General features: G+C 36.8%; 1 protein-coding gene across 2 annotated transcripts; it reads right to left on the bottom strand.

Annotated features, from left to right (window-relative positions):
- Positions 1-23,774: 23,774 nt before the first annotated feature.
- On the bottom strand, positions 23,775-59,345 carry LYPLAL1 (lysophospholipase like 1). 2 transcript variants are annotated; one of them, XM_082703011.1, is made up of 5 exons: positions 59,177-59,326; positions 54,082-54,181; positions 36,385-36,554; positions 25,269-25,384; positions 23,775-23,957 (listed from the first exon to the last, which is right to left on the bottom strand). In XM_082703011.1, the coding sequence occupies exons 1-5, from the start codon at positions 59,268-59,270 to the stop codon at positions 23,790-23,792; spliced, it is 648 nt and encodes a 215-aa protein (XP_082559137.1). In that variant the 5' UTR covers positions 59,271-59,326; the 3' UTR covers positions 23,775-23,789. The 2 variants fall into 2 exon arrangements, with proteins under 2 accessions (XP_082559137.1, XP_082559136.1); XM_082703010.1 differs by lacking the exon at positions 23,775-23,957 and adding an exon at positions 24,134-24,474 and having other exon boundaries at positions 59,177-59,345.
- Between the last annotated feature and the right edge of the window lie 12,744 nt (positions 59,346-72,089).

The following is a 72,089-nucleotide window of genomic DNA, read 5'->3' as shown; positions in this document are numbered from 1 at the left end:
GCCTGGGTCTTTTCCCTGATTATGGGACTTCCCAATGTCAACCTATTCTCTTGGCTTCCTGCATAAATGTGCAGAAGGTAGGCAGGAACTTTATTAAATGCTGGCAATTCGTATATAAAACAAGCATGGTGTACTTAATCTCCATGTTGGCTTTGAGAAGTCTTCCTGATGCCAAGACTCTACTTGAATTCAGAGGCCCCCACACATAAATGAATATGTCTTAGAAAACTATGTAGGAAGTAGGTAATTTTATTTGTGAATGTGCTATGTGTACACATAGAGAGTAGTGAGGGCAAACTTGATTTCTGTACTACTCAGCAAAAATATTTTTGGTCAAGTCACACACTCCAAGGCTGAACGTAAAATAGATTGTCTGAAATATTATAAGTGTATTGATAGCAAGTGAAACCCTGGCCTGTTTTCCACCCTAACCCTCAGGTAATTAGATCACGCTCTGTAAACAAAGGCTGGGCTTAACAACTTCACTTTCTCCTTCAGTGTGGTCTGGTAGTAATCAAAGATGCCTCAGTATTAACTTTAGAAAGTGTATATTCTCAGTGAAAGAAGTTTTGTGTTTCAAGAATGTCACCTTTATGTTTTCAGATGTTTACATTTTTGCTTACAAATGTAGCCATGAGCAAATACATCCACGTGTGATTTAATGGTGTGGTTAATTCAACCTCTGCAAAGTGTCTTGTCAGCCATCTAAAGCCATATGTTTAGCAGCCGTGCCCTGATAGCATTTCAATTAAATTAATCTTTTCCTCAGGACGTCTTAGTCAAAGCGAATTATGATGTATACAAATGAGAGACCTTGTGTTACGTTATGTAAGAACTACAGAGAAAGCCAGTGTGCAAAAGTAATACTTTTAAAAAATCCTTTTGAGTGACTTTGATCTCTATCATATTCTTATTTTTATCAAGTACAAGTATAAAGAAATGAGTAATCTTAAACATGTCCAGAAAAGATGCAACTCTCTTTTCCCCCTCCCAACTAGAGGCTGGATATTATAGTAACCGGTGAGATCTATCTGCAAATACACCTTGTCTTAGAGACTCCACAATATGCACTCAACCAATGTCTCTACATGATATAAATACAGGTTCAGTAATCAAATGTTATGTTTTACAAAGGAACCTAACAAAAAAAATTCAATAATAAGAATTCTATAAGAGGAGGATAACGGGTGTCTCTGGCTCTTCCATGCTGTGGGCAGGAAAGAAAGACCATGGAGTTGAGTTATGAACAATTGCTCACAGAGGAGAAATCACTTTTTTCTAGTTTAATGTGCAGATTTTCATTACCATCATTTTATAACTTTCAATATTCCCTGATTTAAACTTATAACATCTCTGATTATCTTCAGTTTATCTATTGTATGTAAGTAAATGTAGGAATCTTCTGTGACTATTGTTTATTTGATTAGGGAAAGAAACTATTATTTAAGGAAGTTATCTAATAGAGATGGATTTATATATTTTTAAATGCATTGCTAATTTACTGATTCAATAACATAGGCATAAAATTCTATCTACTAAATACAAGTTCTGGTATATTATTATTCTCTTTTCCAAAGTTCAGAACAATTTTTTAAAAGATTTATGTATTTTTCTCATAGAGAGAGTGCATGCATGCCAGTGAAGTAAGGGCAGAGGGAGAGGAAGAGGGAGAGAAGCAGACTCCCCGCTGAGCAGGGACTCTGACATAGGGCTCCATCTCATGACCCTGAGATCATGACCTGAGCTGAAATCAAGAGTCGAATGCTTAACTGAGCCACCCAGACACTCCAAATTTCAAAACAATTTTGATTTGAATCAAAAACATTTTGATTTGAAGGAAGTAATAATTATAGTAATGGCAATGCTATATTAGTATTTTTTTTTCTAGGCTGTGTATTGGGAACTCAGTAAACTCACACCAATTCATCTTCAAAACAATCATAAAGGGTTTACATTTTTACCTCTCCTTAACATAGAGGACCAGAAACCAGAAGGTTCAGTAATCTTGGTTCAACATGGTAATGCTTAGTATGGTCAAAGCCTAGTTTAACTGACCCTGGAAGTGACAGGTTTTTGGCCACTGTGTTCTTTTTTGCTTTCCCTTCAAACATGTCATGTCTCTTCTTTGGAATGCTTATCACAGCCTCTGTCCCCCTATAGACAGCAGTAATTATAGGCAGAGATTATCACTCCCTTGGAAAACATTTTTTCATTGTATTTGATTGCACTTTGTTGCTGGTTTAAAAATGCAGATAATGTAACATTTACCATCTTAACCATTTTTAGGGTTTAATAGTGTTAAGTATATTCACATTGTTGTGAAACAGTCTCCAGAACTTTTTCACCTTGCAAAATTGAACCTATCCATCCATTAAACAATTCCCCATTACCCTCTCTCCCACCCTCAAAGAAAACTACCATTCTATTTTGTTTTGTGAGTGCAATTATCCCAGATGCCTCACTGAAGAGGAGTCATACAGTACATGATATATATATATATATATATATATATATATATATATATATAGTTGTTTTATGACTGACTTATTTTACTTATTTTACATCTAACTTATATGTTAGAATTTTCTTCCTTTTAATATGCCATTTCACATATACACCACATTTTGTTTCTCTATCCATCCACCAACAGATGTTTGAGTTGCCTCATCTTTTGGCTACTGTTAACGATGTTACTATGAATGAAGGCATATAAATATCTGATACCCTGTTCTCCAGTTCTTCTGGGTGTATGTGCTCATAGGAAAACTGCTGGATCATAAAGTACTTCTAGTTTTAATTTTCTGAAGAACTGTCATACTGTTTTCCACAGCAGCTGCACCATTTTACATTTACACTAGCAATGCACAAGGGGTCCAGTTTCTTCACATCCTTGACAACACTTGCTTTCCTTTTCGATAGTAGTCATCTAAATGGGTATAAGGTTATTGCTCACTTTCGATCTGCATTTCCCAAATGGCTAGTGATATTAAGTATCTTTACAGTGTTTATTGACCCTTTGTATATCTTCTCTGAGAAAAGTCTACTTTAAGTCCTTTGTCCAATTTTTATTCTTTGTTGTTGTTGAGTTGTAACTCTTTATATATTGATATTAACTGCTTCTGAGATATGTACTTTGCACATATTTTCTCCTATTCCACAGGTTGCCTTTTCACTTTGTTGATTGTGTTCTTTGATGTACAGAAGTTTTTAATTTTTATGTAGTCCTATTTATCTATATATGGATTTATTGCCTATGTTTTTCATGTTATGTGAAAGAATCCATTGTCAAATGAAATGTAATGAAATTTCCCTTACATTTTCTTCTAGGATCTTATAGTTCAGCTCTTATGTTTAGGTCTTTGATCTATTTTCAGTTAATTTTGTCTATGATGTTACATAAGGCTCCAACTTCATGCTACACTATTTTTTTTTTTTAAGTGCTTAAATGAACTGTAGTGAGGCTATTTGACCTAGGGCATCACTATTGAGTTACAGAATCGCTAAGTCATCTGACATAAAGGATACCACCTCATTCCAAATCTATGTAGTAAATATCTCCCTAAAACCTCACAGACCTAAGATGATCTAGGTAATACTTGTTTAAAAGGAAAGGTGCTTTTTTTCTGAAACAAATACATGATGCCAGCTAAGAAATTAAAATTAAAATTTTCAAGATAGAACTTATCTCTTGAAAACTTACGTCCAGTTTTATAGTAAGAAACACACATAATTTCAATGATATATATTTTTTTCAGCTAATTTTGTCTATGATGTAACATAAGGGTCCAACTTCATGCTACACTATTTTTTTTTAAGTGCTTAAATGAACTGTAGTGAGTGTACACACACACACACACACACACACACACACCTGTATGTATGTACATATAATGTGATGAAACAGTATCATGAGAATTCTGTACTATTTTCTATGTGTGTATCATGGGGAACATAAGAAAAACCTCTATTTCTGAAAGAACTTTATATTTAGGGAAAATAAGGCGGCTGGTATATGCCACATAGAAAAAATTACACATACAAATTTGTAGATGTTTGACATAGCCTTTACTGTTGTGTGAACATATATGTAGTTGCCCCTAGATATTGATGCTGAACATGTAAGGGAAGCAAGCCAAGCTTGTCAAGGAATGCCAGATATTCTGTAAAAAAATTGATGCAGACAAAACATCAGTCTGGTTGGATCTCCCCAGAGAGTGTTTTTCCCATCTGTTTAAAAAATGATGATCCTTTTTATTTTTATATTTTGTAGCTTTGGTGGTGACATTAAAAAAATTAGGGAAGTTTACTAATGAACATTTTCTATCATTTACTAGTGATATTTGTCTTCTAAAAAGCCTGTCTACATATAAATACACATAAACATATATATATACACATATATACAATGTATGTAATATACATTATTATTTTAATAATATAAATGTGTAACATATACTATATATGTAATATATACATTACTTATATATGTATGTTTTTATGAATATACTTATATATTCAAACAAGTCTCCTCTTGACAGAAAATACTAATATTTTCAGTCCAGAGAACCTAAATGAAGATACCATGGGTTTTTTAATGTCTTTATAACTTTGCATTGTTTGAGAGTTTAGGACAGTTATTTCCATTGCTTACAATGAGAGTGTTTGATGTTTCAGGGCTCTCCTCTAACACGTTTCAAACAACCCTTTCCACATTCTCACCATCTGGATCTCATCCTCATGCATGCAAGATATTTACCCACGTGGCTTTCCATCTGTACAAAATTGTTAAGGGATCCTAAGGATGATTTACTTAAAATTCCAAGCATTGCAATACACTGGCAAGAGGGACTAATTTAAAAGTAGAATTATATTTCTTTAGAAATGCCCTATACAAGTTAGCTGTCATTGTTTGTGGTTTTATTAGCTATTTTCAAGGATTTATATAACTAAATTTTGACAAGCAATTTCTTAAAAGGGCCTCTAAAATGAGTTCTGGATCAAAACGGTGTCCACTTGGGTGGGTAGCCAAGTGGAACTGTGTGGGTATGGCATAAATATTGGATTGAAATTTGTGCTGGCACGATTCTCCAGCAGAATTCATCTCTTCATCTAGAACTGCCCTTAGTGACAACAACTTCCCACCGGCACCCTACAAAGTTTCTTTTCACCAATCCAGGGGAACTGAAATTGAACAAGGTGGATCCCTGCTGAGCTCTTAGATAACATTTCAGGCATCAAAAGCCCACTGAGGTAACGGAATGAAGTTAAAGGAGACACAGAGGCAGATTATTACAGTTGAGGACGGGAGCTCTTCTGCTCCACCGTAGTTGTAATCATATGTAGCCTTTTTAATGACATGAAATTCACTTTGTACCTATTTTACTTAAGTTTTTCTTTTAGACACTAGTGAAAATACATGGTTAAGACAAAACCATTCTGACTAACCTAATTTTCTTTTGACCAATGTGTTGACGTTGCTAAATCAAAAGGCAGCAAGAACTTCCTTGGCAGTTATTAAGCAGCTGAATGGTGAAAGTAATTCAGGTCTTCTGTTCTTGCTTTCGAAATGTCCCCCATACACGGTGGTTTGTGGGTAGTTCATAAGAACAAAGTTAGAAAAGTTAGCCGTAACACAGATTCAGATATTAGCCGAAAGGAAAAACAACAGACTATTTTCTTGGACAGTGAAGCATGAATTCTCCATAACATTCTGATGACTTAAAATCCTGATGTGACTCAAATATCTTAGCAGCTAGAGAATACGGTCACATACTGTTTGCTTGAAGCTCATTTTTATTTTTATTAACATTTCACGTTTAGTTTACAAGGCTTGTTACACAAATAGTGGCTCCTGCTTGGCTCTTTTGCTTATTTTGGTACTTACCGACACATCTCTAAATAGCATGTTTTTAACTATTTTTTAAAAATTTTCATTTGTAGATTTTATCATCTTCTCAATAGGGAAGAGTGGATTTATTCTTTTCTTTTACCTGTGATTTCTCCCGTAACTGTCCCCACCACACACAATACACTTCCCCTCTGTCCATCTGCCTATTATCCATCTACTACCGATTTATCTATCTCCTTTCTTTCCTCCTCTGATCTGTTTGTTTGTTGTTGTTGTTCTCTTTATCATTCCGTGTCTCCCCTCGCTGTGTCTCACTCTCTTTCTCTATGTATGTGTGTATTTTTATGTATGTGTGTATTTTTGAGTACTTGTATTTTCTCAATGATTACTGCTTATATTATTATAATTATGTAAACTCTATTCAGAGCCCAGATATATAATATTCCATGATTACTTTCCTTTCCTTACATAACTTGTACTCCTGGAATGAATAATTACCTTATTTATTTGTTTCTCTTGAGATCTACTCACCACTCATTCAAACTCCTGTCTCTCCTGTCTGAAAAAGAAACTAAACCCTTTTTGTCGAATGTGTGATTTCTCAGGCTTGGAACTTCTGGCGAAATACCTAGATAGTAGGAAAGTCTCATCTAACATATTGTTAACATTTAGTTCATCTTCTGTCTCTCACACTAGGCTGTAAGTTCCACGAGGGCAAGAACCGTATCTTGGCTGTTCAGCTCTGTATGTCTAGCATGTGGCCTGGCCCAGAGGACTCTCTCAGCAGAGATTTATGCATAGAGTATAATAGTTACATAATACTCCTTGAATCTTAAAAAAGCCTCTATTTCAGGGAAAAATCTTTCACATTTTATTTACACAGCTAAAAAGCCATTGGGGTGGCAGTCTTCATAATAACATCAATTTGTCCTAAAAATAAATTTCAATTTCACCTTTTGAAAAACTTCCAACGGGTCCACTTGGGTGGCTCAGTCATTAAGTGTCTGCCTTCAGCTTGGGTCTAGAACCCAGGTCGTGGAATTGAGCCTAGCTTTGGGCTCCCTGCTCAGCAGGGGAAACCTGTCTCTCCCTCTCCCATTCCCACTGCTTGTGTTCCCTCTCTCTCTCTGTCAAATAAATAAATAAAATCTTAAAAATCTATATATTTCCAACCTTCAAAGGGGGATTTTGCACTCTTCAAAAATTTCAGTTTGTGTAGATAGAAGGCTTTGATCATATTGGTTTCAGGGCAAAGGATCCGACCAGTATCCAGATACCTCTGCTTTCCATTATTCCAAATAGTTAAAAATGCATTTACTAGCCGGGTGGTCTGGGACAAATTACTTATTCATTTTGTGCCTTAGTTCACACACATATAAAATGGGGATAATAATGTTACTTATCTAAAAAGACTGTTGGGAAGTTTAAAAGAGCATAAGTGACTCTTAATCTCACAAAACAAACTGAGGGTTGCTGGGGAGGAGGGGGGTTGGGAGAAGGGGGGTGGGGCTATGGACATTGGGGAGGGTATGTGCTTTGGTGAGTGCTGTGTGGTGAATTGTGTAAACCTGGCAATTCACAGACCTGTGCCCCTGGGGATAAAAATATATGTTTATAAAAAACAAAAAATTATTAAAAAACAAAAAGGCAAAAAAAAAAAAAAAAGAGCTAAAAGTGCTTAGAAGTGTACTTGAAAAAAAAATACTGCCAGATAACTACTTAACACAGAGATACATTGTGGTATGTGTCCTATTCTTGAAGCTTGGGGAACATTCATATAACTATGGTAAACAAAATAGCAAATTAAATGACATCATGTGAAGAAAGCAATCCTAGGTATCTTAGATGATGATATGTAGCCATACTCCTTAAGAAGAAAGTTTTCTAATATTGTGGGCATGCCAGGACTTTTTGTTGCCTACTGGGCATCCATTTTCTTTCCAACTTCCTCCTTCTTGGCAGAACCCAGTTTCATTCAGGTCTCTCCTCTCCATAGAGCCACGTGCATCACGAGAAGGTGATCCTGTCCCCAAGGAGTGGACCTTGATTTGACAAAGCCAATCATGACATCCCCACTTCTTTTCTCTTGCCAGCAACTGGTTTAGAAATGGGCATGTGAACAAAGTCTGGCCAATAACACATGAGAGGGAGGTCTTCTGGGAACCTTTAGGGAAGGTGTCTCACTCATAAGAAAGAGCCAGAAAAACAGATAGTTTTTCCTTTTCCTCTTGATGATGTATCTGATGATGTATTCAGATGTATCTGAATGTGATGCTTAGAACTGCCGAGGCCATCAGAGCCCATGAGGACTGACATATAGCCAGCTCTTAGAATGGCGGTGCCAACGAATGGAAGAAACTTGGGTCCACAGCAGCCTGGTTGCACAGTGGAGAACACTTTGCTTAGAACCTACTCAATCTGTACACTTTTTATGTGAGAGAATACATTTTTTTCTTAACTCAGTTTGGGTCTGCTATAGGCTACATGTTTGTGTCCCCCCACCCCATCAAACGCCTATGTGAAAATTCTAATGAATAATGTGATAATATCAGGAGATGGGATCAATAGGAGGTGAATAGATCATGAGGGAGGAACCTTCATGAACAGGATTTGTATTCTTCCAAAAGAAGCTCTAGAGAGATCCCTCGCCCCTCCCACTATGTGAGGACACAAGAAGTCATCAGTTTGCAACCTGGAAGAGGATCTTCGCCAGAACCTGAGCTTGTGGCATATTGATCTTGAACTTCAGTCTCCAGAGCTGTGAGAAATAAATTCATGTTGTTTATAAGCCACCCAGTCTGTGGTATTTTGTTATTACAGTCCTAATGGACTAAGACAGAGTCTGTGTTTTCTATTACATGCTCTTCCAATGCAACATCTAAACTGATAAAATGTGCTTTTAAAATAGACATTAAGGAGCAAGTTATCATTTAGTTAAACATATACTGCTCTCCTTTAAGAAAACCATATCATGGAGAAGGAGTGACACAATAACATTTTCCCTTTTCTTCTATGAGGTGTCAAAATTCAAAGATTATTTTTTAATGTCTTTCTTAAACCAATTATTTTCATTGCCAAGTCCTATACAATCTAAAAACATTCTTGTGGCACTTTTCCAAAGTCATGTTGTGCAGCAAAAGTTTCCATTTAGAGTATAAGTTTCTTCTCAAATAGGACACACTAAATTTAAGGAAGAGTGGCTGTTCAAAGTGCAAGACTACAAAATCTCAACACTATAATCGACCAAAATGAACCAAAAAATGCAAAAATAGCATTGCAAATGTTAGTACTTAAAAGTAGGAAAAAGCCCAAGTTAATTTCACAAGCTAAGAAATATTAGCCAGGAAAAATATAATTTAGGTCAGAACCAAACACACCAGAATCAACACCCAGCTCCTGTTTTTGAAAGAGTAAAGCATAGTGGCAGGAAGTAAGTTAAGGTAATTCTGGAAGGTCTTCTGAACTCCTCTGATTCAGATTTAGATTTCCTCTAATGGACAACAGATGTGCCACTAGAATGTAAGTTCCTTCAGGGCAGGAATTTCTGTCTGTGTGGTCAACCATCCTATCCTAACACTTAAAATAATATTCAATGAACACTCATTGAATTAATAAATACATGTTTTGTAATCTTGGTAGAGTTGGGCCTCCGTGAAAGACTATGTTGCTCGAAAAAAGATGGACAAATGAGGATACTTTCTTGTGCTGTGGTTTCTCTGTGGTGTGAGGATGCACGTGTTCAGGCAGCCATTTTGTGACCACAGAATGAAAATGTCAGGAAAAAGGGCAATACTCTGGGCAATACTCTGGGCATGACAAAAAAGGCTGGGTCTTTAATGATAGCATTGGACAGCTATACCAAACCTGAGACTACTTCTCCTCCAACTCTCCTCTGTGAGGTTAGCAACTGTTCTTACCCTTTAAGTCATAGTTGCTCAGGTTTCCTGCAAACGTATCACTCTGTCCTGACAACTTCTACTTTGAATATGTTTCCAACAAGTGAAAAGCTATTTCATTATCATACCTATTTCTCCTTCAAGGTAAGAAACTAATGAAAGATAAACATTCCATTGAGCAGACAAGCAAAAACAAAAGCTAAATGAATAATGGGATTATAAAAGAAGGGGTCATAAGAAACAGGTCAGAGATGCACTCAACAGAACCTGGGGGCTAGATTTAGGAAGATTAAGGTGAAGGGGAAATAAAAAAATGATTCTATTATTCCTTGGTTGTGGGACTGGGAGGAAAGCTGCCCTCTTAGCTGTAGGAAGATGAACATTAGGAATAAGAGCAGAGTTAGGGGAAATGATGATCAGGTTATCTGGCCTGGAGTTGGTGTTCATGGGATCATATCAACAGTATCAGTGAGAAGACATCCAGCAAGTTACTGGAAGATTTGGTCTGGTTTTCAAAAATAAGATTGGGTGTCACAGTTGTAAATATGTGAATCAGACACATAGATGGGAGAGTTTGACAATTTCCATGGTGTAAAGAGTCCCACCATGGCCATTTCAAGCTAGTGGTTTAACAACCAATTTGCAAAATTTCTGAAAAATGTTACAGTTGGGAGTCAGTAAAAGCTGGCTCTAAGACAACTCAGGAGTAGAACAATCACTATTATTAGAATTAGAGGTACAAGTATAAACTCATTATGTATATATGTATATATGTATGTATATATTCTCTATTATATATTTATATATTCCATATATATTCCAAAATTTATGTATGTATATATGGATTTAAACAATATAAATATATGGACAAAATATAGACAATATAGGGATAATATATAACTGCGTATATGTGTAACAATATGTAATAGTATACATAAATATACATATACATAAATATGCTTGTAAAGTTATGTATATGAATATTCACACATTTATCTTCATTTTTTTCCATTGATGGCCTGGGAACTACAATACCTCAAAAGAGTAAGTCTACCTAGTGCTTCGTTAATTGGGGTCAGAAGTCCTTGGAAAAATGATTGATTTAGGGATTGGGCAACAAAAGATAAGCCTGATAATTTTTTTGAGCTATAAAACAATGCAATTTTCAAAGAATGAAAAGGACATGTAAAAATGACACCAAAGCCAACTCAAAGAGGCTCTAAATAGTCAATTCTGGGATCATGTCAGTATCAAAAAAAATTTACAACATATTTCTGTGATATATTACAACCCACTGAATAAAATATGAAGCCATGAGTTGATTCTGATATAAGTAAATAAAATAAACTTTCATGAAGAATTAGAACCATAGGAGACTCTTAATCATAGGAAAAAAAAACCCTGAGGATTCCTGGAGGGGGAACTGGGGGATGGGTTAACTGGGTGATGGACATTAAGGAGGGCATATGATATAATGAGCACTGGGTGTTACATAAGACTGATGAATCACTGACCTCTACCTCTGAAACCAACAATACATTATATGTTAATTTAATATACATCACATTTAAAAATATGATGTATATTAACTTTATAAAATAATGCTGACATTTTTCTTCAAAAAATTAATTAAAAAAAGAATCAAATACTGCCATAGTCATCACAAAATACTTACTCATTAATTGCAAAAAGGAAAAGGATAACTTTATAATGAATAATCCTTTATAGTGAAGTCACCATACTGATAAAATGGTCAAAGTGAATATTTTTAGCAATGAGATAAATTGAAACCATGACTCACTTGGTAAGACACAATAAAAAGTATATATCATCACTTCTATATTTCTGCATGAGAGGAATTTAATATAATCATAAGGAAATATCAGAAAAATCCAGTTTACAAAAATAACTGGCCTTTGAGTGTTAAGGTAATACAACTCCAAGAAAGACTGAAGAATTGCTCCAGACCAAGGGCAACTAAAGAAACAACAACTTAATACAGTGTACAATCTGGCATGGACTCTTTGCTGTAAAGGATATAATCAAACATTTGGTGAAAGTTGAATGGGGATCTAATCTAATAGGATTAGATAGCAGTAATGCATTATTTTGAATTTCTTGATTATTATAGTTGTACCACAGAACTTTAGAATGTTCTTGTTTGTAGGAAATACACACCAAAGTATTATAGCATGATGAGGCATTTTGTTAGCAATTTTTTTGCAAATTGTTCAGAAAAAGTTCTTAAGACTATGCTTACAACTTTAATATATATTTGGAACTTTAAAAAGTTATATACCAGTATATCCTACCTTTATAGTCATTATAACTCACCAGTAAGTCCTAAATTAGTTTTACAAGTTAACTACTTCATTGTACTTATTACTTCAACTCAATGAAACTATTATTTCTATATGATTCTAAACTTTCTCCTAGTTAATTCACATCCCTTATTACATTTATTCTTATGCCAACCATCAAAAGTAGCTTGGAAATTACCTTCCCTAATGTTTGGGTAGAGAAAATGAGGCAAAGAGCTCGGTAATCATCATTCACTAATAGATAATTAATTGCTGAGTATTTATGTCATGGAAGACACCACATAAAGTGCCATCACATGTATCTCAGAGCTGTCAACAATAATGCTGGACCAGAATTTCAGGTCATCTGAGATCCACCCTGTCTTTTCTAATGACCTGTTATCCTAGTGGGATTCCTCATTGGCCACCAACTTCATTCAGTCGATAGTGGCTCTTGGAGTCCTGCATTGAGAAGGAAGACTAGCTGACTTCTCAGAGAAGAATGCCTTGCTTGATACATCAGCCGGAGGCTGGGTGGGAAGCAGAATGCATACTGTTGGGTTTTGTTGTTGTTTGTTTGCTACCTTTTCCCCACATTTTGCTGCAAAATGTTGTCTTCCTAAGCATTAAATGTAACCTCAAGGGAAGCTAACATAGAAGACAGGGCCACATTCCTAAGTCTTATAAAATAAATCGCAAAGAACACCAAAGAAATCTTAGTTAAGAAGTCATCAGGAAGTGATAATTATGTTGTCTAATTTATTACATGTCTATTGCATACCAATCACGGTACTAGGTATTGAAGAGGAAAACAAATATATAGCCCTTGCCTTTGAGATCAAAATTTGGTATGGGTAGAGGACCAACATGTAAAGGATCCATACAGAAACATGGGAACAGAGAAACTTCTTCTGCCGAAGATAATTCGATAAGGCATTGAGTTGCCCAAAACCTGTGTCTTAAATGTTAGGAGCTTGTCAGTTGAGGGAGGAGAGAGCTTTCCAAATGGTGGGAATAACATACTGAAGGCAAAGTCTTGACAAAGGGCATGTCAAGGGAATTTGGGTGCAGCAGAAGCATTGGGAGTTTGTGTGTGTGTGTGTGTGTGTGTGTATGAGCATGCGTGCGTGTGTGTGTGAGTGTGTCTATTTATGTGCACTGTGACATGAGAGAAAAGACGGGCAAAAGATGAAGCTGAAATAGGAGGTAGGGACCAGACTATGAAGGGGTTAACTGCATAGTTAGAAAATTATAATCATTTAATTCTGAAGACTCTGGGAAGCCAGCAGGATGTTGTGAGGTAGTGGGGCAGACCAATAACTCTGATGCCATGCTGGAGAAAAACAGAAGAAACCAGAGGCAAGGAGACCCAACCAAAGGCATGATAGGAGCAGAACTAAGACAGAGACATTGAGGATGGTTTAAGGCCAAAGTGGAAAGATGCTTCTTTGATAGAACATGAGAGCATTTGTGAATTGACACGATGGATAGTTGAGAGGTGGGGACCAGTGAAGTACAACCGAGGACATTATTACATAGAGGAAAGTCCTTTAAAAGAGATCACAACAGGAGAAGCGGTTCAGGAATGGGCAACAAAGCAATACTTCTCAACGGCTGTGTTGGGTTCTTCACATTAAATTTCATAACAATCCCATTTTACAGCTGGGAGAACAGAAATTGGAGAGATGATGTTTCTTTTTTAACCCAAATCACACATTTGATCAATGTGAACATTTTGCATAGTTTTGAATATATTCAAGATATAGTCCTATGAAGATATCAAGTAAGATAAGGACTGAACCAGGCTATAAGATTCAGAAATTAGAACTCTGATAAAAACAGTTAATAATCTGAAAAAAAAAAACCTCTTAAATCTATACAATGACTTAAAAATTAGGTTGGACTTGCTATTACATTGGGGCAGAGGGAGAAACTGTTGCATTCTTCTAGCAAAACGGGAAAACTGGAACCCAAAGCAGCAGGCATATGAAATATCTACAAAGGAAAGGAAATGGCTCTGGATCTAAGACATTTGAAATTTATGTGTATTTGTAGCTATACTTTCTGAACGCCAAGGCTATAGCGTCGTGGCGTGGTGAAAAGGGCATCAGAAAGAGGAATCACATTTGAGCCGTCTCAGTTCCTGTAAGTGTAAAATGATAATCTCTGAATCCCCTCCAGCAGTAAGGACTTTTTGATTCTATCAGAGAACTAAGACCATTTTCAGCAGCTGCCCTCAAGCACACTTCACGTTTCACAGGATAATTAAGAAACCTTAAAATGAAACAAAACAAAACAAAAACACATTTCATGTACTATTTGAAATCGCTATATTTTTCATTTGCCATTTTAAAACCCTGTTTTTAGACTTAACTAGAGATTTATTGCTATTGAAATGGAATTTTTAAAGGGAAGCATTTATTTGCTTCTGCCAGTCGCATGCTGTGAACTTTGGTTTTAACACTTCTCTGTTGTTACGTGATAGAGAAACTGGCTTCATGCTTAATGCCCAGGGGAAGGACTTCCGTCTCTCATAGATACCCCCACCCAATTTTTCAATTTCAATAATTTCATTGGCAAAAGAAAGCATATCAGAAATGGCCAAAATTACTATGTCAAGTAACTAATATGCCAAGTGTATCTCTAGCTACAATTGGACAAGCCAACAACTCACTGGAAGAAATCAGGGTGGGAAGAAAAGAGGGAAATAGGAAATGAAAATGGAGTGATTGTTAACTCAGGTAACACTACGCCCGTCAGAGTAGGTAGTGAAACACCAAACCAAACCCAACCAAAACCCCAGTTATGAATTAGTTAGAACAAAAAATGAAGTCACAAGCTACGTTGATATCACCGTTCAAATGAATTTAAAATAAAATGCGAAGGCATTGAAATTTGCTCATCACTTTAAGACAGAGAGAAGAAAGAAAGTAAGAAGGAAAGGAAGGAAGGAAAGAAGAGGGAAGGAAAAAATATTCCAGATGCTGGGAACTAAGTTATTGGCAAAAACATGTCTCTTATGGGCATTTTTCCCAAAATATTTCTTCAAAACAGGATGTGCACTATTTATCATAGAACCTAGTCAATTCTAGTCTCCATATAAAAATCTTACATGGCTTTCACAACCAATCCAAAACAAAGGTCTATATAAACTCACAAAGGTGACGCACATAACAGCGTGAGGGCGTCACAAAGAAAATAGACTCTAAAATGATATTTTACATTTTTGTAAAAGTCCACTCAATATTTCCAATGAAATTTCACTCCTTTTCTGAAATACTGGAGGGGTAGAAAGGAATGAAGGCTTTGCAAGGTGGTTAAACGGAACTTGAAGGAAGTCCATGGAAAGTGGTTGCAAACATATTGGCCAAATCCTGTGGTCAGTTGGGCAATAAATGGTCTTCCATCTCTTTTCCTCTTAAAGAGGAGAATTTAGGGAAGGGCTTATAGGCTAAAGAGAGGGGTCAACAACAACCCAAATGCTAGCCTCTTTGTTGCTAATTCTCCTCCAAGTGGGAGGACAGCCTTGGGCCTACCCCTTCAGAATAACAAGTGCTAACAAGTGTTCTGAAGGGGCGGAAGGTTCTGTCCTTTTTCAGAAACAAAGAGACGGACACTTGCATTGAGTATGAAAGCAGGGAAATTCACCATCCCTACCTGCAGAGACCAGGCCAATCTTTAGAACTATGGCCGATTCGCCTGGAACATGGAGGGCATTGGACAGGATGGTCATTAAGGAGGAACAGAACAATGGCTCAGCCTCTCCTTCAGTTTCTCATGCCAACCTAGATCCATTTGAAGATGGTGGTAAAAGGTCTCAGAGTTTTGTTTTGTTTTTTTCTGCACCGGGTTCTACCTGCTTTAAGGAAGCTTTGGGCCTCTTGGAAAATTTTCCTGAAATAATTTCCCATGGGAAACCACAGAAAGGGCATTGATTGGTATTAAAGCTCTTATTGTCCTGGATTTGGTTCACCATGATGATGAGGTTGATTCCATGAAGAGTGAGAACCTGAAAACGAAATAATTTTTTGCAAGCAACTGTCATGCCTCTCAAAATGGAGACGTGATTTGCTGTGTGGCGTCCTCTTCCTCTCTGCACCCCAGGGATCCATCCTGTCTCCTTTCACTGACCTCAGCTGGTTTAAGGAGAAAGGAGGCTAGGGAGACATCTCCTTGTTCCCAAAAGGGATGAGAGGCTACATTCTACCGAGTGTGTTGGGGAATGTTGGGAAGGAAAGGGATTCACACTAATGAGACTCTGGTGGGTACCAACCTCTGAATTACCATTTTACTGGGTCCCCTGTGGTGATGAGATGCCCAAATTCAACTGATGGGATTGGGGCAAGCTCACAGGGGGGAAGGAAGTTAGTATGAACTTGGGGGTGGAGACTCCATGTTAATGCATTGCTGTTCTGGGCTCCAGTGCTGAACGTAGAATTGGTATTGGTGTTTTACATGCTTATATGCAATACTCCTAAGTACAAAAGGGTCTTCTCCAGATTGGGAAGAGCCAGGTATAGAGAATACTAATACTTCTGGGGCCCTCCATCTTCAGCGATTGCTTTGAGCCACAAGTCTCCATGACTGACTATGTTGCCAACTGAAGCTTCTGGCAAAGGGGAGTAACCTCCCACTCAGTGATGCCCCTGGGGGTTTGGACCCATTGCCTCCTCAACCTAGCTACCAGTTTTGCCCCTTTTGAGAAGCAGGTCTTAGTTTGAGAAGGGGCTTTTGTTGAAGCCGAGTGCCTGACCCCTGAAAGAACTGTGACTATAACCTGACATTTCTATTTTGGGGTGGACTGACTCAACCTCAATGACTAACAGAGTCAAAAGGATCCAGTAATGGAAATGGTACATTCGAGAACGCAGCCGGCCTGGCCTCCGAGGCATCTTGGCTCCACATGAGCAAATGGCAGTTGGTCTGCTCCACCACCTGAAGCAAAATCACTGGCTCAGTGAGGCCCTGGGTTCCCAGCGTCTCCCTACAGTGCTGGGGCTTGCTTCACCGATAGTTTGGCTAAGCTGAAATCGGAGGGTGTCCACTGGGCAGCTCCAACCGTTCAGCCTCAGGGCCAACAGTTCAGACCTGAAAATGGCCACAGTCATTCCATTCAGTGGGCAGAACTCAAGTCTGTTCTTACAGCTCTGACAAATCCGACCCTTGGTAAACCTCATTATATTTTTACTGACTCTGAGGTTGTTGCCATGGCCTATTTGGACTATCACTTGGAAAAGTATAGACTGGAAGATTAATGACACCCTCTTTGGCACTGCTCACTGAGGAAACACATAGAGACTGCTGATTGAATGCTCTGGGTCGCTCGTGTAGATGGACCTGTTGACACCGACTGGAATCGAACTGCTGGTTGAGTCTGCCCTACCCGGACTGCCACTGTTGCTTACCCGAACCATCATCATACCAGACATGGTAACCCATCAACCATTCTACTGGCTACAGAGTGAAAGTTTCTGTTTGAAAAGCAGAGGCTACCATTACGTGCCCAATTCTGAGTCCTAACAAAATTTGATCCGGTTGCCTCTCAGGGCACGTAAACCACACAGCAGGGAGCATTGCCTGAACTTGCTCCCAACACACAATTACAACTGATCTTTGACCTGTTCTTGGGGTAAGTGGGCTCTACTGCTATCAAGCCTTTTTCAGGTTGTGTTCCTGTTGCAGTCTGATAAGCCTATACTGGCTGTACTATTGTGGCTTGTGAAAGTAATCTGAGTGATATTTTTGGTTTAGATTTCTGGACCACTTCCAACCTGACAATGGTGTGCCTTTTATCACAAAACAAGTCAACAATGGGCTGAAAGGTAAGTAGTTGATGGACTTTTCACATTCCCTGCAATTCACTGGGATCTGGTCTTCCTGAGCATTGGGACCTTCTCAAGAACTGACTCAAAAATGTCTGGCTCTACTTCTGTCACTTTCTTCCAGTCCACATACCTTAGTAAGGCAGTTTGGTCGATGAATGCAACAGTCCTCAAAAAGGGATAATCTCTTCTCTGCTGTCTTCTGAATTAGAGTAAAATGAAAGTGTTGGGAGATTGTATAGAACAGTTTTGAAAATTCAGGATTCCTCCTGATCATTCCCGAGTATGATTCATTCTTCTTCTTTTCCCTAAAGACAACCTGAGGTTGACTTGTTTGGTCCAGTCTCTGGGAGGCTGCTTAAACAAAAGGAGGCAAGGGATTCAAATGGATTTTGGCTCACAGGAATTTATTTGTTGCATTGATATGGTCTTAGATCAAAAAGATAATCACTAACTCTTTGAGTACAAGGGCTGACTAAGCCTTGCTACAGTGGTCCATGTGGGGCCAAATTGGGGGTCTCTGTAAGTTTTATAAAAACGCCCTTGTCCTTTTTGTACCCAGCTCTTCCAGATGAAAGATCTGGGTATAAGGAGAGAACAACTGGCAAGTAGTGGAATTACAGCTACTGGAATAGGACATAGTTACATGTAAATGGAGGGAAAACAGCAATTCTGGAAACTGATAATACCTGACCCCAGAAGCTTCTGGGGCAAAAAAGATTTTGAGCATTGTCCTTCAGAACGGCTGGAGCTTTCCTGAAGATGGAGAACAAACTGTTACAAGCACCTTAAAATTTAACTGACTGCTGGGCCTGCCATTTCTCAACAGAGGACTCAAAATTTGATTGCCATTCTTCTTAACATTACTAAGACGACTCTGGAAACAGTAAAGGATGGCCTGGGTTCTAAATCTTTCCCTTACAAAAAATAAGAAACATCTATCAACACACCTTTCTTATTTCCCACACCCATTCCCATAGCTGTCTATGGTGTGGACAAATGCCACCAAGCTGGTGAGGTGCACAAACAGCACAGAGTGACTGCCCCCTGGGCATGCTCTATAAAGGCAAAAACTAGACTCAGTTATTGAACAGAACTTAAAACTGTAAGGCTAGACAGCTAGACAGGAATTCACATTGGAGACACTGTCGCCTGTACCCTTGACTGATGGAGGTCCCATTTTAGGAGGGCTAACAATTGTAAAGGAGGTGTTAACTCTTCTCTCTGGAACACATAAGTGACTTTCATCCATGTAAGACATTTTCAAGTGTTTTCATGAGTAGCTCATACAGATCCCACATGACTGTAGAGATTGCTCCAAAATGAAGTTACCCCTGTTATTCGTGAAAGCTTTCTAGAGAGGATAACCAATTTTCTATTTATGTATAGCCTAAGGGATCTAATCTCTACAATGGGATCTACTCATCTAATTAAAAAATTTGGCAAGAAATTTGTTCCTGTCTTTAGCTACAATGCTCAAAGATTACTCCTCTTGTTTCGAGAAACATTCAGCGCCAATTCAAATCAAGGCTATGGGGTTGTAGAGGACACGCTGTCCTAGATGATCTCCTTGTAGACCAAGATGGAGTCCGTGTAATTTTGCTCATATATCCTGTGACGCCTGGATTAATGCTAATGACAAGTGGGAAGGGCAATATAGAAACTTAAGGAGAAGGACAGCTGGCCTCCCAAGGAAAACTCTAAATGGTCATGAGATTTGTTCAATTGGATGAGACCAGAACCTGGTGGGCACAGCTGAGGTCAGTGCTACAGGGGGGCCTCATTCAAGTTTGTAGAGTCCTGTTCATAGCAGTCTTAATTCAGTGTTGTACGGAACAAATTTGGTTACAGCCAAATGGCAGAATTTAACAAATATGACAAGAGACAGCTCATGCATGTTACCCTCAGTGTAGGAATATGCTAAGCTTACTTCAGAAGAGTTTACACACGTACACCCACAGAAACCTATTTTAAAGGAGCAAACTGGGACGGAAAATTAAAATATGTATGACAGCACATTTCTTCGCTGTAAATACAGTTCTAACTTTTCATGTGTTGAAATTACTCCAAGTCAGTCTTACGAACTGACTTTATGTACCATATAATCTGAATTTTCTTGAAATATCTGCATGCTTTTGGTATTGAAATGTTTGCATGGCTTTGGTAATTCAGTCCTCCTATCAAGAAATCCCTTTTATATGATAAAGACTTTTTGCCTAAATACATTCTGGCTAAACGATATCTGGACATTCTTTTTTACGTATCAAAGTACCACACATTATCCACAGCCAAACTGTCATTCTGCTTTATGTTTTGCTCTCAGTTCATTTTTTTATACTTCAATTGAAATACTCAACTTCCTATAAAAAATACATTTAAGCTCCTTACCCCTGATGATGATCTTTCTTATTCCAATTTCAGTTGAGAAAAAATACTACCAATAAACATTCGGCTTCACTTACAGATCATAAAAGTAATAAAGCACACTACAAAAATTCAAACAGAAGAAAGAGTAAAAAGTGCACGCTTCCCTTCACTCGTATCCTAGCTTTCTCTCTCCTTCCTTGCAAAATTCCAGTCTCCCCAACATGAAGGTCTATGATTTAGTGTGACGCTGATTTACATTTTCTTCTTCTGGCCATTTTTCTTCTCCCATCTAAGAAAGGACCACAGCTATTTCAATTCCTTTGCCTTCAAAATGTTTCTGCGGGTAACGCAACAGCAAGGTTTGGGAGGGGACAGGAAAGGAATGACTGAGTGGTTTCTTTATGAGGACACCGTAAACCCTGGTGTTTCCAGCCTTAGCGTATTTTTCTCGGGCTCAAAAACCGGGCTTTAAGAGACCTCTTGGATATGGACAACAGGGATCTCAAGATTAGTGAGTGAGAACTGGAGCCTGGAGGACCTCCCCTGAACATACTGCTCAGGATAACACAATGGGTATCTTACTGGCCCAATGGGGAGGGGGCCAGAATTGGACTGAAAGTTATAGCCACATAAAATTTTAGGTATATCCTCCATGCATGGATCTATTTGTGGAGCTGCATTTATAACCATACTAACCAGTACTAGTAATGCCTTGAATTTAATATATATTATATTTAATATATATTTAATATAATTTATATAACATATAAATTATATATATGTGTGTGTGTGTGTGTGTGTATATATATATATATATATATATATATATATATATATATGTAAAATATCATTTAGCCAGAATGTGTTTAGGCAAAAAGTCTTTATCATATAAAAGGGATTTCTTGATATGAGGACAGAATTACCAAAGCCATGTAAACATTTCAATTCCAAAAGTATGCAGGTATTTCAAGAAAAAAAATATAGCATAAAATATATTATATTTAATATAATATAATTTAATATATATGTACATAATATATATATATAATTTTATTTATTTAATTTATTATAATTTTATTTAATTTATTATAATTTTATTTATTTGACAGAAAGAGACCCAGCAAGAGAGAGTACACAAACAGTGGGAGAGGGAGGGGGGAAAAGCAGGCTTTCCAATGAGCAGGACCCTGCGATTATGACCTGAGCTGAAGGCACACACTTAACCGACTGAGCCACCCAGGCGCCTCTGTTTAACTTATATTAAAGACTTTTACATAGACTATATAGCTTGGTCTTCAGGCAATAATCTCAAAGAAGAGTATATTGTGGCAGAGGCTGAGGTTTATGCCAGAGTAGATGATTAGTAAGTAACAGTCTAAGTATTTTTAAAAAAAAGAAAATCTGGATTTCTTTCCTTGCACTCTATCTGGGATGTATACACTGGACACCTTTCTTTATGCCAGGTGTATGTGGTACTCCCAGGGTAAACGCAGCCATAAGGGGTTTATGTGTGAGTCATACTGTGTATATTCAAGCTGAGGCATTTAGAAGTTCAAGGAGTGAAAGTCATTAAAAGCATGGGATAATTAAAAGCCTGCACAGTCTTCTGTAAAGGGAGTTTGGATTTTATTAAATTTTATCAGTCTCTTTCTCTCGCCCACCCTCCCTCTTCACATTTAGAGTTGATAACTTTAACACAAGAGGAGTAAAGGGACTTTCTGCTTAAGACCAAGCTGGAGATATACAAGGACCAGATTTATTCTTCAACCTGAAACAGCTCAACAGCTAAACCACGTGTAGGCTTCCAGATCCCGGACACTGGCAGCACAGGACGGTTCTCAGGAAGCACAGGCGAGGTGAGGTCTACAGATGCTCAGCTCACTGTGCGCAGGGAGCTTCTGGGCTGCAGTGGGAGGAGGGAGACCCGGAGGGAGCCGGGAGAGCCCAGAGCTTAGAGTTCACAGAGCAGAGTGTGAGAGAGCCACAGATCTGCAGAGGTTCAGCCCAACTCCAGCACTAACCATCAGAGAGAGAGGTGTGGGAGGGGAGGGCGACCCACTGGGAACACAGGAAACAAGCCCTGGGGCTCAGGAGGCCTGGGACATGTGTGTTCTACGAACCACGCTGTGAAACCTCACAGTCCAGCAAGGGTCAGCTGGAGTACCCACAATGCACTGCTTGAAGAGTGGGGCAAAGTGGGTCCTGGAAAAACAGGGCTCTGGAACCTTCTAAGAAAGCTTGAAGCCTGAAAGGATAAAACTGTTTCTAAGTACTTCCCAGGTAATTTAATTGCACTCAGTGACAATGCTCCTATTTATAGAAATGCAAATAGCCCACTGCTTAATGAGGCAGAACTTACAATGCTTGGGATCTAATAAAAAATCATGAGGCCTAGGAAGGAGGCAAGAAAATATCATCCTTAGTGGAAAAAGACATCAATCAATAGAAACAAACTAACAAATGACCGAGATGACAGACTCAATAAAGAATAGAACCATTGCTATTTATATCCCATATATTCTAGGAGAATAAAGATATTAAATAGAAAATGCAACAAATTAAACACAGAACTTCTCTTTTTTTTAAATCTCAGATGCACAGCACCTTGGATAAAAAATAAAGTAGGTAGCATTAATGATAAATTAAACATTGCAGAAGATCAATGAACTTGCTACACAGTGATAGAAACTATCTAAAATGAAATGCAGAGTGGAAGACCAAAAAAAAAAAAAAACCCAAAGAAAAAGCGGGGGGGAGGGGGGAGAGGAATAAGTACCAAAGCCTGAAGTCCCCTAAAAAAAGAGAAGAGGAAGAGGCAGATAAATATTAGAAAATGCAGTGGCCAAAATGTCTCTAAATTTGATGAAAACTATAAATCCAAATTTCAAAAGCAGAAACTCAACAAACACCTGGCACACACAAAAAAAAAAAAAAAGGAGAAAACAAGACCAAAGCATATCATAACCAAATTGCTTAAAACTAAAGACAGAAAAAATTGTAAATAGTCATAGAAGGAAAAAAAAAAAAAAACAGAAAAATTGCAAACTAGAAGATGATAATGTAAGATCTTTATAGTAATGAAAGGAAAAAATACCCTGTGAACCTAGAATTCTATATATCGTTAAAAAATGAAGGCAAAATAAGACTTTTTCAGACATACAAAAGTTGAAAGAATTTAATAGCTGCGGACCTGCATTATCATAAATGTTAAAGTATTTCAGGCAGAAGGAAAATGTGATCATATGGAAATCTGGCACTACCTTAAGGAATGAAGGATAAAGCAGATATAAAATAATGTTAAAATATTAAACTTTAAAGGATAATTTAGTGTCGCTTCCAGCCATTGATGTAACATAGGAAATGAATCTATTCTTTCATCCGAAAGAACAACAACAAAAAAAGGCAAAATACTGAAAACAAAGTTTTTCAAAGTCCTGGACATCGGCCAGTGAAGGACAGTGGTCTCTGATGGAAGGAGCAGGGAACAAGGCGAGGCCTCTGCCCCAGCTTACTGCCTTCAGAGACCTCCTAGGCCACAGAGCGGAGAGAAAACACTTCATGCAGAGCTCAGAGGACCATATTTATTACTCAGAAGGTCTCCAATCGGACGGGGAGATGGACCTTGAGAGACTGTGGACTCTGAGGAACTAACTGAGGGTTTTGGAGGGGTGGCCGTGGGGCGTGGAGCACTGGGTGTGGTGCATAAACAATGAACTCTGGAACACTGAAAAGAAATAAAAAAAATAAACAAAAATTTTTAAAAAAGTCTCCAATTATTTACAAATGTATCTGAAAACAATCCACAGATGTTTGTCTAAATTAATGTTTGCCATTGATAAGATGATGCTACTCTCTGTAGCTAAGCATTTCAGTGACTAGTAAATAAATCAGTACACGTGATATTTATTAATACTTTAATTATCATTTATCAAACTGTAATTTGGCAGTAAAAACCACTCTTCATGGAGACATGACATGTAAATGAGCAAATCTATCCTGACTCATTCACTTTGCCTTTCCACTTCTCCCGGAAGCTTTGTAAGAATCCATGACTTCAGTTTTTCGAGCTCGGCTCTGCTTAGCTCATGGTAAACACCCGGGAAACTGTGAAACTTCGCGTTCACTCCGAGGGACCTTAACATCGAGTTTGTCTCCTCACCCCAAGAATGAAGAACTAACTCGTCTGCGGCCCCGTGGCACTGAAATAATTCAGGGAGCACACCATCGCTGTCCCGAAGAGCCTGAGAACGGATATGGAAACGGAAATGTTGAAGAAATTCCCTAAAGGACATGATTCTGCGAAATCAGACGAGCAGACAAAGGGCCACTCTACCCAAGCTTCACTATTCCAAGGGAGAAAAGAGGCGGGCGTGGTGCCGTCTGGGGCATCGAGCTGGCCGCAGGTACCACGGGAGCTACCGGGAGTCTTATGTGACCAGAAGTGACCCCACAGAGGACTGTCTCAAACGTGGGCAGAGTATTTCCTGAAGAAACCGTGGGACTCGAGCAGACACACTCTTCACACAGGGTGGCAGGACGGAGGAAGACAGGGACAATTAAGGGAAAAATTACATTGTAGGTTTCATTCCTGTATCTGCTGTTTCTACAGTAGGTATGAAGTTACAGCGCTATGTACTGCATCCCTGTATTAGCCTGTTGCTATGAAACCGGCATCGGGAATGTGAGAGATTCTGTTTTGATTACATTCATGACCTAAACAAACCTCGCTATAATCACCCATATTTTTATCATGGGGTAAGGGATACATAGGTATCATACCTATGTACAGATTCTTTTTATTCTTTCGCCTTTGACGCTGAGCTTAACAATAGTCTTTGTATGGCATTTCCTGAACATTAATGACCAGCTGGAATTACTATTTAATATAACTATATTAAATAATATAATCGGGGATGGAGTCCCAACAGTGCTTTGTGCACTGATGGTTACTGCCTAATTATAAATTTCGTTTTAGTTTCAACATGTGAATATTTCATGCTTGTCTGTTGTTTTGTTTTTAAAATCTGGAACTTACCTGGTAAACAGCAGATGTTTTATTCAGAAAACTAGAAAGAGCAAATACTCCTGCCACATCTTGATGATTTCTATATGCTAAGTGCATTGCCATGCACCCTCCCATAGAAAATCCTCCTAAAGGAAGCAAAAAATTCACTTATCAGAAGAAGTTGAATAAATGCGACAATAATTTAAAACAAGATACATCTGTGTCAGGCTTCCATGCATATTGTAAAATATTTGGAGACCTTTACAGAGATACAGTGCTAAAAAGAAGTATAGTCTACTTTCGAGCTCATTAAAAAAATACTTATAATGAGTAACACTGGTTCATCTAGGTCATCACTGGTAAAGAGACTTGTTAAAAGAGTAGGGGGGCACCTGGATGGCTCAGTGAGTTAAAGCCTCTGCCTTTGGCTCAGGTCATGATCTCAGGGTCCTGGGATCGAGCCCCGCATCGGGCTCTCTGCTCAGCGGGGAGCCTGCTTCCTTTCCTCTCTCTCTACCCACCTCTCTGCCTACTTGTGATCTCTGTCTGTCAAATAAATAAATAAAATCTTAAAAAAAAAGAGTTGGAATTAAACAAAGAAATCATGCTCATTGACTGAACAATTTATCATAATTCAAAATACGAGTCAGCACAAGTGTTAAACTTCTAATGTCCACTTACTTTTTGCTTATACTTGTATTATAGGAGTCCTCCCACTGCCACCAGAATTAATAACATGCACCTCTCTTACTTGCCAAGCTCCAAGCACCATGAAGAGTTACATTTCTCGTGCCTGCCTTATAAGAGATGTTTAGGTATCTTTTAGGGAAGATAATCAAAAATTTGGTGAGGGGTGCCTCACATATTATTTTGGACCCAGGATACAACGTATGAGTGAAGATTACTAAGGCTTGTGAAGTTTGGATTTTTAAGAAGTATATAATATGTAAATAATGACAATGTACGATAAATATTACATCTGTGGTTTTCAACATACCAGAAAGAAATAATAGGGCCTCAACAGCGGAAATTCACCATGGATGAGAACCACCTGAAAGACTCAGTGTGTTAAAGCCTCTGCCTTTGGCTTGGGTCATGATCCCAGGGTCCTGGGATCAAGCTATGCCTCGGGCTCTCTGCTCAGCACAGAGCCTGCCTCCCCCTCTCTCTCTGCCTTATGATCTCTGTCTAATAAATAAATAAAGTCTTAAAAAAAATTCAGTGAGCTAGTTAAAACATCTCTGATTTACAATATTGTTTTGGAAACTGACTTATGATGGTATAATTAAAACATGTACCTATACAAACTTTTTCAAAAGATTAAAAAAAATTATTCATTTAACAAACTGTTATTGTCTTTCATGTGTCTGAACACTGTGCTAGCCACCGAAGATAGGCAGACTACAATACACAGTCCCGTGCTCCCCTCGACAGCACACGTACTAAATACACAGACCCTTGTCCTCGCTGGGGCACCAGGGACATCACAGAATACGGAGGTAAGTGTAAGATGTGGGGGCCCAACTTCAGGCTCGAGACCTGGAATGCTACTCCCCTGCTTGAGTGAGAGCTAAAAGATGTCTTATTTACATTTTGTGAGAAATAAATATAGTAAGTAAATCACACAGCCACACACTTATGGAAATATAAAAATATACACTGGTGTGGAATCCAGATCTCCTCATTTCCAGCCTCCTGCTTTATTTCACTTAACAAAGGGTAAAGCTGAATGCTTAGAGAGACCATAAATTTAAATTTACTACAATCTCTTTTTACGGATGAAGTGAACCAAGGCCCAAGATTGGGCGACATGTTTAAGGATGGCGTCCCTAATTCTGGCTGTTAAGCTAGGACTTTTGGAATCCAGATTGTTTGTAAGAGACCTTAATGTACTCTCCACTGTCCTCTAGTATTTACTCAAATAGAACTGCTTTTAAATTTTGTTTTTATATTTTATTTATTTAATAACGTCTAATAATATTATCGGGCAGGGCAATAATATTATTTTGGACCCAGGATACAACGTATGAGTGAAAATTACTAAGGCTTGTGAAGTTTGGATTTTTAAGAAGTATATAATATGTAAATAATGACAATTACGATAAATATTACATCTGTGGTTTTCAACATACCAGAAAGAAATAATAGGGCCTCAACAGCAGAAGTTCACCATGGATGAGAACCACCTGAAAGGCTCTTTCAAAATAACCCCCCACACCAGCCACAGATGCAGATACGTCTGAGAGATCATGAATGGGCTTGGCAGGGGACAAGGCAGCACACACACCTTAGAATTGAGTGTGAAAGTTGCATATATGCATCAGATTCCCAAAAAGGTTAAAAACCACCGGACTGCATTACCTGTGCGTGTATTTATTTGAGAGAGAGAAGAGAGAGAGAGAATGAAAGAACAAGAGAGAGCAACAGTGAGCACAATTTGGGAGGGAGGGAGAGGCAGAGGGAGAAGCAGACACCCCACTGCGCAGAGAGCCTGATGCGGGGCTCAATCCAAGGACCCTGGGATCATGACCTGAGCCGAAGGCAGAGGCTTAACCCACTGAGCCACCCAGGTGCCCCAGGGTTTCCACAAAGTTTTTTAAACCTATTATATACAAATGCTTAACAATCACTTGTCAACGTCAAACAGCAAGGACTTTCAAAGTTTAGAGCTATTGCAAAGACAGAAGTCTACTTTCAGTTTAAGGTGAAGAATCCGTATCTCCCAGGATATGGCCGCCGACTGCCCTCAAGCTCACAGAACCAATCCTAGCAAACGATTACCTCCTTCATCGCTTCAGATCTCCCCTCTTTTTCCAAGTTACTTACACAATGAATTCCAGGTTGCTTATAAGCAAACACACTGTTCACAATAAAACTACAGCTTTAACACGAGGGGAAAATGGGAGGGAGGGAGGGAGAGATGGGGTTCCTGGTAGAATGAGAGGTAAAGACCGAAGGAGAGAGACACATAACATGGGCAGGCAGCAGTGATGACGGGTGCTTCTGGTCTTCCAACTGCTTCCTTGGAGCAAGGCCACATTCTTTAACAGAAGGAATCATGCCAAATCCTACTAGAAACTTCTACTGGCATTGAATTCCTGGGTGGAATTTATCAAGGAGATCTTTATTAAACATCAAACTCAAAATCAGACATCGTACAGACCGCCTCTTCTGCTCCGGACTTTTATGTAAATCTGGGACATAAAGCCTTAGCATTTAGTAGTCTATACGGTTCATGGGAAGAGGGATTTTTGTCTTAGTCACTGATGTCCCCTCCCTATGCTTAGAACAAGTGCCTGGCACATAGCAGGCATCTAGTAAGTATCTCATCAAATAAATGAATAAATATAAGTTGTGGTTCTATAAAATTATATCTAAAAGGGGGCAAATTTGTATCATCAGGGAATGTGGCTCTTTGGCGATCTGACTGGCAAAAAAGTAAAGCTTAGAAAAAAGCAGGAGTGAATGGTTATTGTCCCCCAGCCCAATTTCTAAATCTGGCTCCTTAAAATTAAAGGTTCTTAGACTCAGCGCCAGACCCTCTAACACAATCTCAAAGTACAAAAGCTCTTCTACCTACACATCAAATGTAGGAGAATCAGAGTCTTAGAAAAATACCAATGGCTGCAAGGCAGACGATTCAGGATTAGGTATAATGGGGAAGAACAGAAAGTGAAAATATGGTCATGATTTAAAAGAAAGCGTATGTTATAGATTCTAAGGCTATAGGAACCAAGTTTTTATTTTTTGGAGAAATTCAAGAGCTTGAATTATATTTTTGCCAAATGTACCTAAGGAATATATTAACTATGACCAGTGTGACTAAGGAACTACATGTTTAATTTTATTTAATTTCAGTGAGTTCAAATTTAAGCCTAAATAGTCACATGTGCTAAGGACTATCATAGCAGACGATGAAGTTTCAGGTAATCTAAGCTGCATCAATGATTGAAAAAAACTTCACAATTCATAATTGGAGCAAAAAGAAAACATTTCATAAAGAGATGTTGAGAGTAGGATCATTAAATGTGATCTTTTAATATGACAGATATTTAAAAATCATAAGATAAAAGGTGTATGAAACAGATGAGTAAGCAAAAACAACTTACAGTTATTTTAAAATCATCCATACTGGGAAAATTTTACAGATTAAATTTCCCCCTCCACCATTTCATTCTTACTGACCAGGGTAACCTAATCACTTTGTGTGGTTTCAGAGCCCCTTGAATGAAACCAGTCTAACAAGAACAAGACCAAAGGTAAGAAAACATTTCTCACATTTGAGACGTCATCATGAACAGATATGAGTGCGTCCTGCAGATACTGAACCTCAGGTTCGATACTCATAATTCACAGTGAAAATAAATGTACTCACTAAATCTTATTATTTAAAGATTTACTCTAAGCCCCTTACCCAATTATAATCTTGTGAGGTAATCTGCTATTTCTCACCAGTCATCTTTGACAATTCAATCACCTTTAGCATCACAACTTATTATGAAAAGGGACTTTGTGTATTTTTTTCTAATAGAAGGAAATTTAACACAAAAGACTAGTTATTTGAATTCAATTTCCATCTAAATGTCTAAAATGCAATATAAAATATACTGTTCAATAAGTAAATACCAAATAGTAAACTCATTGTAGGTAATGGTTACAATGTATATTTATAGTTGCTGGCAAAGTATTAAAATGTCAAGAGTTAACATTTCAACATACATTTAAGATTAACAAGCTGAATAAAACATGCTAAAAAATAATAAACCTAGCTTTTATGAACTCTTTAAATAAAATAAAACAGAAACAATGTATTTAAAAAAAAAAAAACTATCCTGGGAAAACTAATCTATCTGAAAACAAAATCCAGAGGAAAAAAAATACTTACAAATTCAAGTTTACCATCAATTAAACAGAACTTTTAGCATGTAATAAAATCTACCCTCCCTTCAAATTTCAACAATTCTTCCATTTAACTTATATATTATAGTTATTCAGACTAAACTGTGTGAAAGTCTCAAAAGGTTTGGGAATATCTATTTGTCTATTTTCTCTGATATTTACAGGGTAAACAAAATACTTATCATCTTCCAAAAAAAGCTGTTGAAACAGGACTTCCAAGACTTTAAAGTTCTAATTGTTGTTGAAGAAACACAAGTTGTTTAATGAAGATATATATACATATATATATATGAAAAGAAAGTAGGAGTCTGCTATCATTTCTCAAGTTTTAGCTCAAGAAAGAGCTAAAAGTTTCAAAAGAAACTTGTGTAAGGTCAGGACGAAGGGAGACGGGAAATTTTGGTGCTCATCTTCATCTTGGTCATTGCAATTGTCCCTTCATCTTTATTTTAAATATTATAAAATTAATACACTGATATATATCCAGTGTATAAAGTGTTTACACCATCAGGCAGAAATAAATGAGTCATCCAAAATTGCACTACTCATACATAATTCTGACATATTTTTAAAGTTAATTTTAATAGTTAAACACTCAATATATAATTTTTATACCTTACTTTTTCTTTCATATTATACTGACTTAAGTCTTTCAACAGAATTAAAAAAAAACATAACTTTATTCCTTGAACACACACTCATAATGTTCATTCTATGTGTACATAAGGTATTTAATAATTACATAATATTCAATTGTATTAATAGACCATAATTCCCTTAACCATTTCTCTCATGATGGGTATTTAGAACATCCACATAAATTACTCAGGTGTTAATTCCAGGATTACTTGATTCTCCCTGCTTCAAAATTCTGACAGTATGTTCATATTATCAAAATTCTTGTAATCTGGTTATTTCATTAGACAGATTCCAGATGTCCGAGATCAAAGTTAAACCCTAAATTTTATCAGCTTTGTCTTAACAAATTGTCACCACCTAGTGGCCGAAAAGGGAATCCCATCCTGGTACAAGGGTGATGAAGTCAAAGGATCTGGGTTCTAGTCCCAACTAGATTTTATGTTAGCTAGAATCTCTTTGGATTTTAGGGTTTTTTGTTGTTGTTTTGTTTTGTTTTTAAATATCAGAAATGAGAATAATAATTTCCTGTTTTACCTGTCACAAGGCTCAAAAGAGATACTGTGCATGAAAACAACCTTATAATTTAAACACTATCTGAAAATAAAACAATGTGTATAATACTGGCAAATTAAAAACTGTCAAGTGTAAAATAAATGTGAACTATTTTAGTACTATTACTACTATATGTACTTTTAAAGCACAGCAGTACACATGGGAAAAATTATACACCTTTCTTCATTTTGATTTCTCACATTATACAGAAACATCCAAGAAGGAAATGAGTTTCAGCGCTGATATTAACGGAGAGGCAGAATGTAGTACCATGAATTTGCTTACATTCTGCACAATGGACACTCCCCACGTTAATAAAACAAGAAGACAGAATAAAATAACATTATTAATAATTTTCTCAGGCTACAAGATTTGAACCAACTGATTTATTATAATAACTATATTAGCAACAATCAGAAACCGATTTAAAGTCACTAACTCATTTCCCCTAACTTTTATCACATCCTCTGTAGAATCATGAGTGGTACAAATACATAAAATTAAATAAATAAGCTTTCTTATGCCCGATAGTCTTAATGTACAGAGTGAGGATTCACTAATGTCTCCAAGAACACGCTGGTGTTCCTTGACCATCTCCTCTCTCTGACCCCAGCACTAGGACAGTTAGTAAACTTTTTGTCTAGTTCTTCCTATTTAACCAAAGTTAATTTATTTTTTCCATTAAGAAAGCAATAGAGTTCCACTGATGACTAGAAAATCAATATTTGTTCTCACAGGTAATGCCTGCAGTGGACTATCCTGTCCTTCAGTAAAAACCTTATTCTTCTTTGTGTTCCCTAAATCTGCAAACAGTGGGTGTGTTAATCACTGTCATTCTCTTGGACCTACTGCATTTGCCTCCTAGCTATGCTCCAGGCTTCAGACTGGCCTGCCCACCACCACACCACCACGTTGCCAGCATAAGCTTTCTGAAATGCACATTCCATCACGTCATTCTCTGCATCTAATTCAATAATCCTTGGGGACTGGAGTGCATACTAAACTAGTATATCCTGAGAGATTCTAACGTGCCCGTGCCCTTCCTTTCTTCCATGAATGTGCTTCCCTCTTTGTTTACCAGTCGTATTCTTATGCATTCTTTAAAACTCAGCTCTTGAGTCCTCTCTTCTAAGAAACAGTCCCTAACTCTCCCAAAGATCATCTGTTTTTCCTGACTGCTCACAATGCACCTTGTAACACACTTTCACAATACATCGTATTAGAACACTTTACTTCTGCATCTCCCTCATTAGGGCTGTACAATTTTTGAAGTTTTCTTGGTATTCCAAGACTTAACATTTTTATTAACAATTTGGAGATCAAATTTAGTATGAGAAGTACCATCTTTGACCTGATCAAGCCAGGTACACTATCCAAAAGCAGTTTGGCAAACATAAATTATTAAAACAACTGTTTTTAAAACTAAGTTTAAAAAAAAAAAACACTCATCAAAATAAAACCACAGACAACGGATAGGCTCCCACCTACTCAAATATAGAGAATAGTGTTGCTTTACAAAGCTACATCGGTTGCAGATATAATCTTAAAGTTAAGGGTTCTATGAGCATATACTGTATGATATTAAACCAGAAATTTTATCCCATAGTAAACAAAATCAATAAGGATAACAATTTTTGTACCTATTATCTCCATGTTTTTCCTTTCTGATCCTAAAATTCTCTAGTTTTTCCTTTTACAATTTTTTTTTTTATTTTATTTATATATTTGACAAAGATCACAAGTAGGCAGAGAGGCAGGCAGAGAGAGAGGAGGAAGTAGGGTCCTTGCTGAGTAGAGAGCCCGATGCAGGACTTGATCCCAAGACCCCGGGATCATGACCTGAGCCGAAGGCAGAGGCTTTAACCCACTGAGCCACCCAGGCACCCCTCCTTTTACAATTTTTTAAAAAACCCAACATTACTGTGGTGCATATGTGTGTGTGTAATAAAAATTGTTCAGAATCTCAAGCGCATTTTTCTTTGACTTCCCATTGAATCCCTCCTTCATTAACATGTCATGAATAGCACTTAAATCTTACTTCACTTAAAATGTACCATAATAGACACATAAAAGTATAAAAACCAGTAGAAAAATATTAAGCAGTAACTTCTGTTTAAGTAATCTATGAAAAAGAAAGGGAAACACAGCGTGTCCACCACTGAGCAAAGTGAAGACAGCTGGTGGGGGAGGAACAGTGAGCTCCCTGAGGCTCCCGGGGGCAGGCCTAACCCAGAAGGGCCTTTCCGCTGTTTGGAGTGACCCTGGCATAAGGGTAAAAAGATTATTTAATTACAGCAAGAAACGTGTCTCAACATTATGTGCCAGACACGTTTCTAAGATGGTAGGAGTTGACTAGTTCAATCATCACAACTCTGTAAGAGAACTACTATTATTGTCATCCAAGCACAGAGGCTAAGGGGATTCTGTACCTACAAAGTCCTGAGTCTAGGGTTGCAAACCTGCAGGCCGAGTCCAGAGCCCAAGCTCTTGCTCGTGGTATACCGCCATCAGCGGCAATTATGATTCACACAACGCAGGGATGCACGTACACACACTCGGACACAGCAGTGACACCGCTTCTTGTGCCCCATTTTCAAATAGATGGGTAGTTCGGTTAGTTCCATAAGACAAGCAAATAACAACCACAGCAAAAAGATCTCCATAGGATTAGAATGGTACTTCCTCTCTGCATTAAGAGTTAACCCACGTGGGGCGCCTGGGTGGCTCAGTGGTTTAAAGCCTCTGCCTTCGGCTCAGGTCAGGATCCCAGGGTCCTGGGATCAAGCCCCGCATCGGGCTCTCTGCTCAGCAGGGAGCCTGCTTCCCAGGGAGCCTGCTTCCCCCCCACCCAATCCCTGCCTCTCTGCCTATTTGTGATCTCTGTCTGTCAAATAAGTAAATAAAATCTTAAAAAAAAAAAGAGTTAACACACATAAAGAATCCTAGACACAAAAAATGAGTTAATAACCAATATAAACATGTTATATATATATATATATAGTTATGATAATATACCATAAGTTTTATATAGATAACTATATGTGATATATAGTTATATTAATAACTAATATAAACATAACTAATATTTTGTCATAGTGTAAGAGGTCAAGGATCATGTGAATTTGGGGGACGTGTTTAATGCTATGCAACCGTTCCTGAAGATTTATGTTGACTAGTGAAATGACGAACAATACAGGGAACAAGAACAAACCGTCTTGCATCTGCACATTTGTGTCTCTTTCACATCTCAAAGTAGGAAAGAGGCTTTTTTATAAAATGTAATCAGCTCAACTCACAAATTAAAAAAAATAAAATATCTTTTTTTCTTTCCCAGCTTTTTATAAAATAAAAATAAAATGTGTAATATTCACAAAATAATGTGTAAATATTTCAATATGGCTTTACCATAAATTTCAAGTTTTATCATTTTATAATGTAATCATCTACAAAGCTTTCAAAAACAAATATTGTTGTTATAAAGTCAATGGAGTTCTGAGAAAATACTGACTATATTACTGATCGCTTTATAAACAAGACTATTTTCTAATAAAGTTCTCTTGGTACTTCAGAAAATAACTAATAGTTCCATGACATGGTAAAAAGAAAGCAAAATAAATTCCAGATGAATCAAAGAATTACATGTACAAAAAAAAATCACATTATAGAAAACCAGGAGAAAATTTGAGTATTTACCAAGTTCTAGAGATTTTCTTAAACTGAGACCTTACTTGGAAAAGAAAAATCTTAAGAGCAAAGAATAACAGACAACTAAGAAAAACTTTCCTGTGTAAAAATATAACAAACAAAATTAGAAGGAAAATAACAAAGTAATCACAAATTAATTGCCTTATTTTTAGCAAATTTTTTTTTCAAGACAATATTATCAATGGGTATATAATAAGACGGACATTCTAATAGGGGCGGGAGAAGTATCAATACGTACAATTTTTTCGTGAAAGGAATTTTCAACATGTATTAGAAGTCTTATACTGCCTCTCAACTCAATGACTAGTTTAGTACTTCAGTAATTTACAAAGGAAGTTTAATAATTTACCCAAATCTTGTCTATACAGGATCCCAATGTGCTTTATGTAGAATATGACAGAGATAGCTAATTTGCTTTATATTTTCATCACTAAATACAACTTGCTATAAATTGAATAGTTATATTTGAAAATAAAACTTCATCAAAATATGTCCTGTACCATCTACAGCCTATCCAACTAATCTCATTTTCCTATGTATTACAGAAATAGAGATTTAAATAGCTTAAGTATTTAGTATTTTATTTTATATTTGTATTTATTATAAAATATTTGTATTTTAATATTTATTTTACCGAAAAAGTAAAGGGCATTAAGTAGAATAAACAATTTATGTAAAGGTACTTTACATCTCCTTGGAAACAGAAATTGCTGAAGGTATTGTTTTGTTTTGTTTTTAAAGATTTTATTTTATTTATTTATTTGACAGACAGAGATCACAAGTAGGCAGAGAGGCAGGCAGAGAGAGAGGAAGGGAAGCAGGCTCCCTACTGAGCAGAGAGCCCGATGCGATGCCAGGCTGGATCCCAGGAACGCTGGGATCATGACCAGAGCGGAAGGCAGAGGCTTTAACCCACTGAGCCACCCGGGCGCCCCTGCAGGTATGTTTAACAGGAATTTACAAACACCCTACTCCTCTGATACTAACCCTGAAGAGTTTACTTTTCATGAATTTGATATTTTGACGGCATATGCTACCTTAATCATGGCAAGAGTTTAAACATATTTATAAAACTTAAGCTAACTAAAATATTTTGAAAACCAAAATGAATAATCTCTTAATTGAAAATTAAGCATGGAATTCTCAAATTATGTTATTATCAGAAAGAAAATAAAGTTTCATGAGCTGTCGTTTAATATTTTTGAAACCCTTAATATGTAAACTCTATTTGAAACTATAAACAGGTCAAATGATATACAAGTGTCTCTAAATAATATTTCAAGTAAAGTTTAACGTATAAGAATAGAGCAAATTGAAAGAAATTTAAATTACCAACATTTAACGGTCTTACCTACTAATATTCTACTCTTCTTGATGCCACTTTTTACTTCATCATCAATCAAATCTGTAAGCACTTGACACATTACATTGATTGACTCAAGGTGTTCTGGGCAGTCATTAGATATTTTAAATCTGTCAAACCATACATTGGAGATTCCTCCTTTCATAGGAGTATATGGCCTGTTTAAAACCAAAACGGACAAAATAAAAAAGGAGAAGAAAATGAAGGGAAAGGGGATGTTATTAAAATGAATGTTTCAATTTCTAAAACACTGATGCGTTGAATAATTACAATCTCCTCCAAGTTCTATCAGTTAAAGAGTTCATACTGAAAGCAGCCTCTTGCATACTGAATTAACTTGCCTATACTTACACTGATCCCATTACCATTTCCTACTGCCAACTCAGAATCCTTCCCTATTCACCCCATCTTTTCGGATTCATAAATTCTCCAGAGAATTTCCATGAAAAAAGGAATTATAGATGTAACATATAATTATAATTATATAATTAATATATATAGGGTGCATGTGTTTTATTTATTTTTTTTTTCCTGCTCGATTTGATCAGGTCTACCTTTTTTTTTTTTAATTTGTTTTGATTTTTTTAGTCCCTTCACCCTCTTTAATGTAAGATCAATATTTTAGTATTCATAACTAACTGAATAATGTTTAATATCTCAAGAGTGGGAAAAAATGATTCACCACGATGTTTTTAAAAGGTGGTTAATTTGTAGCACTTAAGTATGGAAATATGACTTGATAATTTAAGAGCTTTCTTAATCACATCCAGATCATCCTTAGAATGAGGCCTCAATTTTTTTTCTTAAGAACTTTTTTTTTGGTCTTCTTAGGAACCTTCCAATTTTAGTATATGTGCTGCCGAAGCGAGCACTCTTCTTAGGAACCTTCAAATGAGAATTTAATGGGGTACAAATAATCTTTGGAAGCACTCATCAAACAGCTCTTCCATACTGTTTGCAACACTGGGGTCCCAAACTGGGTGCCTTATTGGACTTAGATTTTATGTGATCAGATGCTCTGAACTGGGTGCTCTGTTGAACAAGACTGATCTTCCAAGATGCTTTATATCTACATATGAGGTGAAATGGTTATAGTATCAGTGACTCTTAACCCATTCGTTGTCTGTTCCTACTCTGGAAAGCTCTGATAGTAAGTATGTGTCTATGGCAAGGTATTCAAAATGTTCTGTTTTAACCAATTACAATGGGCTTAAGCGTTCCTGTGTTTATACCCTATGTCAGTAAAGGTAAATGAAGGGGAACAAAAACAATCTTAGACTTTCCCATAAGCAAACACAGAAGTGCAGCAAGACACAGAAGATAAACATGGAGAACGAAGGTTTTCCAAAGATGAGGGAGAGGAGGGTTCAATCAAAGAAACTGTTTTCCACGTGGCAAAGTGTGTTTTCCCCTTATGTGACAGTGAAAACAGGGTTACATCCAATGCAAAAAAGACCTAGAAAACACAACCAGTGCTAAAAGCACCTATCATAATTTCAAAGAAATCTAAACCAATGATGACCACAGATGCAGAATACCTCCTGTATTTCCTACTCTGACCAAATCAGAGCTGGATGTATTCTCTCACCATCCAAAGTCAGTGAAATAGGAGTACGAAATGTACAGATAGAAGGGGGGAAAAAGGGCTCAAAAAACATCAAGTGAGATCTCAGAGTGCCTCCCTATACATGCTCTAGTGAGAAACATGTTTCCTGGGGAAAGACTAAGTGGAACTTCTGCAAACCCAAAGAGCTAGAAGTAGTCAATTCCTACTTTCTCAACCACTGTTATCAAAGGGGACTCCACAGTCTGTGCAGATCTGCCCTTGAGCAGCATCCACTCTAGGGGACCAAATGGGTGGTACAGGAGAGAGCGGAACTAATTTTTCCGTATTGATCATACCACTCCAAAATAAATGGACTTTTTGTGCCTGGAAATCAACAGGATTATATTTGGACAGTTTCTCGGAGAAAACTGAAAGCAGAGCTCATCTACAGAGGATCTTGTTTATTTACTAAAATAGAAGAATGTTATCAATATTACTTTGCAGCACCTTTCTAAAATTGGAATGCATATTTGAATATCCCCTATAAAATAGCACATAAAAAGAAATTTTCTTCTGGCTTATGAAGATCTACGGTATTTCGCAAAGACGGGACATTCTATGTGTGTGCTGTCGTGATGTTTTCCGGGGAATGTGGTTCTGCGCACCACTCCTCTCCATTGCATGGAAGCCATGTTTACCATCTGGAATATATCCTTGCATTTTTTTTTTTTTTGCATATACATTAGAACATGCATCTTTATAGGATTTTTTTTTTAGAGCACTATTTCCTTTTCAAAAATGAGATCGCCTATTTGCTTCCCCTTTGTGCATCATGCTTTTCCCCCTTCATGCTAACTTATGGGTGTCCTTCCTGATAGTTTGAACCCATCCTTTTAAATGACTATATAATACCATAAGATAAATATGTTCCACAGTTTCATCAGCCATTCCCCAAATAATGGGCATTTATTTGGTACACAGGTTTGAACCACTAAGAACAGTTCTGCGTTAAACATATTTGCATACATGTTTTTATGTACTGGGACTTTGAGTCCTATGAACAGTCCAAGAAACAGGACTACTGGATTGAAAGATATTAATTTTTATCTTAGCAGATGTTTTAAAGTTGTTACCATTAAGACTATAAAAAAATCACTTTTGTGCAAGAAAAGAGAACATCCTTTTGTCCACAGCCCTTAGAGCAATAGGTGCTAACATCCCTTAAAATACTAGCATTTAGGGGTAGCTGGGTGGCTCAGTGGGTTAAAGCCTCTGCCTTTGGCTCGGGTCATGATCCCAGGGTCCTGGGATCGAGCCCCACATCGGGTTCTATGCTCAATGGGGAGCCTGCTTCCTCCTCTCTCTGCCTGCCTCTCTGCCTACTTGTGATCTCTGTCTGTCAAATAAATAAATAAAATCTTAAAAAAAAATACTAGCATTTCAGGGTATCAACTATAGTTTTAAGTCAACTTTCTGGGAGTATAATTTACATACATAAAAGTAAACACTTAACTATATCGGTCCAAGATCTGCCAATATAATCATCTCCACAATGATACAGAATATTACCTTTACTTCACAAAATTCCATCCTGCCCCTTTGCCAGCAATTCCCATGTACTGCCCCAGGCAACCATGGAGTGATTCCTATCACTCCAGATGAGTGTTTCCTGTTCTAGAACTCTACATAAATGGAATTACCTATTTGTATCATTTGTTATTTTTGTCTATTGTGATTTGCTTTTCCTATTAGTTTAGGAGAGCACTTGGTCTATAACTGACACTTAAATAGTTGTCATTTGTATTTCAAGTATTTTTTAACATCATTTTTACATACTGACATTACATATTTATGGTGTCTTTTGAAAAAAAAATCAGATAAAAGACACTGCATTTGATAGAATCTTTCCTTAAAAAGCAACTAAAATTTCTAGGTCTCCTGATTTAAGAGGCTCTTCCTAATCCATTCATTTTCACACATGGAGCTCAAAAATTTCTAAGATTTTTGTTTTCATTTTTAGAGTAAAGTTGTGAAATTCCCTGGAATTTATTCCATACATGAAGTGTCATAGGGTTCAACTTTTTTCTCCCATATGGATATTCAATTGTGTCCATACTATTACTACTAAAAGGAAAAAAAAAATATTCCACATAGGTGAAATTCCATCTTTGCCGTATATTTAATTTCATAGTTCTGAATTATCTAGTTTCTCTCAACCTAAATTCTGTGAAATAATGAAGCCCTGATGCCCAACACATACACTACTTACAATAAATGCACTTCTTTCCGGTGCCTCTAGAATGGTACTCGTTCTATGTTATCCTTGTGGAAATCAAGAAAACAGTAAGTGAAATCACATCCTGAGCTGTGCTTCAGGTGAAGAACTCTGGTTGAGAAAGGCTCTATTTTGTTCTACTGAAGTATTTCTCTATCCTTGTGTTAGGATCATACAGACTGTATTGAAGTAGCTTCAGAGTGTACTGTTAGGTTGAGTAATGTTAGTTTCTTTCTCCCGACCGTCATCAAGACCAGTGTCGTCTTTTCAGACTCGTCCTGCCTATTCTTAGGCATCCACTCATTTTTATCTAAGAAATTAACTGCATATTTAAAAATAACTTCGAAAAATTCTCCTTATAAGTCCGTGTGGAGTTTTAACTAATATTGACTAATTTAACTAATAAATAATTAATAAATTAAATAAATAATAATTTAACTAATAATTAACTAATAAATAATTGTCTGGAAATTAACATTTTATGACAAAAAATTGTAAGGAGGAGAGATTTTTGCAGACTGAGCTCTTCCTAAGATCTGCCACATTCTCTTTTGGGGCTTCTCTTGTATTATTTTCCAGGCTTTCAAGGAGTGCAGAGATGATAAAATTCTGCATCAGATTTCTACCAGGACTCCACAGAATCCACTTTCTCCCTCATTCCTGCAGGCCTTCTGACCTCAGAAGCTGCTTGGCTCAAGAGAGGTAAATAAATTGGAATCAGAAGGGGAGAGAACACAGAAAGCATTCAAGCCACCCATCTCCCAGAATCCCTTTCTCAGGATTAACTTTCTTAAAGTACTCTGAAAATGAAAGCAGGTGCTTTCCACTAGTATTAATGTCAGTGTCAGACAAAATGAAATCCGAAAGTACATTCAATTGGTCATTGGAATCACAATGTTCTGAATGAAAACTGCATATATAACACTCACTTTAAAGTCTGAATTAGACTGTTACTCTTTTTAATTATTTCTACTTTCCTCTTGATTTTATTTTGCTATTTCTCTAAGTATTTATTTGTCTGTCTAAACACTTAAGTAAGGATGATATCATAGGCTAAAATCTGAATCATTCTGGGAACTCAGCCATTAATAGAAAAAAATGACACTCACTTAACTTTTTGTCTTTGACAGTGCCTTACTTAATCAGACACTTACGCTCCACGGAGGTGCACTCCCGATGTAAATTTCACGAATATAGGATTTTTTGTTCTCTCAATCCTCTAAGAGAATTACATTTTGTTCAAAAGAGATAGTTGGGAAAATTTAATAAGACAAAGAAAATTAGAACTTTTGTGTTAAGAAAATATAATCAAGAATGCAGAATTCTCTTAATACGTTAGAATAACCTTTAAAGAAGGCATAAAAATAAGGCTGTTTTTTAAAACAGCTAAACAAACTGGCCCATATGTTATACTCATTCACCTTTTCCCTCAAATAAATCACTTTATTAGCTAGTATAAAACAGCTCAGACATTACCACAATAAATAAATATGCTTGGCAAAGAACATCTGTGTGGCTCCTAAGTCAATCAATCAATCAAACACACTGGTAAAATATTAAGCTGGAATAAAATGTCCGAAGCTAAAAAACAAAAAAAGAGTTGACATTCAGTTTGATACCAAGTTCTGTTTTGATCTGTGTTCTTTAAAAGTTGTAAAATCAAAAGGTCATTCATAACCTTTATGATAGCATCACATGGCTTCAATCTTCCTCTGTGTCACTTCATAGAACTTCCCCAGCAATCACCAGGTCCAGGCACATTTTCCTCTTGTTTTCCTTCAAACAGGACGGTCTCATTATTGACCTAGGGGGTTTGCATCTGATACCCTCTCTATCTGGAATGCTCTGTGCCACACTTCTGCATGGTAGGGCTTGCACGGATCATTTAGGTCTCAGCTCAAATAGGGTAACGGAATATCCTATTTAAGTGTGTGTGTGTGTGTGTGTGTGTGTGTGTGTGTGTGTGTGTAGGGGAAATACACTTTAAATTGTTGGTTCAAAGAAGTGTATTCCATTATCCTATTTACCTGCTGTAACAATTTATTACTATTTGAAATGAATATATTAGTTGCTCTTATATTTTCCACTTATCTTTTCCACAGCAATACACTCAGTGCCAAGAGAAAGTATTTGTTGAATGATCAATGTCAATAATCATTTGTGTCACTGGGAGTAATTTGGGTCAGCTGGAAATTAGAGAATATCTAATATTGGTCTATTTTGCTCTGATTATCTTTTGACTTTGTATAGAATCCATATTGTGATTTCTAGGAAAAGGTCAAATTTTTCTTTTGTTGCTTAAAAAAATATATTTATAAGTTCTTACACACTAATAGGCATTTAAGTGTGCTCTTTAAAATAAATACCAAAGAAGTAAAACTATTTCTTCAAAAGAGCTGTTTCTAATAGATTCCTTACCAGTGAAGTGTACTTAAAATACAGATCTACTGGTATCAGGAAAGCGATCTCCCAATATTATGCTTCAGATAGAATTCAAATTTCAAGTGACAGAGCAAAAATGAATCCATTATTATCTGCACCTAAATCAAAAATACCTAACCCTGTTCTGGAATACATTTAATAAAAAATATAAACATACACTTCACTGGAAAAATAGTAATAAAAAAGTAGAGGAACTATGCAAATCTTATTACTGTTAAATCTTTCAAAACACCAAGAGCAATTTATATCATCATATAAGTTATTAATTGGCTTGTTAAAAAATTGCTATTATTTTTAAAATGGAAATTCTAATAGTAAGTCCAAACCAAGAAAACCTCTAATTACAAATACAACTAAAGTATGCTTTAGAAACAGAAATTTTTATTGAGCACTTCAATTAAATAGTCCAAATTAACAATGAAAAAAATGAGGCAATATTTTCCATTTAAATCAACACGGCAAGTTTATTGCTGACTTTTACTTAATATGCCCCAACTTAGCTGATTAAAAACATCTATTAAATAGGGTTGAGGAAAAGGAATACCTTATAGTCAAATGGCAATTTACAATTTAATCAAAACATACTGACATGCTGTAATAGACCACAACTTGGTAAATATAATAGACTACTGTTCTCCTTTTAAGTTCTTTAAAATATGTATGACTACTGAAAACAAAAATCATAACTGTGTCTTGATAGAGTTTTCAATGTATGTAAATGAAATACATAAGACAAGCATAATGGATTGGGGAGGAGATAAAGGAACCTATATGGTTGTATGTTTCCTACATTTCATGTCAAGTAAAAATCTAACTAGGTGAAAGGTTTGATATGGATCTTGTAATCCCTAGAACTAGAAGAAAAAAAAATAGGTGAATGGAATATTAACAAAATCCAAATTATCCATAAAGAAGATGGCACAGGGAGAAAGAGGAACAAAAAGCTGTAGACTTAAAGTCAAACAACATCACTAATTACATTAAATGTAAATGGTCTAAACAAAACACTTAAAAGAAACTAACACATCAGTTAAAGTGAAAAAAACAAAGCTCAGATACATGATGTCTGTAAGAAACCCACTTTAAATATGGCATAGATTGGCTAAAAGTAAAAAGATTAAAAAAAGACATACTATACTACTATTTGTTGTATGTAAGAATGCATTTAATTTTAGTATCTTGTTCTTGCATTCTGCTATCTTCCTAAAGTCACTTACTTCTAGTAGTTATTTAGTAGATTCCTTATTTTCTTTGTGTAAACAGTCATATCATCTGGGAATAATGGCACTGTTACTTTCTCCTCTTCAACGTTATTCTCTTTATTTCATTGTCTAGCCTTATTGCACCTGTCTGAACTTCCATACATTGTTGAACAGAATCAAGGACCTCTTTCTGCCCCAGGATATGGGCTCCCTGCTCAGCAGGGAGTCTGGTTCTCTCTTTGACCCTCACCCCACTTGAGCTGTCTCTCAAATTAAAAAAAAAAAAAAAAAAAAAACCACACACACACACACAAACTTTTTTTTATTTTTTAAAAGATCTCCTTCTGTGTAATCTTTGAGGGGAAGCATTCAATATTTCACCATTAAATATGGTGTTAGTTACAAGTTTCTAGCTATGCACCTTTTATTATGTTGAAGAAATATCATACTTTACCTAATTAGCTGAGTTTGATGAACTAGTTAAATGCTTTTTCTGTATCCTTTGAAATAAACATATTTTTTAATCTTTTGTTTTGTTAACACAGTGATTACACTGATGGACTTTCAAATGTTAAGCTAACTTTTCATTCCTGGAATAAACCCATCTGGTCATAATGTATTATCCATTTTATATGTAGCTGGATTTGATTTGCTAGTGTTTTGTTAAGGAATTTTACATATATGGTCATGAGGGTATTGATTTGTAATTTTCTTGAATGTATTCAAAATTTGTCATTATCAGGGTTATACTGGTCTCTTAATATGTGTTAGAAAATACTCCTGTTTCCGGAATTGTGTTAATCCTTACTTCCATGTTCAGTAAAATTTACTAGTGGAATTGGCTGGACATGAAAGTTTCTCGTGTGAAGGTTCTGATAATGAATTCAACTTCTTTCATAATAATGTAGGTATTCTGATTTTTATTTTACTTTTATGTCAGTTTTGTCATTTGTGTTTCTCACGGAATTTGTATCTTTTCTCTAATTGTTCAACTTTATTAGCATAGGCTGTTCATGCGAGTTCCCTTTATTGCCTTTAGGATTTGTGTTGATATCCTTTATTTAATTTCATATTTAGAATTATGTTGTTAATTTCCAAATATTTGGGAGCATTCCAGATATCTTATTGCTGTTGATTTCCAATTTCATTCCATTCTTGTCACAGAAAATATTCTGTACAATCTCAGTCTTCTGCTACTCATTGGTACTTATATTACGGTCTTCCTTCGATATACTCTCTTGGTGACTGTCCTACAAGCTTTTTCAGTAGAGTTCTATAAATGTTAATGTTCAAGGTAGTTTTAGTACAATTACTTATCAAATTTTATATCTGTCTAGCTATTCTTTTTCTAAATTGTCCTATTAGATCCTGAAGAATGAGTATTAAAAGCTTCAATTATGATTGTATATTAGTCCACTTCTCTCTTTAGTTCTGACAGTTTTCTTTGCATGTGTTTATAAGCAATATAATTAAGTACATGCCTATGAAGGATTATTGTCTTCCTCCTTAATATTTACTTTTAGCTTACAAATGTTCACTTTTATCTCTGGTAAGACCTTGAAGTATACCTTATTTAATAAAAATACAGTAGGTCAGCTATCCTATGTTTACTGTTTATACAGCATATCTTTTCCTTTCCTTTTGCTTTGTTTTGATTAGTCTTTTTCCAAATTTAAAATTAGTATCTCAAATAATCTCAAGAATTTAATAATAAAGACATTTAGAAAGTTGTTTCCAATAATACATTATATATTAACTGAATTTAAATAAAAGCAAATTTAAAAAATAAAAAGTTTCTCTTGCAAAAATGTTTTTTAAAATTCTACTTTAAATTAACCTTAATTTTCCAAAGTAAGAGCTCTCAAATTTTGATGCAGAGTAACTACACAGGTAGGCAGATGACATCCAAACCTGCTTCAGTTTTCAGAGGTAGGAAGGAAATTCTGTAATTTTTAAAATATAACTATGCTGGTATACCTGAGTACAAAAGGTTGGTAGACACTATAATCTACTTACATTAGAAGTGGTGCTCCTTAAATTGCAAATTATGAGCTCCATCTCATACCTGGTCAGTCAGAATCTAGGAGATTGTAACCTAAAAAATCCAGATTTTAATAATATCCCAGATAATTTTTTCTGGGAACAGTATATTTTAAAAACAATTATCTTCCAGTTTAAAATTTCAATTTCCCATTAACTGTAAAGCTTAAAAAAAAAAAAATCCTTCCAATTGGGTACTGACTCATGAACATTGGGGCCAGTATGCTAAGTTTAAAATGCCCCAAATAAAACACATAGCATGTTCAATATTCTCATAGATTCCTACCTTAACATCACACCGCCTTCTCCTTTTCCCAGATTTTCAATTTTTCCCAGCCTATGCTGTGTGAATCTCTCTTGAATTGAATGCTTGTGTTACATTTCCACCACAGTGACCTAGTTCAGACTTTAATGATTGCTACAGCAGTGGATCTCACCTCTGGCTGCATACAAGAATCAGAAATGAAGCTTTTAAAAATCTTTCTGCCTTGGCTACATCTCAAGCCAATTAAATCAAACTCTCTGGGGGTAACAACCAGATGGAATCGCAGATAAAATACAGGACACCAGTTAAATTTTAATTTCAGATAAACAATAAATACTTTTTATTTTATAAAAAATATACTATTTTTTATATTTATATTTTATATTTATATTTATACTATTATAGTAAGTATGTCCAGATATTATTTCTTTATTTGCTAAATAAAGCTGGCAACCCTATACTCTAGCATCTGTAATACTTCAATCACTGAAATGTATGTACATGATTAGCAACCCATATATATATAACCCATTGTGAATTGGAGTTTAACAATTCTGAAAGCTACTGCCTTAGAAGGGTCAGCAAACTTTTCCTGGAAAAGCCAGAGTAAATATTTTAGGCTCTGTGAACCATACAGTCTCTTTGGTGACTACCGAAATCCCTTTTGTAGCACAAAAGCAACCACAGATAATATGCAAATGAGAGAGTGTGGTTGTATTCCAGTAAAACTTTATTTATAAGAATAGGTGATTGGCCATATTTAACCCACAGGCTGTAGTTTGCTGACCCTATTCTAGACTATCAGATCATTTCAGATTTCCATTTTGTTATTTAATATATTCATTATTTTTCTCAGCTTTACAACTGTTAGCCCAAATATTCCTTGAAAATACAACCCACACACATAGGCTTGGAAAATTTCTTCAAGGATTATCAGCAATTAATTCTTTGGATAATATTTCTACATCCTGTCTACAAGGAATTCACAGATTACTATTAATAACTAACATTTATTTGATACTTATTTTATGTCAGACATCATGCTAAGGATTTACACATATATTCAGTAACATCACATATTCTCAGGACAACTCTTTGAGGTGGATACAATTATTAGTTCCATTTTGCACTTCAAGAAAATGGGACACCAATAAGGGTAAAATACCTTGCTCTCAGGATCTTATAGCACTTGAGAGAAATCCAGATGGAAGCCAGAGCCTGCTTAATCCAATCATATTTTTAACCACTGTACCATGATAATTCTATGTATCTTCAACAGTCTACTGAACGATATTATATCTCGAATATTTCCCTTACCTATTGGTCTAACACTGTGGCAAAAATGAGGAGTATTACAGTACTGGTTCTTACTTACAGTGCATAAAATCTGAAGGGACCTAAAATTCAAAAAGTTAATGACTAAAGGATTTTGGATATCTAGTCCAAATTGTTCATTTTAGACATGTGAAAATTAAGATCCAGAACTGATAAATTTTTCATTAACAGCCTTCACAATTTTATTTAAAGTAAGAATTAGATGACATATTTCTAAAAGTCTTCACTTTTCCTCCTTAACTGAAGTACTCTCCAAGACTCGACATTGTATAGCATGTATCAGATTGCTGATTCAAAGTAATCAGAAGAATCACAAGTGATTCATTGCTCATATCAACTATATTGTCACTCTGGATATGTATCACATAACTTTTGCTAATATATAAAAAATATATATTTTATATATAGAATATATTATATATAAATATATTATATATTCTATATATAAAATATATTTATACATTTTATATATTTATCTATATATAAATATATAAAATACTTAAATATAAATGGAATGAAATGAATAAAATATAAATGTAACTATACATATTTATAAACCTTATATCCATTCACTAAGCTTAGAAATAATCAACAAATTAGTACTCTGTTCCTGTTTTAATACTTCTATGTATTTTTCTTCTCAGTCTGTTATATCTTAGAGGTTGTCAAATTATAAAGTAGATATCATTGTAAAAGCAGCAATTTTGTGATTAAGAAAAAATACTTAAAGAATTTTGAGTGTACAAAGAAAAAAAATCACATATCTATCTATATATATTTTTACCTAAATACATGAGTAAACTGCTAAGCTGAATTAGTGATACTGAAAGCAGTTTATTTGATAACTGATAGATAACCCTTAGAAAGCCTCAGCAATAAAATTAGAAACTGTTTTTAAAATAAATTAATGCTACTAAGTGTTTGGTGAAATGGGTATCCTGATACACTACTGGTAATAATGCAAACTGTCTGTTCTTGGAAAACAATTTAGAAGAGTTAATCCCCTAGAAAAAAAGAAACTGACTATAAGTCCTCTGAGTACTTTCTAGGAATTTTTCCTGAAGGAAAATCAGAAATAGGATAAACAGACATACATAGTGGTAAACTGAGGATAAAAACTAAAACAGTCTACAACAGAATAAATTTTAAAGAATATTCTGTAGCTATTAAACAGTTTTCTGTATTTCAATACAAAATCATCATAGGAAGAAATCATCAAATACAGCATTAGGTGAAAAAAAGGAAGAATTTATAATTGTATGTTTAGTATGAACTCACATTTGCAAAACTAAATAAGCCAGACATTACAGATATTAAAGAGAGGATGAGAGTCTTAACAGTAGCCATGTACTTTTTATAATACTTGTCGTTTACTCAAGTTTTTACTTTTAGTTAGGAAAATGTAAAAGGTTTCCAAAATGTTGTTCCTCTAGGATAAATTTTTATTAACTATATTTATATAAAATCACCACTAACAGTTCTAAAACCTGAGGGCATTAGGGCTGGACTGATTGAATAGCCTGGAAAAGGAATACCGAAAAGAGGCCAGACGGTGAACAAGAGTCATAATACCTACCCACCAAACATAATTTAATGGGAAAAAAAAAACTAAGAAACGACCATCTGTGGGACAGAAAATTAGGCCTAAAAATATGAAAACCCTTAAAATGTATTACATTTAATTCACAATGAAATTAAGGAAACATCGTCACCAATTTCAATAGGACAAGAGAATAAAATATTATTGAACGGTAAACACTATCTAGTGTCTTTACTCCTTCAAGGCTGCTAACGCTCCTGTATTTAAGTAAAAAATAATCTGGAAATACATTAAAACAGCAAGGAAATAGCATATGCCAAAAGTACAATGAGATGTAAGATGAACTAAAACTGAAAAATCCTCAGTCACCAAAGATATGGTTCAAATTTGAAAATGAAAATAGTTCAAATCTTTTAATTTTAAATTACAGATTAAATACAGTTTCTAATTGCTCTGAGAGTCTGAAACATCTGGAAGCAAGACTTGCTGATTTCTGCACTATTCATAGGACAAAAGAAAAATGATTTCACAGTAATGTTGAATTAGATTTTCTAATATAATAAAATACTGAACCAGTTCTTGCTTGTTATACTTGCCTGTTGTAAGATCCCTCCTGACATTTGGAAGATCATAAAATCGAAAGGTCTAGAGCCATTGGTAATCCTTGATCAGTACCATTTGATTTCCAATGTGTGAAAGGACCAAAGAAATACAGCAGAGCTACAGAATGTACAACTTACTAAATATCTGACACAAAATAACTTTGCTAGGTCGATTGAGGGTTCTGGTATTTACGTTTGAAAACAATAAACATGTACAAACTCACTTGATTTGTATATTGACAGCAAATTAACTGGCATTACTATCCTTATTCATATGTGTTTCATTAGGGGCCCCTGGGTGGCTCAGTGGGTTAAGTCTCTGCCTTAGGCTCAGGCCCTGATCTCAGGGTCCTGGGGTCGAGCCCCATATCGGGCTCTCTGCTCAGCTGGGAGCCTGCTTCCCCCTCTCTCTCTGCCTGCCTCTCTGCCTACTTGTTATCTCTGTCAAATAAATAAATAAAAATCTTTAAAATTAAAAAAAAAAGTCATATGTGTTCCATTTCACTCTCTTATTTGATGCCTCTAATCAAGGATAGAGGTCTGAGATGTAATATTCCATGATGCAGATCTATAGATCTTACTTATAGTAAAAACATATATATACACTCTTTCTGAAAATTTTTGAAAAGTTCTTGAATTCCTGAATGGGAAACTGCAAAGTTTATTCAATTGTGAGGTTTTTATTTCTTCATTTTAGGAATCTTAGAGCCAGTGAAAACAGGGAAGCAAAGCTTCACAATCCCATGCTCTCAAGAGTAAATTCTGAAGGCAAGTGGAATTTTGTATTTAATGTTTCTGACCTCAAGTAATTAAATCTAAAAATAAAGAAAGCCTAGTACATAAAGACCTGTTCTTTGGTGCAATCTCAACTTCTTTTTGTATTGATTCGAAGACAATGATGCCATTCATACTTTAATTACCTCAGATATTTGTTTTTCTAAAATATAAACAGCTGACCACACTGCAACCTCCCCCCCACATCCGCCCCTAATGGAGAACCAAGATACTAATCACCTGGTACGTGCAGGAATAGATGTGTAATTTATTTATTTTTTATTTTTTAAGGTTTACTTATTTATTTGACAGACAGAGATTACAAGTAGGCAGAGAGAGAGAGGGGGAAGCAGGCTCCCCGCCGAGCAGAGAGCCTGATGCAGGGCTCGATCCCAGGACCCTGGGATCATGACCCGAGCTGAAGGCAGAGGCTTCAACCCACGGAGCCACCCAGGCGCCCCTAGATGTGTAATTTAAAGCGGGGTTTCTCAGCCTGGGCACCACTGTGATTTGAGGCTGGAGAACTGTCTGTTGTGGGCGCTGTCCCATGCGGTATAGGACATTTAGCGTCATTTAGCCGGTAGATGCCCGGAGCCTGTCAGGCTGCCTCTCCTGCCAGCCGTGACAACCAAAATGTCTCTGAAACACTGCAGATGTGCAAATGTTCTGAGGGAGAATCATCCTTGCTTGAAAACTACAATTTAAATCATCTCATCATTTAAAAAAAAGGAAATCTTACAAGTTCAAGCACTATTTGATCTAGGAGAGTCTCCCTCACACATTATAAATGTATGGGACCTCCTTTTTTTAAAAGTCTGAAATTACACTGCCCAAAATGGTAACTCCTAGTCACATGGAGCTATAAAGCATTGCAACCTGTAGCTAGTTTAACCAGTTACTGAACTTTTACTTTTATATTATGTAATTTTTTAATTGAAGTATAAGTAACATACAGTGTTCTATTAGTTTCAGGTATACAACATGCTTCAGGTATATAACAATTCTATATATTACTCAGAGCTCATCCGGTATATGTAGCCGCCACCTGTCAAATGTTATCACATTACTGACTATATTCCCTATTCATCTCTGTGACTTATTTATTTTATAATTGGAAATTTGTACCTCTTAATCCCATTTACCTGCTTCACCTATCCCCCACCCACTTCCCCTCTGGCAACCATCAGTTTGTTCTCTGTATTTAATAATCTGTTTTGGGGGGTGCCTGGGTGGCTCAGTCATTTGGGTGTCTGCCTTTGGCTTAGGTCATGATCCTGGGATGGAGCCCTGCTGCGGGCCCCCTGCTCAGCGGGGAGCCTGCTTCTCCCTTCCTCCCCACTTGTGCTCTCTCTCGCTATCTCTGTCTCTCTCTCTCAAATAAGTAAGTTAAAAAATCTTAAAAAAAAAAAAAAAAGAATGTTTTTTGGTTTGTTTCTTTGTTTGCTGGTTTTATTATATTCCATATATAAGTGAGATCACGTGGTATTTGTCTTTCTCTGACTTATTTCACTTAGCATAATACCTCTAGTTCCATCCATCTTGTTGCAAATGGCAAGATTTCATTCTTTTTTATGGCTGAGTAATATTCCAGTGTGTGCGAGTATACACACATACACGCACCACATCTTTATCTGTTCATTTATTGATGGCACGTGGGTTGCTTCCATATCTTGGCTACTGTAAATAATGCTGCAATAAGAAAAACACAGGAGTGTATCTATCTTTTCAAATTAAGAGTTTCTGCTTTCTTTAAGAAGTAATTATTTATTTAATATAAATTTAATTGCTCGACCAGCATCCAAATGGAGAAGTGTTGCAAAGGTAAAATATATACCAGATTTCAAAGATTTAGAATGAATAAAAAAATGTAATTTATCACTTTAATAATTTTATACTGACTACATGTTGAAATGAAAATATTTGGGATATAATTGGTTAAGTAACACATATTTTAAAATGAATTTACTTGTTAGTTTTTCCTTTTTTTAATGCAGTGTCAGAACACTTAACTTTACATGTTAGCTCATATTACATTGCATTGGTACGCATGGTCCAAAATGTTTCATGGTCTGTTCAAATACATACTGATGATGAAAATATATAATACCCCAAAGTTACCATGAATTCAGTAAAATATTTCAGTGATTTTTATATTTTACTTAAACACAACAGCATCCACAGATGATACTGAGTATCCATGGAGATTTTTGGATTCTCAGAAATATTTTGGGCCTAAAGTTTGAAATCCACTGATCTGGAACACATATCAATACTGCTGATAATATAAAATTCATAAGCTGAAAGCATTAATTCTAGAATCTGTTTCCAATGATCTTCCATTCAATTTACACAATTATGTTTATATTCAGGCTGAAATGAACTTCTCTCTCCCATCTCCATAGGAATACCACTGTCCTTCTCCTTCCAAACTTCACTAAAATGAATAGCAAATGACAAGCTCTTTTGACATTTCAAAGGCATTCAACTGAAACAATACCCCTTGGTCAGCAGGTCTTTTATTTGCACCACCAAACTACTAAACTCCTTTAAAATTATATTAACTTTTTTTAAAATCTTAAATTTTATGACATTATTTTATTTATTGTTTTACCTCTTTCAATTCTATCAACTAAGTAAGTAAAATCTTAATTGCACATTAAAAAGGTCCTTGAAGGGGCGCCTGGGTGGCTCAATGGGTTAAAGCCTCTGCCTTTGGGTCAGGTCATGATCCCAGGGTCCTGGGATTGATCCCCCGCATCGGGCTCTCTGCTCAGCAGGGAGCCTGCTTCCTCCTTTCTCTCTGCTTACTTGTGATCTCTGTCTGTCAAATAAATAAATAAAATTAAAAAAAAAAAAAAGGTCCTTGAAGTTCTGGTTCTGATTCTCCTTAACACTAAGTTAACAGAAAAATAAGAACAAAATGCTTGTGTATAAGCACACAGAATAATTAATAAGGATAAATCAAGAACAGATAATGGGAAATCAGAGGGGGATGCAGAACTCAGTATATAATTTTGGTTACCCAAAAAAGGATTTGCAAACCCCAGTTTAAAGTATGTGCTCAGGATAAAAGCCTATGCAGATGCTAACTTAATAACTATAAAAAGCAGTATGACTTCAAAACTATACCAATCTCATGACTGTGCATTTTATTAAACACATTTATGGGTTATATAATCTATTTATTAAGCAGTCAATTCCATATTCCTATTATGGCTTACAGATTCAAAAAACTTAACATTGTTTTTAAATCTTTTTAAGTGTAGAAAGAATGCCCCAAAACCCTTTGCCTGAAATTATGAACTCTGGCATAACTAAATTATTAGAAAGCTTATACTTGTTGGGAGCTATTAGTTTCTTTTTGGGGTAAACAAAGGGAAAAAAAGAGAATTTGAAAGATGAGCAATGTGCAGGGCCAGAGTGCTTAGGACAAAGTTTCAGAGCTTCAGGGAATGTTTTACAAAGAGGAAAGAAATGACTTGTCTCACAAAACTTGGCCCCACTGTGGAACTGGGGAGAAAAAAAAAAGTTCTAGAAAAAAAGGTACCGCAATTCAAAATACTTTAAATACAGAATGAAGTCTCAAGAACATTTAGCTGTTGTATCTGTTTATATACATTCTATGCCACAGTTATGCTGAGCAGTGAGAGAAATTACTACATACCTGGGAGGGGCTGTTGGATAAATAATTTTTATGTGTTGGAATGTTAACTCTTGATTTAAAACCTGCTGGATCCATTTTCTCAATCTTTGTCCAGAATCACCTGATGGATCACAAAATATCGATTAAGACAAAACATTTTGACAACACAGTGTATTTAAAAGCATTCTAGAACTTTCATATCACACAGAGGCTGGAACACAGAATACAAAAAAATCTCCATATGTAAAAATAACTCCACAGAAGCCAGTTTATCAACATGAATTAATTGATCAGGCATTAATAACCAAAAATTATTTAGAAAGTTTTACTCCTAACTTCACCACTGATCACTTTAAAGACCTTGTTCAAGTTTGAGTTTCAAGTTTCCTTGTTTGTTTAAATGGTAAAACAGGCACAAATAGATGAAGTAAATTATTTTCCTAAAAAAATTCTGTATCTGATTTTAAACACTGTCATTTCTTATCTTACCTGTAAAAATAGTAAATTTCTGAAGCAAATATAAACTTTTGTAGATGGAAAGATCTAAAACAATTTTCCTGGTTAAAATAACAAGTTCAAAAGGGGTATTTAGCAAACTTTATTTTTAACTTGAAGAAACCTAAATTTAATTTTGATAACACATTTATGTGATGTAAAATAACAATTATACATCCCAAGGCTAAAAAATAACCAAAATCCATGCAAGAATTAAAGTATGGATATTTCCATTAAAAAATGGAAGGAAATTAGGTCCATGTTATATAGTCCTGAAGAGAAAATTTTAAAGGTAACAACTTTTAATTTTTTTGGATCAGCTCATTAGACATCAACTCAGAGTCTATCTACTGAATACCTGTCACTGAGTCAGGCACTGTGCTCACTGTTAGAGAGGCGGTGATGGCAAGGAAGAAAGAGTCCCTCCTCTCACGGAGGACACAGTTTACTGTGAGAAACACACACAAGTCAAACAATCACACATGAACATGAGAGACAAACAGAACCACTGCGAAGATGAGACACCGGGTGCTGCCATGTTTTACTCCATTCAGAACTGACCCAGCTAAGGAGTTCGGGGATAACATCAGAAGATCAGCTCTGCAAAGCAAAGTTCAGTTTGTATTTTAGCCATTGAGTTAGTTGTTTATTTAATGCGTAGATCACACATGACACAAACTGACCCAGTTTTCAAGACCTACCGGATGGTGAAAAGTTGAGGCAAACGAGAAAAGACCATTTTGGACAGAATATGGCAAACGCTAAGATCCTTTCCAGGATGGAGGAGGAGGACATCTAAGACTGAGGGCAAGAGCAGTGAGCACAAGACGAGGCTGGAGAAACAGTAGGGATGTGGCAAATCCTAACAGCAGGAAGTTACTTTTTGGCAGAAAGGTGGCTGTCTTCTAAAGGGTCACTCTGGCAACTGTGTGATGACAGAAGGGACAAAAGTAGGTGTGGGGAGATCAGTTAGGAGGTGACTGTCCAGAGGACATGCTTCAGTTAGGGGTCTAGCAATGGCATGCACGGGGATAGGTGCAAGGATCCTTAGGAGAGAAAATAAATGGGTATTGGTAATAGATTGGTTATAAGGGCAATGGTGGAAGGTTTCAAGGATGACAGCGAGGTGTCTGGCCAGGATAACTGAATGAACAATGGAACTACACACTGAGACAGGAAACACATGAATCAGCAGGTCTACACTCGCTACACTGCCTACAAGGTCCTCTACCTGGGGTTGAGCAAACTATAGCCAGCTGGAAGGCAAAAGCCAAAAGCCGTACGCTATGAATGGTGTTTACATTGTTAAAGAGTTGCTAAAAAAATAAAGAAAAAGGAGAAATAGGAAGGGAGGCAGAAAAGAAAAATGTGAAAGAAACCATATCTGGTTCGCAAAATCTGAAACGGTTGCTACCTGACCCTTTACAGGAAGTTTGCTGACCCCTGCCTCCTATCACCTGCGCCAGGATCCTCTGGGTATCCTGGCCTACCCCTCTCCCACCAGGGAAAACGCCTGACTTGCTGTTCCTGTGAATGTCAGGGAACCTACCTCAGGGCCTCTGTCCTGCTTTCTCCCTTGTCTGCAACAGTCTAACCCAACACCCACATGATTCACTCACTCAGGTCTAGCTGCTGAAGTACCACCTTCAGAGTGAGGCCTACTCTGACCACCTTAGCTAAACTATCACCCCCAATACCTCCCCTCCTTCATCCTCCTTGTCTTGCTTTCTCTTTTTTCCACAGAACTCACTACTATCCACTATACAGTATTTCCTCCAATGGAATGTAAGGTCCACAAGAGCCAGAACTTTTCGTTTGTTTCGTTCATTAATATATGCCTGGAGCCTGGAACAGTGAGTCACTGCACAGCGGCCATATAATAGATATTTCCGGAATGAATGGATTAATAAATGAACGACTATGAGGCAGTTGGATAAACATGTCCAGAACTCAAAGGAAAATTAAAATAGAGACACAAATGTATGTTACTATATAGAGGAAAACATAGAATCCTAGGCCATACGTGCACATTAGCCTGCAGGGAAAAATGCAAAATGAAAAGAGACCACAGAACCAAATTCTGAGAAGCCCCAACATTAACAGACAGAACAGGATGAGACTGGAAAATCAATTATATGGAGAAAACAGGTTAGTAAGTACCAAGAAAGTCTTTCAAGAACATCGAATGTTGCAGATGGTTCAAATAAGAAGATGACTGAAAAATGTTCCCCACATTTAGCAACACAGCGGTTACTAGTAAAGTTACTAGTAACTTCACTAAGCGCCAACTCAGTTCGCTTTGATTTACTGCATGAGGAAAAAGCAAGATATGCATAATTTGGGTCTGTGTGCACCTTATAGCGCAGTTTGGGAATTACGAATTAATTCTGGGAATTACAAATAATGGATACCATTAAAAGAAGTGCCGTAATGTTCCAAAGGAACATACAACAGAGTGAACTAATCTAAGCTGGGAAGCTGAACGAAGCTAATTAAACTATTACTTGCTTTTATCATCCTGAAACAAGGTACCTGTTTGGTATTTTAGGTGTAGGAATGGCTCAAATTAAGTTGGCTATGTATTACTCACATTCTCATACCTTCTTCTATGACTATCATAGCCTAGGAGAGAACTTCAGCCTTTTAGGATGAAAAAACAACAAAAAAAAGCAACAACAACAAAAAAACTGCCTCTGAATATACTTTTCCAACCCTGAAAAGCAAAACTTAATGCTACAAAGTAACACCCACTCATCCATTCACAAGGCCCACTTTTTAAAAAAGCCTGCACTTTATTCAAAGAGCATGTAACAACTATTAAAACGGGTTGCCTGTATTTAGATTAAGCAGAACCCAAACACCTATAATATAACCACATATAGTAAGTCTAACGTAAAATTATACTCCTCATACAGATTTTAATTTACTGCAATGGAGCTCTAACTATGTGGAAATTGCATTTCATTTGCATAATTAGCAGAAGAATTCTTTGGATAAACTCTGTTCCAAAGTACAAAAGGAAAAATATATATTTAGGGTTTACAATTTATAAAAATGTAAGTAATTTGAAATTGAAGAGTAAGGATGGTACTTGAAGCAAAGTGGCCCACGGGAAAAAAGAAAAGTCTAGGAGTATTTCCTAACAATATTACAAAACACTTATTTATTACAAAGGCTACAGTATCTGGGAATTTCTGGATGCTTATATATGAACCCCCATGGAGCCCCAAATAGTACCAGGAACAGTCTCTTAGTTGTAAGGCTTTGGTGTCCTCCTAGACACCTCACTTCACCACTCTAAATATATTTCATTAGCGAAGTCCTTCCCATTAAACATCTTTGGCCCATTTCTTGCCTATTTCCAAAATGAAATAGCCTAGCTCAGAGTTTTTCCACCTTACCCTTCCAGAGTCAGGGAGATCTGGGTGCGAATCCTAACTCCACTACCACTCACGGCAACAGCCAAGTGACCTTGAGCAAGCTGTTCAACTTATCAGGGCTAACTGCCCATTTCCAGGTCTCCACCTTGTACCTTTCCAATATCCTCCACTACCCAACTACAAGTCTCAGCTCAAAGTCCATGTTCTTAAGTCAAATCGGTAAAATCTCAGCTCTTCATCTTCCAAATGCCTTAATATGCCTAACCACAGTTTTTTTCCTTACAATTCTCTTGGCAGTAAATCATGTACCATCTTGTGATCTCCCATCCACTGCTGACTCAAACTAATTGAATTGTTTTTGTTTTTAACTTTAGGTAGGCGCTCTGAGGACACCGGCTGCATCTCATTTCTTTAAAAAAATATTTCCCAAGAACTTACCCTAGGCCAAGCACTAGGGATGCAGAGATTAAAATAAGGGTCCTTCCTCTTGAGGAAGGGAAAGTGAAGGGGGAAAGACAGGCTTAAGTCATTACAGAGGAGTGTAAGGAAAGCTATACAGAATGAAGCACACACACCACTAAGGGCGGGCAGGGGAAGGAAGGTATCTGTCCTGGGGACTGAGAGTGGACTCTGTGCTAGTATCTCGGGGGCTTCAGGACAGGAACGGGAAAGAGAAAGAAGGAGGAAGGAATAGCAAGAAAGAGAGGAAAGGGAGACAGTACTCCAGGCCTGGCACAGCGCCTCGCGGAAAGGACATAAATATTAAGTTAACTGTCTCAACTGTCCACAGTGGTACGAGAGACTGGAAAAATAAAGTGGCAAATTATCTAAGGCGGTTGAAAATCCCGATCACTAACAGCTGACGCTGGAGAGTACTAAATCCTTGGTGTCTAGTAGACAACTTACCTTACTAACTTGCTTCTTAAACTCGAGGGAGAACAGGGAGGGGGAGGGGCGGTAGCAAGGGTTGCAAATGGAGAGAGTGTTGCGGATGGAGGGATGGCCCAGTGGTGGGACGCAAGGGCCATCAGGGAGCACGATGGGCCCATGATCGAAAAAGGGAATACACGGTGGAGAAGGCCCGGTGTCCGCAGCCGCGGGGTGAGCGAGGCGAGGGTCGCCCTCCCCGAGTCCACGGAGCCCTATCGAGGCCCAGCGACTCCTCCACTAGGGCAACACTAGGGGACCCCAGGGGAGGACGATTCCCAAGTAGAAAACTAGGATGTAAAACTGTAATCCACCTGAGCCGTGCAGGAAGATCAGAGAGGCGCTGTGCCTCCCAGCCGGCGACACGATGCAACGCTGCAACCGCACTGAGCCCGACACAGACGCCATCGCCGCGGCCCGAGGAGTTTCGTGGGCCCCGCCCCTCCGCCGCCCCGCGGGCCCCGCCCCTCCGCCGCCCCGCGGGCCCGCGCACGTCGGCACGCAGGGGGCGCGCCTGGAGACGCGCATGCGCGACGGGGCTGGTATGGTCCTGCCTTTGGGTCAGGTCTGAGCTATATCTTGCTTCCCTGAGAGTCTGGTTTTGCAGAGGGTTGTTTTGTGCAGGTGACAGCTTCGATAAGGCTAGTGGGTACATTTATTTGCTGCAGGATTTTTAACTGCCACCGTGAAATTCAGGATTGGCTTTTTATTTGGAGAAATATTGGTGTTATTATGTTCACAGTTTAACAGAAAATCCTTCCACTTCGGGCCTTGAACAGGATGTTTGTAGCTTTTTATATGCAAAATAAGACTATATAATATAACTATATTATGTGACTATATAATAACTGTAGTTTTAAAAAATAGTTTTAGAAAATAGTTTACACAGCAGATCTAAGGAGGTACCGTTTCACACCCATTAAGTTGATTGTTATTAGAAAAACAAAATAAATGTTGGTGATGATGTGGAGAAATTGGAACCCCTGTGCATTGCTGATGGGAATGAAAAATAGGGCAGCAGCTGTGGAAACAGCTTAGTTGTTCCTCAGAAAGTCAGATGATTACCATATGATTTAGCAGTTCTACTTTCAGTTATGTATGAAGAAATGAAAGCAGGAACTCAGACAGACATTTGTACGGCAGTGTTCACTATTCACAAGAGCCAAAAGGTAGAAGCAGCCCAACCAGCCACCAATGGATGGATGGAAAACAAATGTAAACACGTACAATGGAGTATTATTCAGCCTCAAAAGGGAATGAAATGCTGATACATTTCATACACAGATGAACCTTGAAAACAGTATGCCAAGTGGAATAAACCAGACACAGAAGGATAGATATTGTATGATTCCACTTACACGAGATACGTAGGATAGACATATTCCTAAAGACAGAGTAAAGTTAGCAATTATCAAAAGTAAACGGAAGGGGAAATGAGATGTTTCATGGGCATAGGGTTTCTGTTTGGGGTAACAAAAAATTTCTGGAAATAGTGATGATGATTGTACAACATTGCGAATGTACTTAGTGTTACTGAACTCTACACTAGAAACTCGTTAAAATGGTACATTTTATGTTATGTAAAATTTATCACAATTTTTAAACTACCAAAAATGAATGGAATTACCTTCTACATAAAGACCTCACCATAGACATCTTTTAATGGGAAGGACTGTAGACCCAGGAGATGGCTCTTTCCTCATGTAAAATTTATCAGACAACCAAGGAGAACTTTAAGTGCCATTAAACACCAGTCTTCTGTTCATTGTAGTATGCATCATGTTTAAGCAATTCCAACTTATCTTTTCTTTGTTGATGGTACTCACCCTACTCCCAAGTGACTAAGTTGCTTAACATCATGGCTCAGTTGCCAAGATAAGGTCTATTCTATCACAGTGTTGGACCAATGCTGTCTATGGGAATGGTCCTACACCCTGTTAGTTCACCAGATCCAAAAAGAGCTCTGAGTCATTTCACTAAAGCCTCTAGATCTTCAGCTGAGAGTGCTGAGAATGAAGTCATTCTAGAGGACAGACTGGGGAGGACTGACCTCTGATAAGAAATTCTTAAAAAATACTTCTATCTGTAGGCCTGTCTTCCACATATGAATTCTGGATCACTTATAAGAGCCAGGTGAGAAGAGGGCAGTGTCATACTAGGAGAAACCACTTGGAGCTATGCCAGGTAAGGCTTGAAGTTCTGCTCTTAGAACTCCATTACTGCCAGAGAACCTGGCAGCGCATCATCTCATGCTTTGAAAAACAGCAGAAAATCAGATACATAACTATTTGCTAATATACTATACCTAATACATACTGTTAATACTGATACTACATAGCTGAAAATCATTGGGACTTAATAAGTGCCAAGTGTTGTCATAAGTAAGTTTCCATAAAATTCTGTACTATTGGTTTCTGTTCTTGCCAGTGAAGCTCAAAAGGGTAAGGAACTTGGCCCAAGAGCATCCTGCCAGTCATTTGTGGAACCTGGGCTCACATATTAGGCCTGACTCCGAAGTCCAGGTCCCTAACTGTTACACATTTACATGTGAGCTCACAAAAATAAGACAGGGCGTGCCCCAACTATTTCATTTCAAAAGCAAAACAACAACAACAATAAAACCCAAACCCCCAAATACTTCTGGTATTTGGACTGTAGCCCTTTAGAGTCTCTACTGATTAGGAGTTCTTACGTTACTTGAGATATCCCCCAAGTCTCCTGGTATTAGTTCCTGGTTTATTTCTCTAACTGAATGAAAATCATTTTGGGCAGATAGAAGAGCAGTCCTGGAAGTCTGGGATTCTGAGTTTCACCTAGAACTTGAGTCTTCCCAGATTCAGGATCCTTATTAGGATAAACCAGATTTTCCCAAACCTAATCAAAGTGCTCTTTTATTTCCAGTGATTTAAATGCTTAGCTATTATTGCTGTTCCTTTCATCTTTATTTATAGAACAAACAGAAGGTTTTAGATTACTATATTTAGAAGTGCCATCTGGTAGGCAAACTATTGAACAAAAATGTTTTGTTCCTTTCATGTAACTACATTACTTTGAAATGTAATTAAGTTTCAGAATGGTTGTTTGCTTCTTTTATAGTGGATCTTTTGCCCTATTGAACTGGGGGAAATTCTTCCTGGTAGATTTTTATTCATGCATTCTTTTACTCTTTGTGTATCTCTTAATATTTTTGTTGTTACTCATTTGCTTTTTAGACAGTCATTTGCCCATCATTAATGTACTCCACTTTCGGTAACTTCAGTGCCTAAGAAAAGCTAGCAAACAAAAGAAAAGTTTAAAAAAACCTCCCATTTTGTAGGGTTTTAATATCTACTGGAATCTAAAGATACAAAGACAAGATCAGAATCTAGTTTGCTCTTCCACTCTGTGTTTAGAAACTCTTTAGGGCACACTTGTTGACTTAAAAAAAAAAAAAAAAAGATTGAAAGACCAGTCATTGACAATAGTAGTATGTTTGGTACTTTCAAATGATTTCAGTTAAGTGAAGTTTCATTTATCATACAGACAATGCACAGTTCCGCATCTTGTTTTCCTGGTTCTTGAGCGTCAAACAGTATCCTTTCCATTGGTTGGTTTTTATCTGTTGAATTACTTAAAAATACAGAGAAATACATGGATGGAAATAACAGGTGCACGTTAGACACAATGTCTCAGCATTAGGTAATTTAAAAAATTTTATAAATTAACAAAGAAAGGTCCTTTGTATCTTCCCTTTACCCATTTATGAAAGAAAAGCTAGGAAAAAACTGAAAGGTCCTGAATTCTTACAAAACAGTAAAACTCAACTCTTTAGAAAGGAACAGTTGTATGAGTTTATAAATTTTAATATAGCCATTGCTTCAGTTCTAGGGAGCTTAAACTTGTATTTGTTATTCTAGGCACAGCCCTTCTAGGTACAGATAAGAGGAGTCCCCCTACTTCTACTAGATATGCAAGGCATAGTTGGGGTCTTTTTAGAGCAGATAGGTTACCTGGGACATTGTGAGCTGGACTAAGGCAGCACTGGGGAGGTGGGCACTCGAGACTCAGATAATGACCACATACAGTTTTGGAGCCTGGGTATTTATCACTCCTGCTGCACTGTTAACAAAGGGATTCACACCAGTACAGTGTGCAGGCCCTGGATGAAGACTGCAAAAGTTCCTTCTTTGACCATAGGCTGGGTGGTCAGCATCAATACGGGGACGCCTGCCCGTGCTCTCCACATTGTCACATGACTTTTCTATAGGAAAAGGATTGTCTCCCTATTGAGCATTTCCCATGATCAGTTCTTATATCTCCAAGCTACTCTTTTATTCTCTTTTCTCTAAGTCCTTGTAGTCGTCTTGGGGTCCATCTAGAGACCTTAATATTGCCTGGGTACTCTACAATCCATTCCTTGCTCTTCTACCATAGGCCTTGTTGGAGTGCTCTTCAAAGTCACACAGCAACTATTGGCAACTCCTACCCAGATCCTGTTTCCTTGAGGGCAGTGAAGGTGACATCTTCAAATCCTCCCATTTGCTGAGGGGACTCTGTTGCATTCCATACATCTGTTACAAAGAAAAGGAAGAAAAGCAAAAAGAGTAATTTCCCTATCAATATAGTCTGAGCATCTATATCTTGCTACGTGCAGTGAAGAGGAGATGAAATATATACTTTATCATAATAGTATGTAATAAGAAGAATTTTGAAATGATACTAGGGAGTTCCTGTTCCAACTTCAGGAATTAGAGGCTGGCGTTAGACCGGCCATTGGTCTCTTGAATGTGTTTCTTCAACTGTGAAATAAGGGGCTTGATAAGCTTACAGGTTCCAGGTCTGATGATTCTAGGATCCACGAAAGTCTAAATATGGAAACTTGGTATTTTTGTAAATGTACCTCTGATATTTAACTCTCCTCATAAAATTATGGCTCAGCACTGTTAATTGTTCTTCACAAACTCTATTTGGTAGTCCAGCAAGAGCAGCCGGTGTGACTGCGCTCCTTCCTTGTGTGACCGCCTCCAGCATGCTCACTCTCTCTTCTCACTCTTTCCCGGTCGGTGAGTCAAAGCCAGTGGCTGCAAAAGAGTTGAAAAGGCTCTTTAAAAAGATAACTAGATAATAGAAATCAGTCTCTGCAATTTAAAAAGTAAGTGTAATTTATTCCAAAGTGGATTCTTTGTACGTGTAAACACAAGTGTGTATATCTGTCTGTCTCTTTATCTATATCATTGACCAACAGTGGATTTTCTATTGTCATATCTGTACTTTATTAAGAAAATAAAAGAGCTTTGTAAAATTCTCCTTAATTTACATTCTAAAAGCAAATAGCATTCCTTTGTATTATTATACTTTCTGAAAATTTACTTTCTTATAAAATGCTGGCAAAATGTCAGGTTTTAAGAGCAAATTTTCATTATATAGGTTAAAAATAGATGCAAGTGTATATATACAAAATAATTGAAAGCAGGGTCTTGAAGAGAGATTTGTACATCCCTGTTTATAGTAGTGTTATTTACAATAGCCAAGTGATAGAAGCAACCCAAATTCCATCAAGAGATGAGTGGACAGATAGACAAAGTATGGTATATACATACAATGGAATATTATCCAGCTTTAAAAAGCGGGGAGGGGCACCTGGGTGGCTCAATGGGCTAAAGCCTCTGCCTTCCACTCAGGTCATGATCCCAGGGTCCTGGGATCAAGAGCCCTGCATTGAGTTCTCTGCTCAGCAGGGAGCCTGCCTCCCTACCCCCACCCCCCGCCTGCTTCTCTGCCTACTTGTGATCTCTGTCAAATAAATAAAATCTTAAAAAAAAAAAAAAAAAGGCAGGGAAATTTAGTCACATGCTAAAACATGAATGAACCTTGAGACCATTATGCCAAGTAAAATAAGCCAGTCATAAAAGGACAGTTACTGTATGTTTCTGCTTGTATGATATATCTACAGTAGTCAAGTTTATAGAAAGAGAAAGCAGAAGAGTGGTTACCAGGGGAAAGGGGAGGAGTTATTTAATGGGTGCAGGGTTTCAGATAGAGTTTCATATTTAAGAGATGAAAAGGTCCTGTTTTACAACAATCGGACTATACTTAACCCTGGAATGGTACACTCATGAAGGGTGGTAAATTCTGTTGTTAAATGCTTTCTATCCCAGCAGATAAATGGATGAAAGTGACAAAATAAGAGTTTCAAGCAGTCGATTACTCAGAACGTTAATTTAGTGTTCTTTGTACATTTTCATTTGTATACATTTGTTTCATTTGCCTTTACAGAGGTAAAAGAGTAAAGGAATGTGAGTGAGAATAAGGATCTTTATTAAACTGTGTTGAAAGCCTGAAATCCCACAAACAATACTGAACTAATTATAGACAAAATGGTCAGTGTTCTGGGAGGACAGGTGCAGTGGATTGGAGACAGGGAACCTAAGTGTGAATCCTTATTCTGCTGGTCCTGTGATCTCATAAGTTGCACTTTCTTAAGGGCAAGAACTATTTTATTTATCTCTGTAATCTCTTGAAATACCTACAACAGAATTATAACCATTACTTGTTGGAAATTAAAGTATGCTTTTAATTGAGTTATATCTTGAAGAAAGAGAGTGTATGAAGAGTGAAACTCTGCACTCTTTCGGGCACCTGCTTGTTATTGGCTATATTGGCAGGAGCTAGAGGTAGGCAGGCCGAGACTTGGAGAAAACCAGACAGGGCCAGGGTCAGGATCACAGTATTGGGACTAGATGCCATCTTTATTTGGGAAGCAGAATTCTTTGTAAAACACAGAGCCCATTATCAAGAAATCTTGTGGTGGGAATCAGACAAAACTAGGACATGATGCTGAGTGAAAAGAACTAGGTCAAAAAGGACAAGGAAAAGAAAGAGCCTTAATCCAGGAAGATCAGTTGCTTAAAATGTGACGTGTGTGATTGGAGCACTGAAGTCAAGCAGCCCATGAGGAGAGGCTGTTGTTCTATAGCAAGTCTATTGATTTGACGGTAGTGAGGGTGGTGAGGGCATGTTTGTGGTGCGCTTTAAGATTCAGCTTAAAGTTATGGACCACCTTAAAAGAAAGGGACAGATATCAGCACATAGACACACACACACACACACACACACACACACACACACACACACACACAAGCGCACTTTAAAGGTATCGTGAACCCACCAAAGGACTCTCTGGAAATGTGTAAATCTCAGGCATGACCCTGCTTCAGGCTTCTATATTTTTGAAACCAACAACACATACAGTTACTGGCACAGGTTCATTCCAATTCCCAACAAGCAAGGCTTTTAAAGGCCCCTTGTTTTAAACCCTCAACCAAACCAAAGCAAGGCCATTTAGCTGGTTTAGCTACTATGTGTCATCCCATGTAGCTGGTAGAAGAAAAATAATTAACTTCTGTAGCCATTGTCCTCAAAATTTTTCCACTAGATGCCTCATCTGTCAAACATTTCTACCAGATTTCTTATATGTGCATATTTATTTGTTTGTAAGTTTTATGAATGTCCTATTTAGTGATATATTCTGTACATACAAAACAAATAAAAGTAGAAGTTTAAAAGCATGGGATAAAAATAAGATAACAACAAGTTTTAATATTTTCTTTCCACATTCCAGAGGATTGTCTTATCTTACACACTCTTGAGGTAAAGTTAACCTATTTAGAAAACACTGTTCTTTAGTTTTAGTTCTTTAGTTTTGTTCTTGCAAATCCACACATGGAAACAAGGAGCAAATGGGATTATTTTTATAGTAGTGCCTCATTTTAAGAAAGTATGATACACATGTCAAAATCTAAATTTACAAGATAAACTAAATATGATATAATTTCTATTTCACTGAATGTCTATTTCTTTAAACTTCTTGAAGGCTAACTGGATTTTTTTCATCTTTATATTCCCTGTACCTAGACTATATAAAAGGATTCTTCACAGAGTTTTTTTTTTAAAGATTTTTTGTAATACCCAATAAAAGGCTTGATCTTACAAAACCATTTAAAAAAAAAAAAAAAAAAAACTCTTAAGTTTCCTATTTCCAGAGACAGCCAGTCTCCTATTCTGTTCTCTTTTTGGGGGCGGAAGGGGGCTTAAAAAAATTTTTTTTTTATTGAAGTATAATAAACATATAGTGTTATATTAGTTTTAGGTATATGATATAATGATTCAACAATTCTAGACGTTTTCAGTGTTCATCAAGACAGGGCATTCTCAATCCCCTGTCTCTCTTTCATCCATTGCTCCCTGGCAACCACGAGCCTGTTTTTCTGTATTTAAGAGTCTGGTTTTTAAGGTTTGTTTCTGTGTTTGTTTGTTTGTTAGTCCTATTCTATTCTTTCATCATGTTGAACTTGAAGAATTCTTCAGATCAGTGGTGCTGACTCTTGCCCCTGTGCCTTTGGCCATTCTGATCTCTTGGCAAGGAGCAGCTCTCCCCTGTGCTTTTTCTTGGCTACTTGTCTTTCAAAACTGAAGGCCAAGTAGCCAAGTCACCACTATCTTCACTTCCTTTGATTGTCTTCATTGAGCGCAAGTGCCCTTTATCCCAGCTCCTAGAGTAAGCTCAGCCACCACTAACCCAGCATTTGCACATATGACCCTTTTCTTTTCTATTTTGCCAACTTCCCACTCCTAAACTGTGGCCCTAAAAAATAGTATTAACAAAAATAAAGAGCTTCCATTTAACGTTGCCACTAGGCTACTTTCTTTGCTCTGATTCTCTCACTTGAAGGCTGGCTGTAGTGATGCGTGTGTGTGTGTGTGTTTGTGTGTGTGTAGAAACAGTTTTCACTTAATTTTCCCCCATATTCTCTACAAGTTTATATTTATGTGGTTATTATAGAATGCATAGTAGAGGATGTTCACAAATCTCATTAACTACAGCTGTGTTAATAGGGAACCTACAGGATGAATGAGCAATCTACTCAATTTATATTAAAAAAAAACATTAAATTAAACATCAGCTTTCAAAACTTTTAAAATGACAATCTCAACTTTTGCTTCAGTTTGCACCAGTGATGTTCTTTGAAAAACTGTTTATCAGGGTAATTTACTTCTCTCTTCTAACAATTTGTATATTCTTCTTACTAGCATTGAAGTCTAAATGGAAAAACATTAATAATATTTTGTTTATGAAGACAAGTGGGTTGACTCTAATAAAAATATTGATTCATGTCTTGCTTCTCAGTGAGAAATGCCACCCATGAAGCCTGCTGGCACTTGCTTCTAATAACAATATAATTTCAAGAAAGCCAGAAAAAGTACATACTTCACATGCAAAAGTGTGAATTATTTATTTTTCTTCAGCCAAAAGAAATGTAAAGTGCATCAGTGTTCAAATTTAGCTGAGAACAATTTAACAGCAAATTTTTACTTAGAAGTTTATAAAACATGAAAAGGGCTTGCTGTAGCTTAACGGACTGTAAGAAGGTATATCCCTTTCTATAAAGCATGAAAATCTAAAACAAAAAAAGAGTAAAGCGTTAAAAAATAATAATTAGCTTTCATTTAGTCAGCTATTTTTTCTTTTAAAAAATTAGTAGATGTACGTGTGCTATACAGATTTAAATCTTCCTCTTCCCCACAAAAATAGTATCCTATTTATGTAGGTTTTTTACATCATGCAGGTGAAGCTTATAGTCAAAAAAACAAAAGTGTTTCATTGTTAGTAAAATCATTGCATAGACCAAGGTTCCCTGTCTTGCCAGTCTCCACAGAAAGGAACTCTGTCTAGTCACATGCTTAACATCTGGAAGCCAATCGGGGTAACAGCTACCTCCAATCTGTTGCCTATTCAGAGAAGGCATACGAGCAATGCAGGCAGAGAAGGCAAATCCCATGTTTCCTTTGACACACACAACGTAGACTCTAATCTCGTTGTCTGAAGCCATTCAGTAGACCAAGGTGAAGACAGAAGTATCAATAAATCTATTTTTTTGTCTTAAAGCAAACTTCCAGAAAACATAAAAATGCACAGCAAGGGGCACCTGGGTGGCTCAGTGGGTTAAAGCCTCTGACTTTGGCTTGGGTCATGATCCCAGGGTCCTGGGATCGAACCTCACATCAGGCTCTCTGCTCTGTGCGGAGCCTGCTTCCTCCCCTTGCCTGCCTCTCTGCCTACTTGTGATCTCTCTGTCAAATAAATAAATAAAATCTTTAAAAAAATGCACAGCAGATGAAATCTCTTGATTATTTCAATTCATGCAGGACACGATTTTGATTTTGACCTGACGTCCCAGCCGTAAACACAGGATACACGAGTTTTTTTCAATTGTATTTTTTGGATAGCAGCAAGTTTCTCTCATTAAAGGGACTTATTTAGGGACACCTGGATGGCTCAGTCAGTTATGTGTCACCCTTTGGCTCAGGCCATGATCCCAGAGTCCTGCTCCATGAGGAGTCTGCTTCCCCCTCTTTCCCTCTCTCTCTATTCCTGCTCATGCGCTCTCTCTCTTCCTTTCATTTGCTCGTTCTCTCTCAAATAAATAAGTAAAATCTTCAAAAGGGAGGAGATTTATTCATTTTTGAGTAAGGAGAATGTAGAATGTGATAGTAGAAGTTTAACCAGACTCTTTGTACTCAACAACAACCATTTCTTAACTGTGTTCTGCAGATCTCTGGGATATTTTCAGTAGGGTCAATCGAAGAAACTTCTCCAAGGACTTAATTTAAAAGATTCATATGAGCTCCAAAAAAACCTCCCAAAACACAAGGTAAAACCCAAAAAACAGGACAGAAATACTGTAGAGAACAAAATACTTTTTTCTTTTAAATTATATCACAAGTTAGAAAAAAAGAACATTCTTTACTTTCAAAGTTATGCTAATCATGGCAATTATTTGGGGATCTGAAGCTTAAAATGAAGCCCTTTGAAGAAAGAACTTTAATTTGTGGCTATGGCTGTTGTTCTCAGAGGTTGTCATTGTTTATAATTATTGTCTTTTGGGACCTGTGGTTGACTAAATTTTTTCCTCGAAAGATGTCCCCACGTTCCACATTACTACATTCCAACTTGTTCTGCGGACGTTTCCCACCTCCACATTATTTGAAGAAGTGCTTTATTGCCTCTCTCAGAGTGTTTCTCTCAGGACCTGCTATTTGTGGTTGACTCACTTTACCCTCAAGTAAGCCTTTTGGATATTTTGTGCCTAGCCCAGTAACATTGTATCGTGATGACCATCATTTGAATTCAAGTGGATGAAAAAAATATCATTGTAAGTGATACAAAATGGGTGATTACTCACATATCCACGTATCTCAGATTAATGTAAAATTGTCCAAAATTCACCACTTTCCAAATTTGAACAGTCCGAATCTTTAAAAAAAAAAATAAATAAAAAGCAAACCAAAGTGTAATAATCCTCTCTTCCAGAATGAAATGAGAAATCAGTGCCACCTTCCTAGATATGTGATATGGTGATATGGTGAAGTGTCTTCTCATTTTTAGTCATCCTGAAAGTTTGACCGGATATCAAAACTTTAGTAACTATTACCCAAGGATTGGTAGTAGAAACTTTCCTTAAACTTAACCAGATTAGGTAAAATGTTAATAGTACTGATAGATTGACAAATCCGTATTCTTAAAGACCATATATTTTCCTTTTTGTATCTCAGATTATATAGCAGCAAGATAATGAGAAAAAAAAAGATACATATTATGGCCATTTGCTTAATTGTTAGAACCTATTATAATCAACAAAAATCCTTCTTGTTCTTACCATTTTGGGGTATGTAATTGTAAACCGAGCAGTAGCTCAGTAGTAATAATGACAGGGTAATAGATTCATTCTTGAAAACCATCTGCCATTTGCAGAATTTGCCTTTGTTTGTGAGGAAAATACTCCAGTGATGCCTTTTACTGAATTATGGAACATAAAAATGGTAAAATGACTCAGCTCGTGTAATTGTAGGTTTTGATTTACCCTATAAAATATACTCAAATATTTTGGGGAGTTTGAAGGTCACTTTTCAGTGCCTTCTTCATGTAATTACACATTTTAAAAGCTGTAATCAGAATTTTCTCATTTCATCCTATTATTTATTAATCAGCATATGATTTAGACTATTCAAATGGTACTTTTCCAAATGTTAGGTATGCTTTTTAGTTTTCTCCATTAGCACTTTTCATCTTTACCTGGGACCACAGTAAGTATTATCTGATGCTATGAGTATTTGATTATATAGAATATCCATAATGCACTATGCTAAATGCTGTTGATGAGCGACAGATACATAAGATGTCCTACCCTTCAGAAGTTTACATTTAGTAGAGAGACAGAAGGTGAATATATTTATAAGATAAATACTAATAACTACTATAAAAAAGTTGAGGGTAAAATTTTAGCAAGATCAGAGGGGAAGAATATGTTTCTAGGTGTGGAAAATCAGGAAGGCTTAGGTGGAATAGGCAACCACAGTTCTCTAAATATTATAATCAGAAATTCCCAGGCACTGGACTCTTAGCAACATGTAGAAGCCTGAGCATAGGGCCTGGAGCTACCTTCTTTATAAGGAGTCTTCTTTATAAGTCTTTATAAGGAAGGAATGTTCCTGACAAGGTACCCTCTTGCCTCTCTTTTTTTGCTTACTTTGTTCCAATTCTATCAGGGGGATTTCTAGTCTTCGAATAAAGGGGTTTCTTCTCATGATAAATTTGGGATATCTGTTGTAATGGCAGAGTTCTCGTGATTTAGTGGGCCTATATGACTTGGAAATGGTAAATGTACAATAGGTATTTGCTGACTAAGTACCACATGGATGGCTAATGAGTGACGAGTGAGTAGGTGAATGGCCATCAGCTAGGAAACAAACCAGCCCAAGAAAAACAACTTGATCCTGGTAAATTTATTTAATGTAAATGACACAAGAGCAGTTAGCCTCACTCTCTGAACTTTATTATAGTTACTCAATAAATATTTGTTGAATGTGATGGTCTACAAAATGCTCATTTTGTGCATTCATATTATTGTATTTATACTGTTGGGGAGAGCTCAGTCTCCTTGTAGGAGGGATAATCCTGTTTCACTACTGGGTAAATAGATCATTATGCAGTGTTTCCAACAGCTTTCCTAGAAATGACCCCTTTGAGGTTCAAAAAGGAACAAAAAGTGATTAGGTTTTATAAATGTTATGCCACTTCTTATTACATATAGTATTCAATAAAAAGAAAATCCCGCAAGACAACTCTGTTTGCCCCATGGGTCTAATACCATAAACTCTCATTCTTACAGCATCTACATTTTGGCATTT

The sequence above is a fragment of the Mustela nivalis genome (assembly GCF_964662115.1).
Source record: "Mustela nivalis genome assembly, chromosome: 16".
In the NCBI taxonomy this organism is placed as follows: domain Eukaryota; kingdom Metazoa; phylum Chordata; class Mammalia; order Carnivora; family Mustelidae; genus Mustela; species Mustela nivalis.
The sequence above is the reverse complement of the archived record's forward strand: the minus strand, read 5'-3'. Positions and strand labels throughout refer to the sequence as shown.

Bases quoted from the DNA above. Each gene is read 5' to 3' on its own strand.
- LYPLAL1 (XM_082703010.1), bottom strand. From the start codon at position 59,270: ATGGCGTCTGTGTCGGGCTCAGTGCGGTTGCAGCGTTGCATCGTGTCG. The intron at 36,555-54,081 runs GTATGTAGTAAT...GGTTTTAAACAG, and splicing joins TATCCAACAGCCCCTCCCAG to GCCATATACTCCTATGAAAG. The intron at 25,385-36,384 runs GTAAGACCGTTA...TGCTTCCTTTAG, and splicing joins GAAGAGTAGAATATTAGTAG to GAGGATTTTCTATGGGAGGG.